Below are 68,323 nucleotides of genomic sequence, written 5' to 3' on the forward strand. Positions count from 1 at the left end.
ACACCCAACCACCCACACACACACGCACGCACACGCACGCACACACACACGCACACACACACACACACACACACACACACACACACACACACACACTTGACTCGCTAAGAAATGTGGAAATGCTGATATTATTTTGTGAGCTCATTGTCACATGATAATCAGACGCTGTGTGTGCGATAATATAACCAGCGCCCACACACAACCACCCACACACACACACACACCCACACACACATGGAACAAAAACATGGCTTACATTTTCATAAAGTTCTTAGCAAGCGTCGCACCCGAGGCGAAAAGGCTTTTTCTTTGCTCTTAGTTTGACCCCGAAAAGGTAGATTTTGATTACTTTTTGATGAGCCCTCGCAGTGGAATGAATTTTCATCAAAAAAAGTAGAATATTGATTTTCAAAAAATAACATAATGCAGCTGGCAATGCGAGCATATTCTACACGATTTACACCTGTGTTTCTGCCTAAAGGTGTCTCCCGTGTGTAGCCTCTGTGACTCCAGAACCCTTGTAGACACTTGTTTGATAATTGAAAAACAACTCGCAATTGTGCAATCAGAGACTCGAGTGCGACAAGGGCGAGCTAAGCTACTGGAAATGGCGGCTATACTCGACTAGATAATACCTGTTCAAGTCACAAAAATATGCAAAGTTTGTGAAATACGAGAAATTAGACGATTATTATAGTCTTATACATTTATAAGCTGATACTCTTATACATGCATTAATACCTTACTTATACTACATTCCACTCTATACTCTTATACTATTATACTCTTAAACTGTTATAATTGTGTACTCATATACTTCATTATATTACTCCATTACTATAATCGTATATTTTTATAGTCTTAAATTATTATACTTGTATATTCTTTTACTTGTATGCTCTTATACTCTTTTGGTATTCTGGTCTTTTTAAATATACATTTTAGATTTCAAATCAATAGATTCGTGTCGTAATTCTCGATAGGCCACGCTTTCAATAGACTTAGCCAGTTCCGCTTAATGCTTCTTCTGAGGAGGTTATCAAAATTCGGGGTCTCAAGATGAAGAAGACTTCACAACCAATATGCTCGCTTTCTATTGTTGAACGAGCAGAAGACAGCAGGCTCAGCTGGCAAACGCCAACTGGAGGCAAAGACAACGTGACGCGCTTTTGGCCAAGAGGCACATTAAAAAAGGAGGCGACAACAGAGTGGGCGACATGGCAATTAGAAATTATGTGTTTGTTGAGCAGATTGTGACAAAACTCTCAGCTAATTGCTAATTGCTAATTGGCCCAATCAATGCCACATGGGGTCGCTAGACGGGGGGCAAGCCTGAATAGCAGCCAAGCATTTAGAAGGATTCTGGCCATGCAGTTTGGTTGCATTTTTAATCAATGCCACTCGCTCGACTCGACTCGACTTGCCTCAGCTCAACTCAACTCAACTCAACTCGACACTTCACTTCACTTCGCTTCTCTAACTTGCAACATGAGCGCGCGTGGCATGAATAAATTAAAGCTATTTCATGTCGCATTTTTATACACTCAACTCATTGAAAACTGTTCAAGTGGGCATATTGGCTTTGTGCAGGCAGAGGTGGGCGTGGCTGAACTTATAAGAAATATGTATTGTAGGGAACGACAAGGAGCTGAGGCGCTTCAGACATTGCTTCTTCGTTCTGTCGTGCATATAAGCTCACCAATCTCGAGAAATACAAAAGTTTGAGATTTTAAATTTGATATATATATCTTATATATCTTGCCAAGTACTAGCTAATAGGTTTTCTTATTTCATAATCGATATTTCAACTTGTTTATTTGAACATATCTCGAAGACTATAATAGATAGAGCTGCTATACTTGATGTGTAGACTGCCATAGTAAAGAGTAGGCTTAGAAATATTTCCTTTTTCGGATAGCTTTGCTGCTAGGAATTGCAGAAACAGCGCTTTTCATATAGCAGAGTCCAGAGTCCAGACTTGAATCTCACAGTTCAATCGATGGATAGCTGAAGGGAAGAGCAAGCGCAGCCTTTGCATATGAGCTGAGGTGTGGCTTCAGGGTGTTTGCTAGTCGGGCACTCTCTGCTAGAGCACTTTTACTTGCTATAAAAGCATTCAGCTCCATCTGCTGGCTGTTGGCTCCTGCTCCAGCTTCTGTCGCTGAGGTTGATTGTATGCGCCTTCCATTTCGCTGCTGCCAAAGATTGTTGCATATTAAATTTTGGCTAAGTGCTGGGCGAATCAGCTCGTGCCAGCCCCCCTATCGGCACCCTGCCCCCCGCTTCAATAACCCCAAGCAAACAAATCAAATCAGATTCGAAACGTGTGCCGGCGGCTTTTAGTCGACCTCGACTGCGTTTATTTAAATTCAATTTTATATTGGAGCCACTCACTTTAGGGACTTTATTGCCATAGAATGGCTTACAAAGTGGATTGAAGACGCCTATAAAAACAGCCAACAGCCAGCAGCCAGCAGCCAACAGCCGATTTGTAAGACTCGCCCGACCACGCCCCCCGCCCATTGAGTACTAGATAATCAAGTTCTACATCTATATCCAAAGGAATTTGGCAGAAGAAATTTTGAAGTGGAATTTTATATATACATAAATACATATAGATGTGGGTCGTGTCGGATCAGTTTGACCTTAACGTGTAGATGAAGATAGGAAGCAAAAATGTACAGCCAAGAGTGCTCCTGTCGGAAGTGACCGACTAGAAGTTACCCTAGTATACGCTATGCTACTGTACTCTTATATTTAAAACTCTTATGCTGTCTTACTTTTGCTCTTATACTTGCTACCCTCTTATACTTTTGTACCCTTATAGTCCACGACTCGTATGCTGATGTCGTAGTCAGACTCTTATACTCCTCTACTATTGTCCTCAGCTGTCTTACATACTTTGACTCTTATATTACTTTTCAAGTATACTCCTCTACTCTTATACTTTGCTTATATTACTCTGCTTTTATAAAACTACTTAATATTACTCTTATACTTCTCCTTCCCTATACTTCTTTACTCTTATATTACACTACTTTATTATAAAGTACAATTTCTTCTGATACTCCTCTACTATTAAAGTCCCACATTCTATTTTAAGCTAGTATTCGTTTATTTTCTTAAGTACTTTAAATTAAGTACTCTTATAAGCTTATATTTTACAGACAGCCTCCTTTAGTTTTACTCCTCTTATATAACTCAAGTCTTTTGCTTATATTTTTATAGTCAGACTCTCATATATAAAGTCTTATACTTATGCAATTCTAACCGCATACTTCTCTTATATTACTCAATAATTATGCTTATATTCATTTAATCAGTCTTATACTCAAACTCTTATACTTGTATTCGTATACATATGCTCTTATACAGACTCAGCTGATCATCCAATTCAGAAACAAATGTATAAAGGCTCTCACGCCTTCTTCTGGCTGTAATATAAATTTTGCCAGACGAAATATACCCTATTTGCCCAATCTGAATGAGTGGAGGGTGTAACAATTAATTATATTAAATTTATGTAAATATATAAAATTCAGCTGGCTCACGCTATCAATGTGAACATCTTTTGCAACTCAATTAAATTTAGTTTCCGTAATATCTTTAGTTCCCATCTTGCGCTACCTTTAGCTGCAATCAGTTAACAATTGTTGTTTTCCATTAGAGCCCAGTTAATACGCATAAAGAGCTTCGCTTTCGAGCTTAAATGCCTAATTAATTAGAAAAGTCATAATAAGGAGCAGAAGCGATGACAAAGCAAGAGAACTGAAGAGCGCTCGACCTGAAATTACACTACAACAAACAGTTGGAACAGAGGACAGCTGCGCAGGTGCATACCAGGTAAGCATGGGTAGGAAGATGTGTGCTCGCACTATAAAGATATGACAGACATTTTTACTTACAAGTTTGCAGATGAAAAGCAAAGACATGCCGAGAGCCCAGAGCCATGCGGCTGGAAGCTGGAGCCTAGTGAAACATTTCGCAAATTGCAAAGCTTTTTAATTACATGCCAGACCCTGAAAAATGTATAACAAGCATTTGCCTTGCTCTACTGCTGCGGTTTGCTGTTGCGGTTGGGTCGTTGACTGATTGCAAATGTGTTGGCTGCCCGTTGCCAGAAGGCACAAGCGAGTATATTGGTTTTGTTTGCCAAAATGTCTGAAGGCTTGAAATTTGTTAAGCTATAATGAAACTTATATAACTAAGGCCTTGAAAGAGGCGTGGCAATTTGATAAAAAAAAGGCTGTTGCTTCTATAGCCACATTGATCTGATCTACAAGTAAGCCTAACCCACTTGGGGCGTTTCTTATAATTTAGCTATTTTTCTGAGCTGCCAACGAGTATTAAGCAGTCAGCTACGCCCGCGTGCAACATCTTTACTAATTTCCGCATTATATTTGTGTGTCATAAAGCCAGAATAATGTTGTCATAATTAGCTTTTGCTTTGTTTGTGGCATTTGTTTTTGATATTTCAACGCATAAAATATCTGTCTATATCTATTGTCAAATATGTTGCAGCTTAGGAGATATATAATGCTCTTAAATATATATACAACACATAACATAAACTGGATAGATTGACAGTGGAATTCAGACTTATTTTGACAATTTTTAACATAAAGCAGAACAATTTCGATTCGTATAGAAAAATTACATATTTATTTTACCTACATTAGCTGCTTAATATAATTGACACAGGCCAACAAGTTTTAGGGACGAATCTCGAAAGCCTCTCTGCACAACCTGTGTTTTTGTTGGCCTGTGTTAAATTAAGAACACGTTTGTTGGTTGAGCGTGTTAGGTCCAGTCAAAGTGAAATTTGTATCCGTGACTATTCCGGAAATCCGAATATCTTAACATTGCCAACATCTCGACGTCTGTCGCCAATGGTTTCCTTCTCGTCACAGGCATAGGCCAGCAGGTATTGCTTGGGATGCCACGCGACAGTGAAAGTTGAGGCATCTACATGAATATCTGTGACTCGCTCGCCCGTTTCCGTGTAGGCAATGTCAATGAGCAGATCCTCGCTGGCCGAGGCTATCAGTCGCTCGTCATGGCTAAAGGATATCGTCCGCACTGGCCACTCCAGTCGGCTAATCATGCGCAGGCAGGCCAGCTCGTTGGCATCCCACAGGGAGACCTGTGCATCCGCTGAGCCCGTTGCAAAGTATTTACCTGCAATCGCAATCATTTAAAAAATATCTCACTTTTATCATATGCTCCACCTACCTGTGGGACCAAATTCAATGCATATGCAATTGGCGGGATGTGCCTTCAGTGTCATCTGGTGCTCCAGACTGGGATAGCTGAGCACATGCATGCAGCCCATACCATTGGTCAGGAAAAACAAATCGTTCGTATTATTCCAAGAGATTTCATTCACCTCAAAGCTGAATGGCTCCTCCACGCGTATCTTGTTTGTGCGTGTGTCGATGAATGTGATCAAATCCTCCTTGTTGCCCACAGCAATTGTCTTGCCATCCGGTGACCAGGCTATGTTTATGTTCTCGCCCTTCGTGTTGGTAACTGAAACACATTTGCCCACTCGTATGTCCCAAATTCGCACAGTTTTATCGCCGCTCGCTGTGCTAAACTGATCCGGATTTGTTTTGTGCCAGCACAGTTGATCCACGGACGCTGTATGCCCGCGAAAGACATTGTTCTTGACAAAGCGATCCCGCTCCAAGGCGTAAACAGCCACAGTCTTATCAAACGATCCAGATGCCAAATGGCAGCCATTTGCATTCCAGCAAACCGAATGCACCTAAGAGAGGAATGGGAAGAAGAAGGTAACAAAACAAGTCAAGACATGCTGAAGTCATGGCACTTACCTTTGACATATGCGGCCGCTGCTCGCGTATTTTGCTATGTGATCGAAAATAGGACTTGAGGTCCTCAAATGTTTGCTCGCTGCGACTCATAATAAATGAAAATTGTAATATTTTTCGCCAAGCCAAATATAAACCAAACAATTTGTGCCAGTGCTGTCAGCTGTTGCACGCCGGTTTGGAAGTGTTGTAAAACGTCATATTTTGCTCAATTTCGGTTTTGAATCAGTTTCTGTTATCAGTCGCCACCAATTTTTGTTTTTAAATAGTGCAAGGTTATAGAAATCTCATAAGTAGCACAACATCAAATCAAATCAGCTCATTGAATGTCAATTCCGTGTCGCGTGTATAAAGTAAAAATGCAGATTATATTAAGTTACTTAATCCTCTGCCTCTCTTTGATGGCTTCCATCAGTGGAAGGACTTTGTTCGATCAACTCTTTCAAAGCGAACCCAGTGGCGGCTATTATTATCCTGGCCCAGCACCAAGCTATAGACAGCCCCAGAGATCCAGAGGCAGACCCCAAGAGTATCAGCGATCCTACAAAGATATTTGTCGCGTGGTTAATACAAATGGCTTCACAAACCCAGGCAATGTTCCAAGATGTCCTTACTAAAGCTTTCTTATCCTCATATTTATTGAATAAAAACATACAGTTGTGATTTTAAATTAATATATGTATATATACGTGCTTTTACACTTAATAATTCTTAAATTAGCAAAGCATTTTCAATGATATCATATACCGACTATATTTATAAACTAGTTGCAAATTTCAGGCTGCTAGGCAGACGCTTTCTGATAATCTAAAACAGGCGCTTTTGCACTATGTAGAACACACAAGCCAGGAACAGACAAAAGGCAAAGAAAAGTAACATTTTATCGGTGCATTCGCGCCTTCCGTATTTCTTTAGCAGTTTGCCCGATTGTGTTAGGCTGCCGGCAGTGTTGTGTAGCTCATCGCTGGTTGCCTCCACATTTTGGGAAGAGGCCACCAGGGTTTCCAGTGTGACTGCACTCTTTTGGGTTGTCTCCGACAGGTGTCGCGATATGGCCAACATTTTCTCTGTGACATCGTTTTCCTGCGTGACAAGACTGCTGCGATTGTGCCGCGCGCCCCCTGTGGAGCGCTGTCTCAACTCACTTTCGCCCGTAATGGCCATGAGTTCCTCACGATTGGCTTTCTCTATCTCCAGCATGGTGGAGACGTTGGCCTTGCGGAATGCTTGTAAAGTTTTGGAGAATTGCTCACGATGTGTGTCCACTTCTGTGGCCAATGTGGGATCGCCCATGTCCCTCGCCCAATCATCGAGCCTTTCAATATTCTTTCGTATCGCTGACAATTTGGCGCGCCCTGCTTCATTGAGCTCTTCCAGTTCGCCAATGGATGATCTGCTGTTGAGTATGTCCTGAAATGTGGAATTTGTACATAGAACATAAACATGTTTATATCAAATGCATCGCTTACCTGAATGATGGCCTTTGCTTGCAGATTGTTATCAATCAAATCTTGACGTATTGACTGAAGCGTGAATCTATCCTTGTCCATTATTGCGATTGTTTTTCCTTTTTTGTTTTTCTTTTTTTGCTGCACTGTCAAAGTATTGTTTTGATGTGACGTGTGGCATATCGATAACTGCCAAAAATCTGCCTCGTTTTACAGCACTCAAAACCATTTCAATAAAATTCGATAGTCTCAGCTGTTTGTCGATACAAGTTTTTCATTGCTATGGCCGCCTAAATGGTGCAAGTCTAATATTGTTTTGAAAATTTCGCTAACCTATATGTCAAGCATGTCAAGTGTTACAGATATTTCTCTTTCTGAGTCATTGACACCACCGGTAAGTATAGTGTCTTGACATTAAAACAATCATATCACTATTGGTGCTCCAATTTCAGACTTCTACAGCACACTCCGTCGTTAGCTCTCCCATCTTCGAACTAATGGAAAACTCCAGCCCCGAAAATACCTTCGAATCAAATTTGACTTCGGAGAACTCCAGCTCCAGTTACAGTTTGCGTCCATCCCACTTCGAGCAACGTTCCGGTGATACATTGGACTTGACAAACGACGGCTGGCAGGATTCATTGGAGGAATCATTTCGCCATGATCTAATTGAAGCCGAAATAGCTAGCAGTAAGTGTCTGCTATAGTAAAATAGCTTAAATGTCAATTGTAAATCTTCTAGTACGTCTCTTCTGCGAGGAAGTCGATAATAATTTGACCCAAATTGGCCTGGGCCCAGTGGGCAGCAATTCAACACCCAGAAATCTATATGCTCGTCGTAATAATCGAGAATCTGGCGGCAGTAAGTGCTCCTACAATGAACCCTGCCATGAGCGAACGACAGCTAGGATTTCATGAAAACAGCATGACTTGCTCTTTAAGCTGATTTATATTTTCGTCTTATTTAATGCTTGTTTCATGGAGTTGTTCGTTAATGGAGATTTCACTGTAAATTTACTAGTTTCAAACTGCAAACTTATTTTTTATAATTTGCAGATCAGCCTGAAGATGTAATTGATCTGTCTAGCCTAGATTTGTATCCACCTCGTCACTTTGAAAGACCTCGCACACCGGAGGCTTTCATAGATCTGTGTACGCCGGAGCCTACGCGCCGTCTTCCAGCTTTTATCAATTTAACAGATTCGACTAACGAGCCCACAGCTGCTAATCGACGTCGTCTATATGAAAACAATCAGTCGACGGCTGCTGCAGAGTCTATTGATCTGGGATTCTCGCTGCCAAAGCGTGAATGCTTGGACGAACACGATTCATCCAGTGAATCCTACAAATGTCCAGTCTGCTTGGAATGCGTTCGCAAGCGCGAGCCATCCTCGACCAAGTGTGGGCACATCTTCTGCAAGAGCTGCATTGAAACAGCCATAGCGTCCACCCACAAATGCCCGCTCTGTAATAAGCGCGTGGCCAAGCGCTCAATATTTCGTATTTATCTATAGGTTCCTTTGCTTATCTTTATATTATAATCGCTCGCATTCACGGATAATTTAGTTGATAAGTGAGTGGAATGCACGCATTATATAAATGTTCCTCATTAAACAAATAGTATATATAAAAATATAAGATCAATCAAGTTTCATTTGACATTATGTATTTAACCATCCATCGTCATGTTAGCTGTAAGTGGACTGAAATGGAATGAAACACACTAAAAAATTTTAAGCTAAGAAATCTTGTTTGATTGTTATCAAAATGTTCACCTCTGCATTGTAAGATAATTGAGTCATCAATGAAATGGAAAAACTATTATGCCTTACAAGTTTATTAAAACAGCTCCAGCTGTAGCTTTTTATCATCATACTTAATCTAACTATTACGATTACAATTTCACTTACATATATGAAGTGGAATGGAATGGAATCGAACGTTTCAGACACAAATTTCTTCACATTCTTAAGCCAGTTTTCTTATTAAAGAATCATGTTATTGAAGATATAGTTGGAATGAAATGGAATGGAACAGCAAACAAACAATTGTGGCTTATCTTTTATTCGACACATTTTATCTTATTTTAAAGTGAAATGGAATAGAATGGAACAAGCAAAAGTTCCATTTGTAGGGCTTAGAAATCGCCAGGCTTAAATACTATAGCTCATCTCTGCTGCTTCTGATGCGTTTCATTGTTTCATCTGGTTTCACTTCATATTTCATCAATTTCCCATAGCGTTTCAAGAGCTTACGCCAATAGCACTTAATATCTTGCATTCTCAGGTGCTGGACAATGAACTGATGACCCCTCTGGGCAATTTGCTGAGCAAGTTGATCGTGGCTTTTGAAGTAGTTGAGTATGTCCTCGTATTCCTGCTGACTGGGATAGCTGTGAAGTGGAACGTAGTGGACCCATGGCTTTAGCTGGTGATAGAAAAATTCCTGCCACTCGTCGCCGACATGGAATACGAGTGACTCACAGAGAAACAGATGTTTCAGACGAAAACTAGCCGCAACGCCGCGGAAGTTAAATAAATATTTGTATTTGCAGTGATCCTCAAAGGAGACTTCATTTGCTGGCGGCGCATCGAGGGTATCTTTGGGTGATTTCCATGCCTGATTCTTGGTGTATTGCGCCTCCACCAGTTGAGGGTTTCGCCTGGAAAGCAAGATCAATGAATCGCGTTCATCCGAAGTGCGTGAACCGCGGAAGAAACCAATTTCCTCTTTTTCCAGCCATGGAATAGCTTTGGAAACCTTTTCCAGCTTCTCGCGCATCAAATCCCAGCGTCCAATGCCTGTTGGATGCAACTTGGTTGCCGGCCCACCAGCCCAAAAGGTCCACGCCGGGTACATAATATCCAGATACTCTGTAGTTTTTGAGAACGAGAAAACGGGTCCCTTGTGCTGCCAAGAGGTATGTAACTGTGGATAGTCTCGTGTATTGATCACCAAATCCATGTTTCTCAGCTCCGGCAGCAGCTGCAGCAGAAAGTGCTCGATGCCCTGACAGCGCGCTGGAAACATACAGTTATCCTCCCTGTACAGCTGGTTCCCATAGATTTTATATCTCGTGCCATATTTGCCGGCGTCTTCGATCATTTTTCGAGTGAAACCTGTTGATTTGTATGGGGCCAAATCACGTTTGATGCCTGAGGCATAGCATGTGCAGTTGACGTCATTTGCATCTGTAGTGCATGGCTTGTAATTGGCTAAAGCTTTTTGTATGCTTCGAGTGTATTTATCAAATTCTATAAAAAAAATTAAAAATTTTTAATCACAAACCTTAAGTAAACAAGCCGAAGTTTACTTACTTGCATTCTGCTTAACTTCAATTCCTTTATCTTTAAGGCATGCTGATTGCTCTGTGTTATCACATTGTGTTTCACATTTTGCTTGGATTAAGGTTATTATTAAAAAAATTAATAAAACATTGTTCATGCTTCGAATAAACAATTGGCCTGCCGCTTTGCGTAAAGTTATCGATATGTTTTTACCGTGAGCACAGCCGTTCAGATTGGCACAACTGCGATAGAGTCTGACAGACCGTTTGGCTTAGTTGTATGTGGTCGCTAAACGAAATCAACGATGCTCTTGGCAGATATTTCACTCTGGTCACACTCATTTTGTAACAGTTACGAAGTAGAGTTGACTTTCTGCAGTCATGGGATGTGTGCACACTGTCCGCGATAAAATGAAGAGAAACCAACACTACGTCGAAAGTTTGCGTATTGTTATAAATCTTACACGCAAAGTTGCGGACGACATAATTTAATATAACGACTTTTCTTTATTGCGATCGCCTTATTATGCGTGTGGCATATAGTCAAATCGAAAACACGCAAAACGAAGTAAGCGCGAGTGTACATTCATTCCATTGTCCATACTTTACATATGAATTTTGCAACAACAAAAGATGAAACGAATCGAAGATTAAAGAGCAATCACAGTTGACATAACTGCAAACACACACATACAAAAGTAACTATTCAAAAGTAAATTATCGAACAGCGGAAGCACGTAAAAAGAAAAGAAAATACATGAAAAGAAACAAATCAACACAGAAATCGTAATTTTGGCAACGAAAGTTGTGAGTGCGCACCACCACAACTTAAACGAAACGTTCCCACATTGGAAAACTGCAAGAGAGGATTGGAATTTGCAACAACAAAGTGGGCGGCGAAGGCGTTGGCGTTGCCTTTGCCGTTAGCGTCAGCGCAGTAGCAGCAGCAGCAGCAACAACAGCGCACCAGATGTTTGTCGAGATAGTTGCCTAATACAATTCAATGCAAAAGAGGTAATTTCATCCAATCAACCTGTAGGTGCAACTTTATATACACACACATGCATGACTATATGCATGTGTTTGTGTATTGCTCATACAAATGTCAGTATGTTTACCTGTGTGTGTGTGTTTCTTGCTAATTAGTATATAGCAGTCTTTTGATTTTAATTTAATATATTTTTTTTATTTAGTTATAAAAAAAAACAATTTTAGCTTTCGCATTAGGTGTCTGAACCAATCGTGTGAGAGAGATAGGGACCGAGAGGGGTTACTGCTGCTGCTGTGATTTAATTTAATTCGCTGCCGCGTTTTGGTTGGCTTTGAGCTCAGCTTCCGTTCCGCTTTGATTCATTTGTTCGCTTCTGTCAGCCGCTTGGTTTCTGTTTGATTTCTTTTGTGCTTTGGCGTCTCATTTGTTTTTATCACGTCTCTGTTTATCTCGTGTTTTTCATTTAACAGTACATTGTCGACATTTTTTCCGAATCTCAAAAATCGTTTTCGAATTGTTTTTTTGTCTCCCTCTGCTTTAACTATCTTTTGATATTGAAGAAACACTAGAAACTGCTTTTAGTGGAAAGCTATCTTATTGTCACAATCTATTTAGAGTTTACCCACCTGGTACGCATGTATATTAAATATAAGTAGTATGTATTTTTGAATTCAATGCTACCCCAAACTCCATGCTCCAAAGTAATATATTTTATGGGCCTGCGCATTGAAAATGTCTTGCATTTTGAGTGAGATTGGTATGGGGTATTCATTATATTACTCATTGATCAAACTAGTTTGCTTGTTTACATATACAAATTGGCTATTACACCGCTAATTACATAAACATACATTTATTCTGAGACGATCTGTTGTGTTATTTGGATTCCTGGAACGCTCCAAACAGTAACTGTAAACGTCGCTTATCAGGTAGTCCGACTGTGTGTCATACGTAATGTTCCAATTTCAGTGTTTTATTGTATGCACTCCCACCCAATGGGTGACTAAGAAGACGCGCGCTCTCTCTCCCTCTCTTTCTCTCCCGCTCGCTCTTCCGTTACTCTGAACTTATGCTTTTATGTTGGTCAAGTTATGCGTCTGTAGAGGAGCCGACGTCGCTGCTTATGCTGCGGCAGCGCCACAGAGAGTGGTGGAGCGAGCGTGAGTGCGAGTGCGAGCGCGAACGCCTCGTTGAGTTACAAAGCAGCGGCCCACATCGACGGTTGCGCGTCGCCCGTATCTTGGGTTTGTTCGTTCGGTCGTTCGTTGCGTTTGTTCAATTATTTTCATTTAGAAATAATAACAAATAGTTTATTGTTTAAACAAAGTGCTCGGGCTCTTAACTTATAAATAACATTTTATATTTTTATTTATGGTTGTAGCACCTATTGATTAATCAATGTGTATATACAGGGTACAAGGCGCGTTCTGTTGAATTCACCACACCCGCGATACCCCCTCTATCCCACCAAAACGCAACGTTTGCTCTCTCTATCGTTTGCTCTCTGAGCGTGTTGAGAATTCCATTTCCAGTGCGTAGTGCATTTCAACATTAATGCTAATCTAAGGAAAAGTCCGTGTGTGGCACATCGATTAATTTGCAAGTGTTTTGTACATTCTTTGAACGCATATTTGTATGTGTATACGTAGGCATATTATCGCACAGTTCTATAAAAACTACGTGCTGGAGCTTTATCGATTCGAAAGTCATGTGTATTTACTTATAACAATGACCAAGTGTGTTGCAAAGTGTTTTTCATAACGGAGTTTATTCGATTACGCTACATATATTTTTACCGTAAGTTTGAATGCAGCTGAAATGATTAACAATAAGAACTTTTCTTTGAATAGTGTTATTAATACAACTCTGTGGCAGTGGCAGTGGCAAAAGGTTGAATTTGTTTTGAAAAATCGATTTTCTCTTTATCAAATATGTATGTGCGCTCTCTGGCACTCTCTCGCTCACGCTCTCGCATGCCTTCCTCTCTTTCGCACTGTCTCTCTCGCACCTTAACATCAACCAGCTGTTCGTTCGGCTGGGGTTCAGGCTATGTCGCAATTGCCTTGCTGCCAGCTAACCGGATCAAAACGGTGTTAATTTCAATGCAATGAATTAATTATGTTTAAATTTAATATTTAGTTTTCTAGCAGACTTTGCCGGCTTCAGATAATTTTTTTCTAAGTGTAAATATTTATGTAAAAATCTAAGGCCAAATAGAATTTGAAATTTGTTGCTTATTAAGCATGGACACTGCGCAAATTCAAATAATTGAATAAACAAATAAATTTCTTTATTAATTGTTTGCCAAACTCGAATGTAAAGTGTTTTCATACCTGAATATCCAGGCCATATATGAAGAGTCAGCGAGTTGTCATCGACGCCTACACATGAAGTGTGTGTATGTATGCGTGTGTGTGTGTATGCCTGTATTGGTATGACAGTTAATAACACTGTACAACAAATGGCAATTTGTTTTTAATGCCTGAAGATTGATGTTTTACTATTTTTTATGCTTTTTGCTGTAGTTTTTCTTAATCTTTAGAATAATGAGCTTTTGTTTATAAATTGTATTTCTAGCTGTACTATATATGAAGTTGAACTTCCCGAACAAAATTGAGGCAGATCTAAGTATTTCTAAAATTTGTTCTTTTGGTTTTTTGAGACGTCGAAGTTCAATTCAGCCTTGATAAAAAATTGCACATAAAAATAGTAGTTCTAAAAATTTGTTAAGTTAAACAGCATACAGTCAACAGTTATACAGTCTTAGGCTACTTGAGATAGATTCATTTCATTTCATATACCATGCGCTTCAAAATTCTTCTTGCCTGAAAATTCTTGTTGTCTAGTGTAAAACATTCGTAACTCTAAAAAAATGTCCCATAATGAAACACACTTCATAACAGATAGATCATTTGCTTAGTATTCCCTAAACATATTTCTATGCAACGTTCCTTGTTCGTCATTTAGGATTAATGAACTCTCGTAGGAAACCCATTTAGCACTTGATCAGGGAAGACAGAAGAGCCGCGATGGCCCTATTGAAAATAAATGTAAAACATTCTGGAATTGAGGTCAAAAATGTGTAAATAAAATAACGTATTATACATAATGCCAAGATAGCGAAGTGAAGTGGATGCCCGCCCCAACAGCAAGACGAAGCAAACAAATATCACAAAGAGACTCCGAGGAGGGATCATTGGGGTATCTGTCTATGTGCAGAGGGGCTCTAGCTGTAGGAAACTGGGTCAGCTGCTGCTGGGAAACTTATGCATGGGGTTTGTTTGATTTATTTGAGGCTTTGTCTAGTTGATTTATCTCGAAAGCCCGGGAGACAATTTTATTTCTGTTCCAGGCACCTTGTTCAAATATGACTCAGGTGCTGGCACAATCACTTGTTGGCATTTGCAGCTGCTTTTCAATTGATTTTCTCCATAATATTGAAGCAGCTGAATTGATGTAGTTAATCAAATGTTAAGTGGAAATCATAAAATATCAACATTTCGAAGTCAACTTGTGGAATTCTTTATCTAGTTTATAAATGTACTCCAAGTGTTGAGAACTTTGTTCGTTTCATCTGTTTCAATCATTCCTAAGAATTGCCTTTGTCCCTTTTTACACTGAAAACATTTCGTATATGTAATTGTGAATCAGCTCAGACAGTTGTGTCGTGTCGATAAAGCACTTTTCTTTTGTCTATGCATTTGCCTGCTCCTATACCTTGAACTGTTGAGAAAGGCACGTCAGGGCTTTGTGGTTTTGTGAAAAAGTATTTAACTGCCTGAAGGAAGCGTAGTAGACTCTATATAGTAAATATACAGAATATATGTATCAGAACGACAAGCTGAGTTAATCGAGCTATGTCTGTCTGCAAGAATACATCAATCGAAGAGTCTATAAGAGCTACAGACTCGATAAAATGATAGTTGCAAGCTAAGAAATATTTTCAACAACGCAATTCGGCCAGGTTCAGGGTACATTCAAGTCGGTTACTCCCAACCATAGCTTTCTTACTTGATTTTGTGTGAAGTCTTGACTCTTGGCAGCTATAAGACCTTTTATGGATATACTCCTTAGAATATACATATATCTTTGATAACTTTTGATAGGTCCATGAGCTAGAATCAATAAATTTGATATATAGAGATGCCCAAGGTATGCAACAGTCAATTTTAATATGATACCCATTATCAATCAAAGTATTTCCCAGTCGGGCAGTCTCGTCAGCAGTATTCTCTCTCTCTATATGATTCACACAGTTCGTTATATAAACAATTAAATTTCATATTGTTTTCCAATGCGTAACTTTATACTGTGGCAATAAAGTTTTTGGTGTAGAGAACTCAGATACGCTCACACACAGCTTTATTTATAACATAAGTAAACTCGTATATATAACTGTAACATAATATATTTATAACTTTTTATTCCAAACGACTTGTGTTTCACGTTAATAATGCAAATCAATACAGAGCCGCTGTTCGAAATGAGTTTGTCGTATCGGAGAACATTAAAAACTTGTTAAGTTTTAGTAACTCGAATTATTCGCCCAGTTTTTGTAACATAATCCGTATTCAATCCTTTATAAGGCGGAAGTACGTGAGTCACGAACAGCAAAAAGATTTCAATTGTCGCTATTCAACTAATCGATTGTCAGTTGAAGGTCAACAACGACCTACATACGCAGTCTCTCTCTCTCTGACCATATATGTGCATAGTATATTCATATATCTGAACTTATATATAAATATAAATATATATATAGTACTCAATATTGTTTTTTCTGCATCCATCTTGGCGGTGCGTGTTCAAGTGCTTAATTCTGCATCGCATGCCACGCTCAGCTGCGCCTCCATTGACGTTGACATAGTTATGTCTTTGTATAGGAACACGTATGTAAGACCCATCGTTTTTCTTGTCACACCCTAAAAATTTATTAGCCGAAGATTTTGCTTCCTATTCCCTGACATAAATATGGCAATCATGCGTTATGAAATAAAATTTACTGATAGATCATGGATCACTTTCACTAGATATACGTAACTTTCCGTCTTTATCTATCTTCAAAATATTCGAGTCTGTTGGTTCGATGTAAGTGTTAGTCTGTCTGTGGAAAGTCAAACTAGGAACTTGTAATTTATAAGATATATATTCGTATATAAATTCTATTATCTATATTCTATAAATTCTATTATCTTAGCAACAGCATAACCAAGTTTAACAGCTGAATCTTGTTGCTGACCTGCTTCTCAGTTAGAAACATAAATTATTTGATCGGAAAATATTCACTTTCGAACAAGTTCAGTCCTCTTTAAACCTGGGACGAGTATTTTGTAGTCGGTACTTACTTATTTTGAACTCATTTCCTGCTGCGCGCCAGAAAGACTTTAGTTAGCCTAAACATCTGTGTATTTGCTGTATACTGTATTAACTAATAGATATAATAATTGGATGAATTACACATATAGCTTAGCAGATACTTCAACTCTTGTGGGATACTCTGTCTTAGAAAATTAAACACTTATTGCCGCTGTTCATGTTCGTGCCTAGCGCGCAGTTGAATTCCTTGCCGAATTCCTCCGAGTTGCTCAGTGGTCCATTGACATCCCAGCGTTGTGGGGTATGTTGCATGAGTGGCATTGCCTCTGAAGGCGGCTCGTCGTTCTGCATGGCCCAGCAGCGCAGCTGAGCAAAGTAGATGAAGAAGAGCTGCGTATTGGTGAAGTTCAACTCGGGCAGTGTTTCGCGTAGGAGCAACGGAATCATTTTTGAGTCGACCTGCTCCAACCAGTTCAAATACGCATTGAAGGCCACGTTGAGAGCGCCGGCTTCGGCAATGATTTCCCTCAGTCTCGTGGCATTGCGAAACTCGCTGGGCTGATCCGACAAATAGTTGCTATACTGAGCACGTTGGCATTCGGTGGCATTACGATAGCCAGCCATGGTTAGTTCATTCCAGGGCGCGGTCGCTTGAGGATGCCGGTTCCAGCCCTCGTCATCGAAGGCCTGCAGCAGGGCCGTGGCCAGGCGTTGTCCGAGCAGCGCATATCTTAGGGCTTTCGGGTAGTAGTGACTGTAGTAGGGCGCCTGCATGAGGCCCCAGCCAACGAGCACTGCCTGCTGGCGCGGCACCAGCGCCGCTCGCACCTCGAACGCATTGAGTGTGTCCTCTGGCATCTGTCCGAAGTCATTGCCACGCAGCGTGTTCAAGTACTCACGCGAGTTGTAGCGCAACGTCGTCTCCAGCTTGCGCCAATAGTCTTCGTTCTTTTGAAAGTGCAAACCGGCCAGATCGACGCCTTGGTAGTCCGGGAACTGAGTGTGGTATTGGGCTAGGCGGGTGCGGGCAGTGCGTCGATCGCTGTCGTCCATCCAGTCGACTCTGAGCTGTTGATCGAAGGCTTTCACGAGGTCACTGAACACATCTTCCATATCGTGTTGGACGTCGTCGCGTTGCACGTGCCGCTGATACATGTCGCCCAGCACCTGGGGAAAGAGTCGCTGCATGACGCGAACGCATTGACGTGGACGCATCATCGCCTGCTCCTCGGGCGGCTGATTGAGCTCGAACAGAGCTCGATATAGAATGTAACTGGAAATCGTCACTTGGTTGTTGCTCTTCGCGGTGCGCACCAGGTGGTACAGATAGCTTTGGGAGCGCAGGTACACATAGTCCGGATAGCCGTTCTCCACAATGTTCTCCACAAAGAGCTTAAAGTCCAGCCAGTTGCCCAGTTTGGTGGTCAGCTCCGTGAGCTTCATGCGCGGATACTGCGCGCTGCCGCCAGGCTGCTGCTGGCGCAGTCGCTCCTGGCCGACGCGTGAACGCCCGCTGTAGACAGGTGGACCCTCCGGACTGTTGGGCTCCACTGGCGGCAGGGTCTCCTGTTCGCGCATGCGCTTGCATAGCTCGAACTCGAAGCGTATTATGTCGCCACCGAAGCGTGCTGCCTCGCCGCTCTCCATTTCAAACCAGTCCCGCATGTTGTCCGCCACTTGTTGTTGTATTTGCTCGTAGATCTCGTCGCGCACGTTTGCCTGGCGTGTGGCGATTGCATTGCAGTGCTCTGCCGGTATGATGGTCAAGCGCGGCTCGCCTAGGTAAACACTGTTCCCGCTCATCTGCTGCAAATTGAGATCGATATCCAGTCCGATCAATATATCCAGACCATAGTTGCGCCGCAAGGCGGCGAGCATTTGCAGCCAGTGGTAATCGTGTTTCCAGTGTGAATTCGCCACGTTTCGCAGTCCGCCGTGTTCTCGCAGGACCTTCATCAGGAACTGGCGACGCTCCGCGGCGTTGGCCTCCACAGCCACGCAGGAGTCATAGAAGCTGCGCACTTTGCGCACGTTCGCAGCGCTCGCGGGGCTCAGCTCGTTGGCCGACAGCGGCAGAGTCAGCAGCTGCTGCAGCTGCTCCACAATGCTGGACTCCATCAAATGCTGCGCCGTGATCAACTCACCTTCGCGCAGTTGCCGCGTGTGATAACGTCCCCAGTTGCCGCAGGCGTATTCATAGAAGTCGTCGCAGGGATCTGAGCTTAAATTCATATACTTGAGCATGTCTCTGGACATGCTGAGCCGTATTCTCTGCTCCTGGCGACTATCCACGTTGTTGTTGCTGTTGCTGTTGCCGTTGCTGTGACTGTGAATGTGCATAGCAGCAGCAGCAGCAGCACCGCCACGATTCATGTTGTTGTTGTTGTACCTGTATGTTGCTCCCGCTGCATAAGTTTCCGTTGCCAGGTGAAGCAGGCAGAGCAGAAGAGCTAATGCAAATCGCGTAGTTCTCATTTTAGCGTTCAAGAATCAACTGAGCTTGGCTCTAGTAGATAGATTGATAAGCATTGCTTAGTCGTATAAATTTTCCGCTCATGAACTTGACGAATTGGGTCAAGTGTGCGCTCAATGTGCTCCCAGTTCCAGTTCCAGTTCCTGGGGTTATCGCCAAAGAGACGAGCGCTGCGAGAGCTAAAGAGAAGTAAACAATAGCTTCGACCTCGCACACGTCGCCAACTCTGAATGTAAATGTTATCGAAAGCAAGCTCATGCGAGTCTATCGATTGCTGAGTCGATTTAGCCATGGATGTCCGTCATTCTTCCTGATGGAGAGAGAGATACCTTATGCATTATATGCTTGTCATTTGCCTTATAGAAATCTTGTCAAATCAAGCCAATCGATAAATATCGATATGAGCTTTTAAACTAGCTTTAAGATTGATATTGATGTCTTGTCGTACTGAATGCACAGATAATTCTAACACATAAATTTGAATAATTAAATGCTAGAGTAATGTGGACAAGCCACATATAGATAGATCCCTATATAGAGATATTGGGAACTCTGATTGAAACCTAGAAAATTTCATTACAATCGTACCAAAAGACCCCAAGTTCAGTGAAGTTGGGAGGCAGAAAGCGAGAAAAGAGTGAAAATACAGTTCAAAGCAGAGGTCAGGGTATTTACTAGTCGAGCACACCTCGTTTACATTTATAGAAAAACAATGCCAAAAAATATGTGTGGGTAAAAAATACTTCAGTGAAGGTATATTGTTTATGTCTTAAAGGCACATCAGATAAGCTAGCTCAGTAGATGAAACACTTGTCGGATGGATTCATTGCTGAGCCAGTTGGGCAATGGAATTCACGTGCAAATTCGGCCAAGTTACGCAAGGGTCCATTCACTGCCAAACGGGGCCAGCTGTGCGTTTGCCTGACGCTGTATCTGAGCGTTGGCCATGAGTCTGGCAACTGATGTTGTTCCCTCTCCTTGGGCTGGCAGTGCTGTTGGGCAAAGGCTAAGAAGAAGAGCGCCGTATTGGAGTAGTTAAGACCAGGCAGCGTCTCCTTTGTCAGGCGCACGAAATCGTTGTTGGGCGCCTGCAAGCTCAACCAGCTGAGATAAGCATTGAAGGCGACATTCAAGGCAGCGCTGCGATTGATCAGCTGCTTCGTTGCGGTGTCATTGCGCTGCAGATACTCCTCGACCTGGCGTGCAAAGCATTCACTGCGATTCTGATACCTCCAGGCGGTCAATGTGTCCCAGTTGTCGTGCTCGAGCAAGCCCGCTGACCAATGCAGCTCGTTGAAGGCGGAGACTAGCGGACGCGCTAGGCTAACACCCAGCGTGGCATAGCGCTGGGCGTGCCCGTAGCGCTCATCGTAGTCCGGTGGCTGCAGCAGCGCCCAGCCCAGTTCCAAACGCCGCTGCAGCGGTCGATAAATCACGCGTGTCTCGTAGGCTTCAACTGGGTCAGCTGGCAAAGGCAGATTCTCTTCAGCTTCGCGCTTCAGCTGCAGCACCTGCACCTGGCCCATAAGCTGGCGCAGATTGTGCCAATAATTGTTGCGCTCGAACTGGAGTTTCAGTATCAGGGGCTGCTCATAGGTGGGCATTGATAATTGCAATAGACTCAACTTGCGCTGAGCTATACGACGGCTGCCCTCCTCTAGCCAGTCGGCGCTCACGCTACGCTTCAATGATTCCTGTAGGTGATCGTAGAGCTGCAGCAGCTGCTGCTGCTTCGACTCCTCCAGGGCGTAACGCGCTGCGTAGAGCTCGCCCAAAGCTCTGGGCAACAGTTGCTTAACTCTGTCCAAGCAGAGAGCTGGCCTGCGCTCCGGCGTATCCCCGAGCGGAAACGTTAATGCGGCCACTGCTCGATACATTATGTAATTAGCTATTTGAGTGGCATTGCGTGTGTTCAGCGTGCGCTGCAGCTGGCGATAATATTTCGGCGCCGCCATGTAGACGGGTCTGAAGACAGTTTGTTCATAGACATTGTTCGCGTACGTTTCGAAGTCTAAGCTATAGAGCTGTCCCAGCTCAGCCAGAGTCTTTCGCGTGAAGTTCGACGTGTAAAGATGTAGCTCAGCATCCCATGGCTCAAGGCCTTGCATCGCATCGCATAACTCGTGCTCCAAGCTCATTATCTCACCTGCCAACCGAGCCGACTCTTCATTGCCCATGGCCAGCCAGGTCTTGAGCTGCTCCGTCACAAGGTGCTCGATTTCCACATAAGCCGCATGGAGCTTATTGAGACGTCGCTTGCTGCACAGCTCGTTGGGTATCAGGGTCGAGGGTTCGCTCAGGTAAATGCTGTTCTCCTGCACACTGGCATAATTATAGCTAACACGCAAGCCAATCAGTATATCCATGCCGTACTGTCGTCTTAATCTTCCACTTATTTGCGCCCAATTATATTCCCGATTATATGCGCTCCACTTGGCGCCTGGCACAGCCGGAAAGCCGCCATTTTGCTGGATGAACTCGCTGAGGAAGTCCTGTTGCTGGCTGCGTTGAGCTTCGGCAACGAGGCACGACTGATAAAACTCCTTGGCCTGACGCGCTAAGCCGCTGTCCTTGCGATGTGCCGACTCCTCCAGCAGACGCTGCAAATCAGTGTCGATGCGATGCTCGGCCTGCAGCTGCGGCGTCGTCTCTGTTTCCCAATTGCCGCAGGCGTATTCATAAAAATCTGTGCAGGGATTGGCACGCAGATTGATGTGACGCCGCATCTCATGCGCTTTGCCCTGGCGCACCGTGTCCTCCGTTTGATAGACGCGCTGAAAGCCAACATTATCATCGCCAGGTGCTTGCCCAGGTAATGCCAGCAACAGCAGTAGTGCGAGAAGAACTCTTGTATGACCAGACTCCAACATGCTGCTACATCTTTGAATTGCTCTCAACTGCTACAGTCAACTGTCGCTTCAGAGCTCGGCCTCAAACTGAGGCTGATAAGAGTGCCGCAGTTCATTCTGAGGTTATCAAGAGGGAACTGGAAAGAGAGCGTGGGAGAGAGAGGCCAGAGTATTGAAGATAAAGTTTTGTTTGTGGTGCGATCTCGTTGCCTCTGGCAGGATGGGCAAATGGGCGGAGATACCCTGTATGAAAAAAAGATACATTTGGTATATAGGAAAGTTGAAGCCAGGTAGAAGGACAGACGCACAGACCTATAGGACGGACAGCCAAGTCAGCGTTAGCTAGATCAACTCAGTTCGTTCTGCCTGAGCTCTGCTTCGATATACCCTTTACTCCCTATAAAATCAAGCAGATCTAACATGTGCATAGCTTTATTTATTATATATATATATATTAATACACGTATGAGTGTTTGTCTGAAATAGAAAAGTTGTGTTTAACGATATTTTTAAAAGAGTGCACACTTGAAGCGAGCATTTAGCTTATCGCTTTTGGAGCAGCTGAAGGCATTCGCAAACTGCTCCGAGTTGGAAAGAGCTGTATTCACACGGAACTGTTCGGGTAGCTCGTCGAATATCTCAACGGATTCCGGATAGTCGGAGCAGTAGAGCTGTGCATAGGCCAAATAGAAAAGTTCGTTCTCTGTGTAATCGAGCAGAGGCAAGCGTTCGCGTTGATAGATCGCAGGTGTCTCAGCTGAGTTCCTAAGCCATTTCAGGTAGGCGCGATAGGCAATGTTTAGGGCGCCATTATCGGCAATAATTCGACTGAGTAGTCCTTTGTCCTGCACGGGCTTTTCTTTGAACTGTACAAAGACTGCGTATTGCTCCTGGAAGCATTGGGCGCGACGTGCGTAGGAACTCTCCGAGGTAACATCCCACCAGTTGTTACGAAAGGCGCGGCTGTCGTAACGCCGGCCGACATCATCGAAGCCATGCAGCATCTGGCGAGCCAGGAGCACACCTATGGTGCCATACTTCAGGGCATTCGGATAGACGGGATCCCAGAAGAAGCGCGCTTGCAGAAAGGTGATCGGAATTTGCATCTTGTTGGTGGTCAGCTCATAGTGTGGCACCTTGTACACTTTGTCCGTCAGCTGGGGCTCCTCGACAAGCTTTGCCAGATGTCGCTGCGTGCGCCATTGCAGGACTTTTACCAGATTCGGGTAGAACTGATCCTGATGCAAATTCAAGCCGTACATTTGCCTTATCAGTTGAGTGTCGTCGTGATTGCGGAACTGCAGCTCCAGCAGTTCCAGCTTGGCAATGGCCTTCTGCCGGGTCTCGAGCGTGAGCCAGTGCAGATCTGTGGATGCCTGGAGATCCTCGCGAAAGACGCGCTTAATATCAGCCCAGGTGGACTGGATTTCATTGATCATTTGCATGTTGTTGAAGTTGCGATGGAACAGACTCTCCAGATGCTGCGGAAAGTATTGACGCACCAGCTGCACGCACCAAATGCTCGGCTGCACGTTGAGCGGCACACGCGCCTGGTCGAGTGTGTCCAAGGTACGCCAGATTGTATAATTGGCCAAATGTAGCTTCGGCGTGTTTCGTATCACGTCCACAAGGTTGGACATATAATCCTCCGGCGTCTCATACAGATCCACGTACAAAGTGTCGTTGTAGATCATTTGCAAATAGCGACTCACATCCACAAAGCTGCCATAGGCCGCCTTCATCTCGGCCGCTGTGCGTAGTCGCGTGGTCTGCTCCAGGGTGAGCGCCGGATTGTGTGGCAAGCCTTTGGCCAGCTGCTGCTCAATGTGCAGCACCTGTGCGGCGACTTCATTCTGCCAGCGCTCCGATTGCTCTGGGAAGTAACCCTCGAGCTTCTGTCGAATCGCTTCCTCGTAACGCTCGCGTGTCTCATGATAGGCCGCATCCAAATACTGACGACGATGTCCCAAGGGCAGCTGTGGCGCACCGATCTTCAGGCGATGCATATGCTCCTCCTTGTAGTCCAGCACAACATCCAGACCAATGAATATGTCGACGCCCAGGCGTCGCTTGAGCATGGCCACGACGTGCAGCCAATCGTATTCGTAATAGTACCACGACGGCACCCGAATCTCTGGCCAACCGCCACGGAAGTCGGTCACCTCCAGCAGAGCTGCCAGAGCCGAGCGCGTATCATTCGCCTGGGCGTGGCAAGAGACATAGAAACGTTTCAGTAGCCGATCGGCGCTGCTGTCGCCATTCGTCTTGCTGCTCTTCAGCATGTCCGCACTTTTGCGCACAAACAGCTCCTGCAGCTCCTCCAGATAGTTCGTCTTCTTGTTGTGCAGCCGTGCGGGATGCAAGCGCGGCCAATTGCCGCAGGCGAAGTTGTAGAAGTTCTCGCATGGCCTCGGCTCGCCCGTGCTTAAGTAGGCCTTGATGTGGGCTGCCTTAGCCAAGCGCAAGATATCCGTCGTGTAGTTGTTCGCAGCAGGATGAGCTCCAGCACTGCTCCAGGCTAGCGACAATAGCGCCAAGCCCATCAGCAGTCGCTTGCAAAGATCCATTTTCGTTTCTGATGCGCTTCGTTTAGTTGTTGATAGAAAACTAAGCTCGAATTGAGCTTTGCGTCGATTTTTGACTTGGGGCGGCGCCGACGGCTGCTTATCGTCGTCCGGCGCGTCAGCCTCATCAGTTTGCTCGCTTGATTAATTAATTAGCTTTATTAACCGTTGCAACAAATTTTTGCTCTCCATTTTAATAACCCCGCTGACCCAATTCAATTCGCTGTTCTGCTCTCACTCTCAGGCAGCATCAACTTTTTTATTTTTGTTTTCGTTGGCTCTCGCGCACTTGACCCACAAGGTAGTGTATGATCTATACCCGGTAATAGTTATAAGTATGCAAATGGGGTATATTGATTTAGTGCAAATTTGTTGGTAAGCAGAAGGTGAAATATGTTGGGAAAGTGAGTTTACTTGAGCTGGACGCTCTGGATCCATAGAGTCCACTTGGGTCTATCGTGTCTTATGTCTTATCTCGTTATCAAAAGAAACATCTGATGTGACACATAGACTCTTGTTGTGAATACAGCAATGGCATATGTATCCCCCAATATATAAAGCGCTGGCTGATTGAAACGACAGCTCTATGATTAGAAGAGTCAGGGTATCTGTCTAGTCGTGCTCACCCGTCTTGAGCACTCTCACTTGTTTTGCTCATTGTTTTTTGCATTGCCTCTCGCTTTTAGTTCTAATGAGTCTATGATTCTCTCAGTTGCTTTGCGCTGACCAAGGTTGGGATCGTTTTACATACACAGAGAAATTGTGAATGAGTAAATAATGAAAATTTGTGTTTTCCTCATTTAAGCTATGTTTGTCTACCGTTTACGTCTAATTAATGTATCCCTTATTTACAATTTTGTCTCTTTGCAGGAAAAGCAATACAATTGTTCTTCTGAAATTTCTGTAACACTTCGACCGACTGGCGTCTCTAATTGAAGCGGCCTCTGGTAGCTTTTGCGGAATTAGCCTTAAAAGTGTGACCAGAAATTGTTTAAAGCATTGTGTGAGGAGCAACGCTGTAATAAAAGAAACTTCACAAACGGTAAGAAAATTATTGTTTTATATGAATATCGTATACGATATATGAATACCGTATACGATATATGAATATTGCTGTCAATATATGAGTATCCGTCTATTATGTATGAATATTTGCTTACGGTATATGAATATCGCTTACGATATATGAATATCGTTTACGAAGTGTGATTATAATTAACGGTATATGATTATCGTTTGTGTTATTGAAATTTGTTTGACTATATATGAATACTCGCTTACGATATATGAATAACCGTTTACGATTTATGGATATCGTTTACGATATTAGAATTTGTTGAATTATATATGAATATCCACTTCCGATATATGAATCTCCGTTTACGATTTGTGAATATCGCTTACGATATACGAATATCGTTTACGATATTAACTAACAAAGTCACTTTTACATCAGCTTTACATCACTCTGTTCAATTGGTTTATTTTAATAAATAATTGATTGTACTCTACAGTTAATAGATGTACTCGTGTGCTGTTGCCTATTCCCATTTATTGACAATGATATAATACTGTTAATTGCCGTTAGCCTACGATCACTTTTAGAGTTTTGCCCATGATCTCTGTGTCCAGCTCAACTGGCTCGATGCTTATGTTGTATGTGACATGATAGCCGTTGTCATCGGCCGTGTAGAAGGCTGTCTCCTTATAGATGCTGTTGGTTGAATTTTCATCCTTGCCCTCTAAAATGTTACTCGAAGTGCGTTTGCCTGTTATAACCAGCTCGGGCCTTGCCCCCGTTTTGTTGTTGTTTGAATTGTTGAGCACAGCTGTCTCGTTGCTTTCAGTGTTCGGTTCACGTATGCTGAGAACGTCAATAAAGACTTTTCTTTATTGCTCAAATGTCAAACTGACTGGAAAACTTACTGAAATTCGTAAAACACTTTAGTCGCGGCATAATTACGCTTGATATACCCGCAAAGCAGCAGCAAGACGCACAATAACTGCGAGATATTCATTTTCTGAGTTCCTTATTTCACAATTTAGTTAAACTCTAACATCTCTACTCACTGTGATCCCTTTCAGCATTCTAGTTGAAGCTCTTACAGTGCACTAAACGTGTCTAGAGATGTCTATCCATATTTGATCTATGCCGAGCAATATAGCTACCGATCGTGATTCCATTTAGTCTTAGAAACTTGTCGAACCGGTTGCAATGGAGACACTGGGAATCAGAAATTATTGAATGAGCCAGACATTCCGCACTGTTTATTCTATGATATGTTCAGATAAACAAGTTTTTAGCGTAAATTAATATTTTGATGCACGTTCAGGAAGCAAAAAGGGTATATTAATGCTGATGCAATGCGGGTCTATCTGAATGAGAGAGACTTTTGAAGCATTTGAAATATATGTTTGAAATATATAGTATGTATATGCCTATCTCCGATTTGAACAGTTGAGCAACTCTACAAGTAAACTAATTCAATGGGTATATCCAAAAATATCGCTATTCAAATTAAAATTAAACTTTTTTTGCAATGTAAGCGGGTATTATGCACTCGTTTACACCCGACTAAAATATTCTCACCTGTGCTGCATTGAGAGCTCGATTTTCCGATTGCATTGACCGACAGTCGAGAGTGACACTAATAACTATTTTGAATACCAACAGCAGCAATTACGTAAATAAAATAGAGAGGGGAAAATCACGGAGGCTTTCGGAAAACTTTTCACTTTAATACTATTTCGACATATTTTAAGTATCTGTTATAATTGATATTAGCTCTGAGATAATTCCCTTTGGAAATGCAGCTAATTGTCAAGTGTAATTGGCCTTATCTAATTTGTTAGATTATTAGTATAAATGAACTTAGCCGAGACGTGTGAGTATCTTTAGGAGCTTAGCACTCAATCTTGGCTCGAATCCCATTGGTGTTCCATCAGTTGTTATCTTTTGATCGTGATCGTGATCGTGATTTGTATCTGATGCGGAGTTGGGTTTGAAGCTTTCCGTTGTTGTCTCGCTTTGAGTAGATATATTTTCGGTATGGTCGTTGAGCTTTGGGCTGTGATTTACTAGAGAAGACCTGGCTTTTAAGGGTGCCATTGTTGTCCGCCTTGCAGCTGTAACGATTTGTATAAAGCTTCCAGTTTTCGGATAAGGCTTTACGGTAGAAGAATGTGTCTCAGAGGGTTCCATAGTTATCTTCTTTACAGTTTCTATATCCACATTGCTTTCTTCTTGAGCTGTGATCTTAGAGCTGGGGATTGCTGTGGAAGTCTTGAGTGTTGAGGGTTGCTTTGTTGTCTTATTCTCTGCCGTATTCTCTAAGATCTCCATATGAACTTCAGCTGTTGGAGTAGTTTTGCTTGAGGTATTTGTCTTTGCTTCAGCTGTACTCAACAGATCCTCTGATGCACTTGAGTTCGTCAGTAAATTCATATTTAAGGGGTGCGCCCTTATAGACATCAATCCCAACAACAGAATAGTAATGTAAATCTAATGTAGTCATAAAAAATAATATGAATGCTTGCGGTATAGTTGATTAAACAGTTAAATACTTACAACTGGCTGCATTTTAGCTGGCGTACTGCTCGTTTGATTCACAGTTCAGCGAGTTTTATAGTCGTCGATGCTTCGTTAGTAATTCATAGAAATACCCATTGAAATCGAACAAGCTTGACGCTGGGCGTTACAGTTCTAAGGCTGTTCAATAGTCGAATAGAGCTTTGGAAAACGTCCAGCCCTAATTAGGTCAGTTGTCGATGAGCCTACGACGAGCTTAAGGGAAAATAAGTAGACTTCAAAGTACAAAGGGGAAAATGCCTAGATAAATTTAGAAATATATCTGAAACTAGTTGGGATTATATTTTATATACTGTTCTATGCGTCGGTCATTCGGCAGTTGTGCAAAATTTTTATTCCGCCTTTAGAGCTTTACGATATCTGAAAGTATAACAACTTTCTCTTAGAGTTGTTCAAAACTCTTATTTGTCAACGATCTATTATCTGTCTAGGCATATTTAAGAGTGAGAGCGCAGGCATAGGCAGCTTAACTGTCTTGATATATTGGAAACTATGTTAGAACAGGTATATAGGTGTATGGAATTGAGAGGACTCCAAGAAACAAGTTACAGAAGAACAGACAGCTAATATAACCCTTTCACTGCTTGAACGTGTATCAAAATCCTGTTTCTGTTTTAATATACGAGCTCAGCACGTTACAAACTTAACTCGTGCTAGTTTGAGCAGTTGAATTTCATTAAGTTTGAAATGAGAAACGCTCGATCGGCTGGGAATTTCGTTTGGCAATTGAGAAAAGCGTCGAAAGGGGTTTCGCCCATGGCTGAGAAGATGAAACTTCAGGCTCTAATCTTATGACTTATTTAAGCCATATTAGTTTAAAAAAGCCAATGAACCCATTGAAATATTGTAAAATGTTTTTTAAATAATTTATTTAAAGATTAAACATATTTAGTCAATAGTAACATGAACTTTAAATAGTAAAGGTGAATTATGGTTATATCACTGAACTTCTTTGGTTTGGTATGATAACTTAAAGATACACTTAAGAATATTTTTAGCACATAAACATATTTTTGAGGGCTTAAGCCAGAATTTTTAGTATTTTTCCGGATAGATGATTTACTGGCTCGGTTGGATACCGCTCATAACTGAAGAGGATTTCGTTTTGGATCACAGCATAAAGTTGGCTGTTGTTAGCGAAAGTCAATGAAATTTGCTCCAATTTGATGTAGTTTACGATCTGGTGGCGAAAAGTCTCTTCCGGTTCTGGTTCGGGTTAGTCCCTGCTGGTGCTTGGCTGGCTGTAGAGGCTTGAAGTTTTGCGTTTAGCTTATCACTTGGGACTGACACTTTCTGTATTTGCTCTTGACTTTGAATTGATTTTAAGTGTTGAGCTGAGCTTTGGCTTATATAGTCGCGTCTAGGTGGCGAGTGCATTGCCCATGGCACACGACGTGTGCCATGTGTAAGATCGGCACACGTCAGAAACTTGTGTTGAAATCGCTGGTGTTTTTCCCAGCGCACTTCCAACGGTTTTCAACACAAAAGAAAAGTCACCGGCTCGAGCCATTAACTATCATTAAAAGTTATCTATTTTAGTACATTTAGTCATCAAAGATCTGATTTTGATAGATCCAAGATGCAAAGTGTATCGATTTGCTAGTGGCCCTGACTCAGACTTACAGCTAATCGAGAGCCTACTCTATATATATTTTAAGAGGAACGAGGCGCAGGAGGGGCTAATTCTGTAAAATAATTACATTGGGATAAGCTGTATGAATTTAGTGTCTCTTGGGTTCAAACCTTATGCAGCTTAGATATTTTATTAATATCGATAAATATCGTTATGTGTATTTGGTTTTTGAGGCATAACAGGCTAAAGATACTAAAGATTTAGTCGTAAAACTATGACTGAAGATCACTGAAACTATTTCCTTTAGTGACATGCTGGACTTCTTGAGAAAGCAGAGCTATGTTCTGAGTTCTTGGTATCTTCTAGTTAGGCAATGCCGACGAGGTCACCAATACTGGCAGATGCTGAATCAAAGTTGTTAATAATCAATATGTTAACATTCATTTTCTTATTACATTTTACACATTTATTTTTTTGCTTTAAACACAAAAAATTCGTTGAAAAAATTTTAATATATTTTGACAACTAACAGAAAAATCAATGAAAATTCTAAAAATCAATAAATTGCTTTTGTAAATGTGCTAATTGAAATTGTGAAACAAAATGTTTGAAAATATTTTTGAGAGGGGATTTTTGCGTAGAGAATATTTCATGCCCAAAATTTTCTTTTTACATTTCCCATTTTAGTTATTAAAACTATTTTCGTTTGTCTTTTTGTATCAGTTTAAAAAATCTTAGTTTTAAATGTCGAAGAACAACAATAAAGAAAACAAATCGAAAAGAGGATTGAACAAAATGAAAGCAAAGTAAACCTTAAATATTTTTATTATTTTTGTTGTTTGTGTTTATGCGAAAGAAACTCACGTGATTCCCCTCTTCAAAATTATTTATTTTCAGACCAAAAAAAAGATAAAGAAAAAGAAAATAGAAAAGTGTTTTGCGCGGCTGGCAGGAAAAAAAGATCTCTATAGACAAGTCAAGTCAAGTCGAGCCCAATATAGGCTCAATAGAGACAGTGAGAAAAACAGACAGAGAGACAGAGAGAGAGAGAGAGATAAGAATAACACATTTTTCGATAACGATAACGATAACCAATTAATGAATGATACTTATCGACCAATCGGCTAACAAAACGAGACAAGACGTAAGCATACACAGTGTGGGGTTTTCTGTACCGCTGTGCCGCGGCAGCACCGTTAGCTACCATGGGCGCCAACGTATCGCAGCTGGAGCGTGAGATTGGCTCCGAACTGTTTCCGCCCAACGAGCACTATTTCGGGCTGGTTAACTTTGGGAACACATGCTATAGCAACTCGGTGCTGCAGGCGCTCTACTTCTGCAAGCCCTTTCGCGAAAAGGTGCTCGAGTACAAGGCCAAGAACAAGAGGCCCAAGGAAACGTTGCTCTCCTGCCTGGCGGATCTCTTCTACAGCATTGCCACACAGAAGAAGAAAGTCGGCTCGATAGCGCCGAAGAAGTTCATAACGCGACTGCGCAAGGAGAAAGAAGAGTTCGACAACTATATGCAGCAGGATGCCCACGAGTTTCTGAATTTCTTGATCAATCACATCAATGAAATAATTCTGGCGGAACGCAACAGTGGGAAGACCCTGGCTGCTGGCTCCAGTGTGTCGGTCTTAGCCACTGGCCCGGCCCAGGGCAATGGCAATGCTACGAATACGAAATCCAGCTCGAATTCCAATTCATCGAACTCCACATCGACGTCAACGTCAAATGGCAATTGCAGCAATTCGACGGGCTCGCTGAGCGTTCTGGATGGCAATGGCAGCGTCACAGCGACCACGACGCCAATCGGCCAAACGAATGGAGCCAATACGGAGCCCACTTGGGTGCATGAGATCTTCCAGGGGATTCTCACGTCCGAGACGCGATGCCTGAACTGCGAGACGGTGAGCAGCAAGGATGAGAACTTTTTCGATCTGCAGGTGGACGTGGATCAGAACACATCGATCACGCACTGTTTGCGCTGCTTCAGCAATACGGAAACCCTTTGCTCGGACAACAAGTTCAAGTGCGACAATTGCTGCAGCTACCAGGAGGCACAGAAGCGGATGCGTGTCAAGAAGTTGCCAATGATACTGGCCTTGCACCTGAAGCGCTTCAAGTATATGGAGCAATTTAATCGGCATATCAAGGTGTCGCATCGTGTTGTCTTTCCGCTCGAGTTGCGCCTGTTCAATACGTCGGACGATGCCGTCAATCCGGACAGACTCTACGATCTGACCGCAGTGGTTATACACTGTGGATCGGGCCCGAATCGTGGCCACTACATCAGCATTGTTAAGAGTCACGGACTCTGGCTGCTCTTCGATGACGATATGGTTGACAAAATAGAAGCTTCGACCATTGAGGACTTCTACGGCCTGACCTCGGACATACACAAGTCCTCGGAAACGGGCTACATATTGTTCTATCAATCGCGCGATTGCGCTGCATAGATAAATGCGCAATTTAAGTAAAAGTTTTGTTCTTGATTTAAGTAAAAAGTTTTCTAGGCTCTACCCAGATATATATATACATATATATGATATATAATCTCCTAGCCTATATCTAGGCAAATTTCTATGTTCATTCATTTTACAATAATAACAACAATAATAAACAATGATATTCACTAGCTAAGTGCGAGCATTTGTTTCTTTACCTTTGGGCTAGGTCAGTGTTTCCTAGGGGCCGGCCTGAATATATGTGTATTATATATTATATATATATATACTGCATTCGTAGTAAATCATGAGATTTCCCATGTAAATTGCTAATTGTTTAATAATTGCCACGCTTAGTATTTCAATGGAATTTTCTTCCTCTTGCATTGCGCTTGGTCTGTGCCCAGTTGGCCAAGTTCGTTACGTCAAAAGCAATTCCAATCTTTGCTTAGTCATATATGTGTCATGGGCGCCCACGAGCCATGCAGCTGGTTGGACTAAAGACTCTCGTGCATGCCGTTTCATGAATCAAAAGCACGTAAGATCGTAACATCTATTGATATTGATAACTCGAGACTATGTAAAACAGTTACTATTACCATAAGCCACGTGATCGTTCATGCTTAACAGGCTTACGAATCAGCTAAGCTTTTGTGAAATGCTTAACTATTTCTAATCGAGTTAGTGTATACTAGATATGCATATTTAATATGAGTTATGAGATGATATAGGTAATAGTTATGATAGCTATGATAGGGTCATTATCTATTTGATGTTTGTACGCTGAAAGGGCTAAACAGCTTGAGTTGTCGATGTTGAAGCGTGTGTAAGAGGCAAAGGAAAACGTGGTCGGAGGTGGAAGATATATTTATATATATATATATATATATATATAATATACATATCTTTATATGGTCTAGAATTATATAGTATGAGTATAACAGTTCAAGAGTGAGGAGAGACTTGAAATCTAACTCTATATCATATGTTATTTATCGATAACTTTGTTTAATTCTATAAAATTTGAGCATTGGATCATATCTGGCCTGAGTTGGCGTCAAGTGATTTGAGCTCATATCCACGATTCCTAAGTAGACAAAGATGCGGATTACCGCGCTCTTTTTTATAATATTAATAATCGATAATAATATAATAATCGATACACGACTACAAGCTGAACATTTTGAGGTCATCTTCCCAGTTTCAAAAGCTTAAAAAACAATTATTGTTTATGTGAAAACACTTTGACTTATTCGTAAGAAAAACTCCATTAGCCACCGTCAGCTGTGTGTTTGGAGTTGACCAATTTGTTGTCGCTTGTTTTGCGGCTGGGGGTCTTGGAGACTTGTCAATTATTGTATCTTAAGTACAATCTTCAATCTTCATTTCGTTCGATGTCGCTGGCTAAAGTGAAACCTACGGATGAGTGCCAAAAACCGGTTGAAACTCTAATGAAATATTGAAGTTTGACTTTTTTGTGACCGTTTGATTGGGAAACATTTTCCAATATATACACATATGTTTTATGGTTATGTGTGTGCCCAATTGACGCATTTTATGCTCGTTTACGTAGTCAAAAGGAGTATATTGGCTTGGAATATGTTATATATTTAACTTATAAGAGCTAAAGATCTTTCCCTTAGCTGCATTTTAAGTTTGTTTTAAGTCTCTTTTCAGTAAATCGCTTAAAAACTATATCTAGCCATATGCCAATAGCTTTAAGAGAGTCAAAAAATTCTTGTAAATAGATCAGGCTAAGGTAAACACGAGAGGGCTTCACTCTTTCAATACTTTCTCTTTATGCCCAGAATGGAAATTGACTGAAAACCTTGCTCTGGCTGCTCATATATGCAAGGTGTCAAATATATATATATGCCGGGTATCCTCTAGTCGTGCGCTCCCGACTAGAGCACGCTTAATTGTTGCTGCTTGAACTTGTTGTTGTTGTCGTTGTCGCTGAACCCGTTGCGTTGGTCCCGCAGCGCACTGAATTGATTAGTTGTATCTTTTGGACCGAGTAGACAATTCCGCATTTGTGCGCCCGGTTATTACGCACTGTGGCTGGCAAAAGACTTTCACTCAATTTGACGAAAGGAAAAACTTTACGCAATTTTCATGTTGTTTTATTTTATGAATATTTCGAGGCATTTTGCTGCAGTTGGTGTTGGCATTTGAGCAATGTTATCTGTGACATATTTTATGTTGCTGTTGTTGTTGTTGTCTTGTGGCTGTCACTCTTGAAAATCTAGCTGGGAACAGCAGAGGGGCGTGTCAATTGAAGTTGCAACATATGTCTGCGTCTCTTGTAGATAGAGTTCCTAACAAAACAGAACACAAATTTGTTATATATGACTAACTGTCAATATGCTGAGGCGGGGCAGCTGTCCACCCAGCCAGCCCCTATAAGCAAATCTGTTATAGTTCGGTATCAGATCGGAGGGGCATGCGGACATAAAGCATATGTAATTGAGCAAGAGCGTGCCAGTTGGCAGTGCTCGACTAGAAGTTACCCTGAACTGAGCACAGAGCTAGATTTCAATCATTCTATGGTTTCTTGGAGGCACTCATGCAGCTTCACACACACCCACACATATGCACATATGCTTATGCAGTTCTTGTTCTTACTGCAGTCACTACCCACTATAAGCAGTAGTTTGATTGAACTTTGCTTCTAGATGTGCGATTTTAATGACATCAGAGCCTAAGCGTGGGTGGGTACCAAAGTCTAGGGCTTGAAATGAGGCAGCTATTCAAAATAGAAAATTTGTACAAATTATTCTTATGTATTTGTATTCATTAGTAGATTATGCTAAGTTTGGCACGATTAACTAAAGTGTTTATTCTTTACAAATCAATTTATGTACATCGATATTTATCGATTGTTATATGAAGCTATTAAATGTAGGAAATATTCATTTATTACAATATTAAATTTGGCTTCTGTCTAGCCTAAATGCCCTCTTTGAATATGCAGGGAGAGCATAAAAAGGGGTCATCATCGTGTCTTTAATTAGCCATTTACCACATGTGGTGCGAGCTGCTGATGCTGCTCGAGTAGGATCACCCCTTGCCTGCTTTGAGAAGTCTTAAATCTATCTTGCTTGCTGACATAATTACGATGCGTTACAATATGAAATGTGTCAATCGATGCTTGAGCTAATATGCATATGTGTGAATAGTATAATATATATATATATATAAGCAGTAGATGTAGACTGAAGACTAGGCTAACTCTTGCCAATGCTGCACTGATAATTATAAATCTGAAACTCTTAGTTATTGCTTAAAGATAGATCGGCTAAGGTAAACAAATGCTGTTAGCACCCAAGTGAGTTGCGCTCGGCCAATGTAGTTTGAGAATTACTTGAATTGAATTGTCTCTGCCGGCAAGTGGGAGGCCATATACATATCTCTAAGCCGAGGGTGGTCGGAAAAAAGTTCAAAGTTGTTTTTCGCTAATTTGCGTTCGCTTGGCGCGAATTCAGCCCGCCACGCGAGGTGGGAGGTGAAAAAAATGTATCATAAGCGACAGTGAAATGGAAGCGATGAGTCATGCCTAGCAGTTGAGTAACAGCAGAGTACAGTGTGCGCTCGTTAAGTTGAACTGTGTTCAAAAATGAAAATGAATTCAAATTGAAAGTGAAAAATTTATTTCCCTTACAAATTTCCCTTGAATCTTTTTATTGAGCACCTAAAAGCAGGCTTTAAATCTGTTTTTTTTTTCTCATTGAAATTCCCATTCGCTACACGCTCGTTTTTCCTCCACATATTCAATTCGTTTAAATTACTATTTTAAGAGGCCTCTCTGGCTGCTGTCTACACAATTGACCGATGATCAAAATGACCTTACTCATCTAGTCTACCTCAGCTGTTTGTGGCATAAAAAATGAATAAAAACCCATTCGCGAAACGCGCAGAGAACTATGAGATAACTATGAGATAACTATGAGATAACTACGAGTTAACTGTGCGATAAATTTGAAACTGTCGGAATTATCTGAAAGTTCTTCTACTCGTGTAGAGAAGTGCATAAAGATGCTGTCTGTCTGAGCATTGAAAGTGTAGACAGATCTATTCGTGCATAAAGTCATCTGATACAATGCGATCACTCGGAACGTGGCTACACTGAGAATTCTTAGATCTTTGATAACACTGTGCTACACACTTGGCATTTGACTCGTATAGATCAGCGATGCTTATGAAAATAGCTAAGTAAGTTATGCTGATCTCTTCTATAGATTGTGTCAGAATTATGATTAGAACTAGATATATCAAGTTTGGCAAATGAAGCAGCGTTGACTTACTCTATAGATAGCTAGACTTATAAATAATATGCATATAGGAGATATCTTCTTACATTCTATATCTATCTATCTATATCTAAAAGCATAAATGATAAATCAGAAAATATGAAAATTTGATTTAGAGTTTTCCTTGCTTTTCTAGTTTCAGGTAGTTAGGGACTGCTGTGCGTGCGTGAGGGGATGTTGCACATGTTTATTTATGTATTATTCGAGATTTCCTTGCAGTGCCATAACATTACGCCCTTATTGGATTCTCGTTTAAATTTATGCGCATTTGTAATTGTTTTATTGGAAATGGTTTGTAGTTTGTAGTTTGTAGTTTGTAGGCTTCGTCTATTGTCATCGTTAATGAGCACTTGCAGCCGCCTTCTGCATTCCGTTTCCCTTGCGAGTGCCTCCGGGGCGCAGATGTTCGGCGGAGTCGAGGCACGCGCACATGCGCACACTCAAGTAACAATATCCTGACCCTCTGTCTCCGGCGAGAGTCTTCGCTTATCGAAGTGCTTCATTTGTTTCCATAGCATTGAGGATGTTCTCTGTCCGCACTTGAGTGCGCTTTGGCCACGAGTAAATGGTTTATCGTGTGCCCCATTACATGAAGCATAAATCTCCAACTTGCTCAGTTCATATATCAATATATGGCTATATACATGTTATTATATATACGATATTTTGACTCTTCATTCATTTGGGGTTAATTCGAAAGCACATTGTATAATCGTACGACTCTCAGCGCTCAGATGCTTTGTCGCCTGCCTGACTTGGGTTGCTTTTCCTACTCTTTGTTTGCTCGTTTGTAAAGTGAATGCGGGTATATTGGTTTGTGCACAGACATATTCTCTGGTCTCATATAGTGTTTGCTCAGTGTAAGTCCGTATCTCGCATAGTTCAAGGTATGTGAATCGATGTTGATATGTGCATATTGCCTTGAAGTTGTCTATGCAAGTTGTTTAAAGATTATAGATCAGGTATCTATAGTTACTACGATTGTATTAAATCTGAACAGAGCTGTATTCTTCACAGTTTTAAAGCTAGAATCATTAAATCTTACGAGCAAGTTGCTTCGATTTTGACTTCTTCAGTGCATAATAAAAGCAGATGAAATAAAAACGTGGATTCTCAAAATTTGTCAAGAGATCTGTTATATATATTATATATTGATTAACATAAATATACAGACGCCCACTTGGAGGAGTGGCATTACTATTCAGTAACTTTATACGACTTTGATCTGCTCTATAGCAAGTTGGTCGATCTTTAGAGAAGATCAAGATTTTGTTATATTCCCGCACATTGGAAGCGTGTCTAAAGCTGTCTCAGCTTTGCAGCTAGAACTTGCACTGAAAATCTGCTCTGTAGACTAAACAAAACTATGGTATGCAGGCCAAGGGTGGGCGTGGCAATTTGCTGTATTTGAGCTGCTCTGCAGCTAGATCTAGTATATGCTGAGCCCAATAATCTGAATAAAAGTAGCCAATTTTAGCTATTTTTAGCAGTTTTTATAGCCTGAACGCGCATTGAGCAGTCAGTCATGCCCGAATGCAGTGTTCTTACTTGTTTCACTTGCACTTGCAAGCACCACACGCACACTGGGAGGCAATGCGAACAGCCCCCATGAACACACACAGTCACACACACTCACACACACTCACACACACGTAGATAGCATAGAGCCCGGGAGAGTCTCTGCCACACATCGGCGGCGGTCGTCGCTTTGTAGTCGTCGTCAGCGTCGCTGCTGCTGCTTGTTGTTGCTGTTGTTGTTGTTGCTGTTGTTGCTTGTGGTCGAACGCATTGCCACGGCGCTCGTGTATTTTCAGTCTCAGTCTCCTTGGGCTTGTGCAACCGTGAAAATGTGCGGCGCGTCGCGTTATTCGTGAACAAATAAAAAGTTTCTCAAATGTATATATAAATTTATATATATATTTATATATATGTGTGATTAAATGTATAAAAATGTTGTTTTAGATAACAAATTTTTATGGAACAGATAATTTCGCTAACTGACGAGCAGCTGAGCGTTAATAAGAATAATAAAAAGAAAATTGAAGCAACATTTCTTCAAGTGTCTGTGTGTGGGCGGGCAGCATGCCAAAGATATTTGTCCAATTTATGAATTATATATACAAAGTATATATACATATATATATATATATGCATATAACTGTGCTTCAGTGTGCGTTTGATTAACAAAAAGTATGAAGCTAACCATGTTATCTCCGTGCTACGCCGGTTGACAAGTGACTTTGTGACTACTGTATATACACACTCTATATATAGTATATATATATATATTTATGTGAAATGAATATGAGTTTTCTGCAATTGAAAATGAGATCATCCACAGCCACGGACCGAATGCTGAAATGCGTTTTTTTTGAGTTCCTTTTATCTGCGTGTGGCCAACGGAAAGTTTTACTTCTATCGACGACTATGGTAATGGCTATGGCTATAGTTGTGGCTGTGGCTATATAATGGCTAGATATTGAAGCATTTGCTTGAATTGACTTCCGCATTGTTGCCGAATGCAATTGGCTAAAAAATAGAATATCGAAATGCGTTTGTAGCTGCTGCAGATGCTGACGTCTTTGCGCTTTGATATGGGGCAATGCAAACTATAGAAAGGTAACAGAGTCAGAGCGGAGTGTGGCAAGAGGGCAGGTAGTGGAGACATTGGAGACATTAATGAGGAGCGGCGAGAAAGAAGAGAGCGGAGATTCAGGAGAGCAAGGAGAATCAGCAGAAAGAGAATGAGGAGAGATGAGAGGGAGAGTAGAGAGGGAGAGTAGAGAGAGAGTAGAGAGAGAGAGAGAGAGAGAGAGAGTAGAGAGTAGAGAGAGTAGAGAGTAGAGAGAGTAGAGAGGGAGTAGAGAGAGAGTAGAGAGAGAGTAGAGAGTAGAGAGTAGAGAGTAGAGAGTAAGAGAGTAGAGATTAGAGAGTAGAGAGTAGAGAGTAGAGAAGTAGAGAGTAGAGAGTAGAGAGTAGAAGAGTAGAGAGTAGAGAGTAGAGAGTATAGAGTAGAGAGTAGAGAGGAGAGAGGTAGAGAGTAGAGAGTAGAGAGTAGAGCGTAGTAGAGTAGAGAGTAGAGAGTTAGAGAGTAGAGAGTAGAGAGTAGAGAGTAGAGAGGTAGAGAGTAGGAGAGTAGAGAGTAGAGAGAGAGAGTAGAGAGTAGAGAGTAGAGAGTAGAGAGTAGAGAGTAGAGAGTAGAGAGTTAGAGTAGAGAGTAGAGAGTAGAGAGTAAGAGTAGAGAGTAGAGATAGAGAGTAGAGAGTAGAGATAGAGAGTAAGTAGAGAGTAGAGAGTTACGAGAGTAGAGAGTAGAGAGTAGAGAGTAGAGAGTAGAGAGTAGAGAGTAGAGAGGTAGAGAGTAGAGAGTAGAGTAGAGAGTAGAGAGTAGAGAGTAGAGAGTAGAGAGTAGAGAGTAGAGAGTAGAGAGTAGAGAGTAGAGAGTAGAGAGTAGAGAGTAGAGAGTAGAGAGTAGAGAGTAGAGAGTAGAGAGTAGAGAGTAGAGAGTAGAGAGTAGAGAGTAGATCAGAGCAAGAGGCATAGGAAAAGGCAGGCATAGGCAAAAATGGAGCCCGAGGCATAGGCAGAACTAAAGAGTAAAAGTTGTTCATTTTATGCAACTGCAACTGCAACAGCAACTGCAATGTAGGCCAACAAGTGCGTTGAACTACAAAATGCTTTTTCTATTATTCTATAGAGCATAGAATGCGAGCAGCTCCGCCAGTTGCCGTCTGCTAAAGTTCGGCCAGATGTAACATATAAAAAACACAGAGGATAAAATCACATTTCGAAATGTGATTGAACTTAAGGTGCACATGTGCATATCATGTTTTTAATTACCACGAGTTGGGTGTGCTGCGTCCAATATCTATTTACAGCTTGATCTTTGCCTTTGCCTCTGCCTCTGGCTCTGGCTGAAGGTGTTGGGGCCATGGCTAAATGCTCTTGTTTATGATTGGCAAAGGAAGGCAAAACGATTTGTGGCTGGCAAATGTATTTATCGATTGCGTGCGCTAAAATGTTTTTTAAGTTGTTTTGCTTTGGACATTCAGCACCCTTAGCCAGCCGAGCAGCCCGAACTGCTTCCTCGTTCCTCGTTGCCTCGTTTTGGCTGCTTGCCAGCCAGTTAATCTAAACTTCTGCTGCTCTGGCCTGGCAAGGGCTGCCACTTTGCACTGTGGGCTAGAAAAGGCAAAATGTTGTTTATAAATTTGCAAATTTTAAGCTGTCTAGAAAGCAAATTGAATATGGAATAAACTGTTTTTTTGTGATAAAGTTTATTGAATTTTCTGTGGAAGGCTTATATTATAAATATATAATCTATAAACCTAGATAGCTTCACTTGGCGCACTTTTTAAGCTGCTTGTTTTATCTATCTATGAGAACTGTTTAGCTTAGCTATCTATCGGAAATATCTATCATATGCTAGCATATATAATCATAGCACAACTTGATACTATAACTATTTAAAATAGTTAAGTTCATCCACTGTCTATCATAGCTCTCTATAACAACTTTCTATCGACTTTAACTGTTTAGCATAGCAAGTAGAGACTTATTTTAAATATTTACCACAGTTAGCTACAGCAATTATCTAGCTACCGCTAACTAGCATAGATATCAAATACTTTTCTGATATTCTTGACGAATTACTTTGTTGGACTTAAAACTGATTTTACATTTAACTTTAAAATGAATTTAAATTGAATTTTGAATTCAAAAACTTCCAGAAAATATTTTAAGATTTTCTAAGTTTGTTATCAACTTTATCTTAGACTTGTGCTTTGTGCTAGGTATAAAAATACAAAAGCTAAAGTATCAGATCATATCAGATCATACCATATATCATATCATTTCATATTATATTAGATCATACCAAATCATATCATATCACATCATATATCATATCATATCAGACTGCATCATATCATTTCATATCAGAATTTATAATGCCATATATCAGTATCAGTTCTTATCATACCATATATCATATCATATCACATCAACTTTAGCAATTCTGGGACTAGATCTGAAGAAGTAAAAAATTTATTGCAAATATATTTAGCATATTTGCACCTGCTCATTAGTTGCACCTATAGAAATATTAGCAACATTTTAGCTATTTGGCCCACAGTGCAGCGTTTATATAGCTTTGGCAGCCATTTTGCTGCTGCCTCAGTAGCTGCTGCTGCTGCTGCGGGTGCTGCTGCGGGTGCTGCTGCTGCTGCCTCACATATAATGAGCTGAGTCCTTGTTAAAAAAGAGAGAGAGAGACAGCGAGAGTTCTTCAGTATTCGATTTGGTTTTCCTTGTTGTAGTTGGGTTTTTCTTCCAGTTTTCTTTGCTGCATTTACGGGATTTTTACGAGTTAAGTTTTTGCGTCGTTGTCTGAAATGTTCCTTTGTCTGCTCCTGTGGCCACTGGGCGTGTCTCTGGACATATCTGTGCCTTCAAATGTACCTATGTATAGATGCACATATACATATGACTGTATATATTATTATATAAATATATATATCTCTAGCTCTTGCTTATGTCAGTCAACAAAAATGTCAAACACCTGGTTTGTTGGCACACGATTTGGGCGATATTCGCGCAACGATGTGCACAAGTATGTGAGTTGGTTTAGATGTCCGTGAGGCCTGTATATAGCTACTATATATACCCCTGCGACTGTCGGATTTGAAATAGATTTGGTTGCACTGCACGCCGAGTGAAGTAGAATTTCATTTCCGTTTGGCAAGTTGGCAAAGTGGGCTAAGACCCAAAAGCAAGGACTCGAATGGCAGCTGACCTCAATGCAAGTTTGGCCCAAGCTCTGTGGGCTCCATTTGGGCTATGGGTCGAAATTGTATACTAAAAACTGAATGCATAATTTGCTTCTGGCAGAAAACTCATAAATATAATTTCTATACGCGCAGCCGAATGAAAACAAAATATAAATAAATATCTATGTATATAGAGAACTTTGTGACTGTACACACAAAACACAGGCACACACACACACATGTGAGTGTAGTTGGTGTTGAGAAACTTACGCATTGGAAGCAAAACAAAAATATTTAAAAATAGAAAAAGTACCAAGAAATCAAAATCAAAATCAAAAAGTGCAGTGTGAAAAGCAGAGTCAAAGCGTCGTCGTCGTCGTCGTCGTCAGAAAACAAAAACAAATTTTATATAGCAAATGTGTGAATCCGATCAATGGAATGAACCCTTAAAAAGAGAGAGTGAAAAACTATAACTATAAATAAGAACAGCGCCAAGCAAGTTGGCAACAAGTGAAGTAGCGATCAAAGACACATCGATTGGGTCTTTTGTCCCTGAGACTGCGTTGGTCCCTCGTAACAAAGAGTCAATATACCAAAAATAAAATCAACGCCAGCAGCAACAAAAGCTGCGACAACAGCAGCAGCGGGCAACATTAGCTGCGGCAACATTTGGCAACGACAATAGCAGGCAACATTCGATAAGCTACACAGACAGCAGCAACATCTGAGCAAAGTTGCCAGAAAGCTGGCAACATTTGTCGTAGCGGCACTAGCAACAAAAGCAGGCAATATATGGCGTAGCAACATTTGCTGAGAACTTTGACCAAAGAAACAAAGACAAACACTGGCAACATTTAATGTTGCTATAGCGCCAGCAACTATAACTATAATAGCTGGCAACATTTGTTTCGGCAACATTTGATGAGCAGTTTTAACACGAGAACACCAACAGCTGGCAACATTTGCTGCGGCAACATTTGACGAGCAGCAGCTGGCAGCATTTGTCGAAGCAACATTTGAATAGCAACGTTGCCACTACGACTGCAATAGCAACAGGCAACATTTGCTGCAGCAACATTTGAGTAGCACTTTTGCGACTCGATGTTGTTGCTTTTACTTGCTTTCATTATGAGATACGTAGACATTTCCAAAATGCAACGGCGCCAACGCTGCACATCGTGTGCCAGCGCTGGTATTGAATGCCCGCGCAGCCACAACAACAACAACAACTCAAATACTGATGCCAATGGCAACACGCAGTGCTGGCAACATGTGACTGGCACAAGCAACAGCAGCAGCACTAGTAGCGGCTGTGATAGCAGCAGCTCCTCCAAGGAGAACTACTATGCACCGCAGCAACAGCAACAGCAACAGCAACAGCAGCAGCAAAAATATTACAACAGCAAAGGCTTGACACAACAGCAAGTGCAGCAGCTACGCTACTATCAATGTATGCAGCAGCAACAATTGCAATTGCTGCAACAGCAATTGTTGCAGCGGCGTCGTTTGCAGCAGCAGCTACGTGAACAGGGTGTAAACGTAAGCAAAGCAACAACAACCAGCGCTGGACTCACCTGTAACCAGCAATATTTGATGCAGCAAAGACAGCAGCAGCAACAATATGTTGCCAACTATAACAACAACAACAACAACTGGAACAGGAACAACAACAATGAACAGGACAAAAACTACAATCTAAATAACAACAATTGTATTGGCCCCAGTGTGGCTCAAGGTGCGCAGTCTCAGTCTTAACTCTTTGTCTTTAAGTCAACTTTAATTTAATTGTTTGTTTGCCTTTGAACTTGTTTCTCTGGGCCTCTACAAATAATTTGCTCAGCCAAAGAGCTCGGCCAATATTATTATTTCTTGCTCAAATTTACTTTAGTCAACGAGCTCGTGGGACTGACTCCCTTGAGACTTTCTTCAATTGAAGCATAATTGACTTTAATCACAATCAAGTGCAGCTCATATGAACTGCTGCTCAGTTAATTATTGTCGAGCCTCAACTGCAGTTGACTGCAGTCATAAAACTCACTTGTATTGATGCTATCCATATAGGAGCTTAATATTTATACACATTGAAAATGCCCATTCTGACTATACATGAGTGCAACAGACAGAAGTAGGCGTGGCAGAGTGCACAACGCATATATTTTTGATACAGACGAGGAACTGAGTCAAGTCCGCGAGGGTTCGGGGTATTTGCTAGTCGGGCATTGCCGACACTTTTAATAAATGTATGTAGCAGACGGAAGAAGTCATGGCATCTATCGTTTATCTATGTGTGCTTCCGGATGATCAATCTATCTAGTGTATCTAGTTATATACGTCAATACATAGGCGAAAGTCTTATAACTTTAACTAGATTGACTTGCTGAGCAACTGCAATAGAAGCTTATCGTTTTTTTTGAATAACTCAACAACTTAGTTATCGATAAAAATCGATATTTGCCATAGATCTTTGCTGCCTAACTTGTAGCTAAAGAAACCAAATTTGATATGTAGCTTATTTTAATGAACACATAGATAAATAATATGTTCTTATTTGCATATCTCGCAGAATGAGCTCTACTACTAAGAAAAATTCCTAGTTTAATTTTAATGTCTTGCTCTTTGGTATACACAAACATTAGTTAATCAGTTTTATGCTCATTAAATTTCATTAAACTCGCTCAAACAGAAGCTCAGTTCAATCAAGCTATTTCTTACTGCGGGTAGCTGTAGGCAGCTCAAGCATGTGTGTGGGTGTGTATCTCTTTCTGCACATATATGCATTTGGAATAAGTCTAGAATGATTGTTACGTATCTTTTAGTCGAGCTCAACTTTTGCTCAATCTTTTCTTTGAAAATGTCAGCGATTGGCTCTGACTTATCTACACAGCTCATCAAATGTTCTCAGCGCACGAGATACCTTATTGAAGTTATATAATAATGCAGTTTTGTGTTCTATATATCTTTATTAAGCAGAAAAGTATTGCAGTTCGATTGAGTTGCTGTCGCTGGCTTCTAGAAATAGAAATCGCCTCGTGTCACGCAAGTCTTCGTCTTTCACCTGGCTGCTCTAATTGACTTTGCTGCGACTGCAGTTGCATGTGCAACGCTCTGAATGCCACAGAACTTGCTCCGTATTTAGCTGACAGAAAACCGAGGCAAGTTGCGTTTCCCTAGGCCTGGGTCATCTTGTCTGTCAGGGCAGATGTCGACGCTGCTGAGTCGTAAAAGCTGCTTTTCATTAGCTGCCAGAATTGTTATGCTCAAAGAAGCTAATTGATGGAGGGTGCCGAGCAGAGCAACGTGTGGCATGCTAATGCGCATAATTGACTCAGATTTGGAAACTATAAAATCAATTTCAGCTACATTTTTCTATTAAATACAAGCGAGAGTGATACTATTTCCGATAACTATGCGAGAACAGCTGTTTAAGTTATCGATAATATTCAGCTGTTGAAGTAATCAATAATATTTGCTATTTAATCAGGATCATAATGGATAGAGATGAGGATATGGAGGGATACGGATAGGGATATGGAAGGGATAGAGATAGAGATAGAGATAGAGATAGAGATAGAGATAGAGATAGAGATAGAGATAGAGATAGAGATAGAGATAGAGATAGAGATAGGGATAGGGATAGGGATAGGGATAGGGATAGGGATAGGGATAGGGATAGGGATAGGGATAGGGATAGGTATAGGGATAGGGATAGGTATAGGGATAGGGATAGGGATAGGGATAGGGATACGGATAGGGATGGGGATAGGGATAGGGATAGGGATAGGGATAGGGATAGGGATACGGATAGGGATAGGGATAGGGATAAGAATAGATAAATATAGATGACATGGCAATCAGATTGAAAGTGGACGCAGTAGAGTCAATGAATTCGGTTTGGCCACAGAGTCCACATATTGAACTGATTCATCTAAAATTTATTGCCCATTATAATGATATCCTACTACACACATAATGTCATGGATATAGGTTCTACAAAAACTAGATACAATTTAATATCTGAAATTTGAAGTCCCTTTATCATAGCTCTAATTTGGTCAGTAAAACGTGGCTTACATAATATATAATCTGTGCTTTGTTTGCTCTGTTGCAGGTACACATTTGCGACGTGGCATGACAGACATCTCAACAATAAACGACATCAACAATATCAGCAACATCAAACGCCATATCGAACATCCATTCACTTCGCCACAAAGTTCACCCACAACTCACAAATCATATGCCAAAACTAATATAAATCAAACGCAAATCACTTTGAATTCACGCTTAACACAGCAGCAGCAGCAGCAGCAACAGCAGCAGCAATCGTTGAGAGTCGGCGGTAAGCAACACAACAGCAACACGGCTGCATTCAATACAAGTTTGGCCAACGCCAGCGGCCCAGGCTCGGCTCCACAGTCCCCGCAGCATTATCGCATCCCGTTGAATAGTCCGAACAACTCGCTGTTCACGCTAGCCCATGTGACGGCAGGTAAGCAGCGCTACAAGCAGCAGCAGCTGAACGACCGCCTGCTGCAGCAGCAACACTTGCAGTACTGCCAGCAGCAACAGCAGCAGCAGCAGTGCAACGAGGAACTGAGCGATGAGAGCCTCAAGCAGAATGTTGCCATTGTCCTGAGCAACCTGGATCGCTATAACAGCGCGTTGCGCAGCATCATATTGAATGAGCAGGTGAACAACATTAGCAGCAGCAGCGACAGCCTCTTTCTGCTCGACAACACTCTTGAGCTCGACAACAACAACTTCGTGAAGAGCAACGCAATGGCGGCAACAAATATGGCAGCAGTTGTCACGCCCGAGTCCGATTACAACAGCAATGCAACAACGCCGGGATCGCAGCAGCAGCAGCAGCAGCAACAGCAGCTTGGGGTAGGTGGAATGCTTTGTGGTGGTGGTGGTATTAGTGGTGTTGGTGGCGTCAGTGGCGTCGGTGGTGGCAACAATCTCAACTGCTCGCTGGCTTCCTCGCAAGACTTTACTCACGACAATTCCGATTATCAGTGGTTTCTCGACTACGGCTATCGGGATGGCTGCGGTGGCATGCAGCGCAGCGTGCTCAGCTCGCTGTCGGCGTCTTACAATGCAATGGGCGACTTCATATACTATGAGGATCTGAAGAATCTGGACGCCAATCTGGCCGAGGTGGATATGGAAAGCTTTCGGGCAGAGGACATACACTCGCTGCTCTCCCAGCTGCCCGCCTATTGCAAGAGTTTGGGCGGCGCGAACAGTCGCCTGCAGCAATCGCTGCTCTTCCAGCAGCAACACCAGCAACAGCAGCAGCAGCAACAACAGCAATTGCAGCTGCAGCTGCAACACAGCAATATGATGAGCAACATGCAGCACATGGCGCACAACATGTCGCAGACATCGACCACCTCTACGAACGAGCTAATTGACAATTCATTTTGCAAATCGGAGCTGCTCTTCTCGCCCGTCAAAGAGTCGCACATATCGGTGGACTCGCTCGACATGGATGCCTACCCGGACGAGGGCGACATCATATTCACCTGCAACAAGGACAACTATACAATCGCTTTCGAGGGCAGCGTTCTCTACTCAGACGACAGTTTCTACGGTAAGTGCTTAGCTGGCATATTTTACTCTGACTACGATGATCATTGCATTCTCTGTCTCTTCACAGCGGAGCCCTGCGACATTGCCGCCAGGAACAAACAAAACTGCATCAATCTGCACAGCAACCTGGACGATATTGTTAAGCGCAACAAGGCCCTGGAGGTATCCATGTCACGCTCGGCCCAATCTTTTCAGCTGCCCAGCAAGTCGCCGAAGACACCGACTAAAGCTCAACTACAGCGGTGAGGATGGAATGGCAATGGAAACCAACACTGAAACACTTGCACGTACAGTGTTAACTGCTATGAGTGGACAGTGGGAAAACTGCTAGGGTGTGGCCGACCTGGGCTTGGCTACTTAGTGCAGCTTGCAGTTCTATGACTAGGAAGCAGGGTGTAGGGTGTAGGGTGTAGGGTGTAGGGTGTAGAGTAGAGTGTAGAAGGTAAAGGATAGAGGATAGAGTATATAGAGGGTGTAAGGTAGAGGAAGTGGGGTATAAGATTTAGGCAGAGAAACTGCTAAACTAATACGATATATCTTAGCGAAAGATCAATATTTTGATAACGATTTAAAGGAGTTTTGAAATAAATATTTTGAGCTTTACAGTGCTAGCTAAAGACCACTCTCGATGCTTACTCATTTATTCTCGTTAATCAGAGGACAACTTGGAAGCATATAAAGAATTGATAGCTATTTTAAAGGGTAGCTGGAGATATATAGTATGAGTATTGCTCCTAGATACCCTTAGGTTCTCTTTGGAAATACAATTTGTATTGCACGTCAAATATGTCCAAGTATAGGATACAATATCTTAAAATTCTGAAAAGATAAGGCTACTTTAGTTGTAGATACGCTTTCAACATGTCGAAAAATATAGAGAAAGTAAAGTCTGTGATTAACAAATTCTGTTGGCCTGTGTAAACACATATTAATAGACAGGTCAACAATTTATAAGCTAGTTCAGGCTTAAAGTAAACATAGTTAGCCATAAACCATATATATATAATGGGAGTTTAATATATTGATTAATATATTTTTAATAAATATATTTTTAATATATAATATATTTTTAATAATATATTAAGTCAATTTGCATCAAAGTTTTGTTAGTTGCTAGAGCTGTTCGTTCATAGAGAGTTCACTGTAAGTGCACATTAAAACACACCCGCTCACAGCACACTAAACACACTACACACACTCACACACTCACACACTCACACACACCACACACATTCCCTTTGATTGGTTTTTGACTGTCGAGCAACGCACTGCGGATGTCTGAGTAAACCCACTTGGCGCTGTCCCCTTTTTTCGCGCTTTGCAGCGAATGCAGGCCGCGTCGAGAGGTCATTTCAATTTATTTCAATTAAGTTTTATATTCATGGCAAGCAAATTGATGCTTGGCAGCGAGCGGCATGTCCAACTGAGCAGATCTCAACTGGGACAAACCGTTCAACTCGCAATACCAAAAAAAAAGGAAAACCAAAAGTCGATTAGAAAAACCTTAAGATGCAGGCGCCAGCAGGTAGCCGAACGGCGTTGGCTAGAGTCAAAAACCAATTTGCAAACTTTCCGACAAAGACAACAAATTATAATGTGAAATGTTTGATGTGTCTGCGCTGTGTAAAGACGCTCGCTTCTTCTTGTTTCGCCCGCACGCAGGTATCCCTCGGGCAACAACAACAATGGAGGAGGCGGCGGCGGAGGCTGCCTCGGAGAAACCATCATACTCACACGCCATTTGCCGCAATGCAGCGTACGCAAGAGCAACAGTCTACCAAATTTACATATTGAGATGATGCTGAGCGAGGACCTGCAGCAGCAGCAGCAGCTGCAGCAGGATAAACCGGAGTCAGATCATTCTGGGCCCTTGAATGTCTCGCAGGCGATAAGTACTTCAACAATGGAATCGTGCACATCGCGCTCCAGAAATTTGCTGCCCATGTGCCAGATGCCGATCTCAATCAGCGAGTCTATATCGGAGCGTCTGCAGCAGACGGACGAGCAGCTCAATGATGGCACGCCCACGCCGACGCCACAGCATCAACAGCAGCAGCAGCAGCATCAGCATCAGCATCAGCATCATCATCATTCGCACTCGCACTCGCATCAGCATCGCCACAAGCATCGCTGCGGCTGCGCACTGTCCTCCACTCAAGGCAGTCAGAACTTTTGCTCTAATGCTTCGCATGGCTCTGGCTCTGGCTCTGGCTCTGGCTCTGGCTCCGGGTCTGGCTGCGGCTCCGCCTCGTCGGGCAACTCAAATCCGGCCGCGTTCAATCTAGTCAAGCTGTTCATCAAGCAGAAGAGCAACAACAGCAGCAGCAGCAACAGCAACAGCTGCGCCCAGGAGGAGAACCAGGCCTGCGCGCTCACCTGCATGGACGTCTCCTCGGGCTGCTGGCCGTCAAGCGACGCCGCCGTCTCCAGCTGCAGCAGTGGCTCGCTGGAGAAGCGGCTGCGCAAGAAGAGCATGCACGACTCGGGCAAGGGCTCCGCTGTGAGTCGCCACGACGAGGAGGAGAACTACGAGGATGCCGAGACAGCCGCCACGCCGAAGCGGCAGCTGCGCGCGCGCTGCGAGGCGCTGTTCTATGACGACGGCGCCAGCTCCAGCTCGACGGGCTCGCTGACGGCCACCAATTCGCCGGCACATCGTCGCCGCAGCATGCCCTTGCGCAATCCGCAGCTCTATCAGCTGGCGGCCAACTCGCAGACCCAAGCGCAGACCCAAACGCAGATGCAGACGCAGACGCAGTGCAGCCAACAGTCGTCGGAGGCCAGCAACTCGGAGCAGTTGACCGAGGTGCCAATGGCTGGGGCTAAGGCACGGCGTGGGTCCAGCAATCGGCCCCTGTCGTGCGCCTCCAGCTCAGAGATGATCACGCGCTCCATTCAGACATCTTGCGGCTCGCTGAGCACAACGCACAGCAGCCTGAGCGAACGCTATCGATGCGTGCCGCCCTCGTTTCTGGCCAAGCTGCACAATTTGGGCGAGCAGTGCGAGGCGCCCATCTACGTGATCTATCCGAACTACGCGCTGCCCGATCTGGGCTTCGTCAAGACCAGCAGCAGCAGCACCGACGTCATCTTCACGCCCTTCAACTACAAGATGACGCTGGATAGCGCCGGCGTCGGTGCCACCTCGACGGGCTCCCTGAGAAAGCAGCGCAGCAGCCAAAGTGCGCATGAAAATGAGCTGTTCAAGACGCTGGATTACAAGCACATTTCGGATTGGCAGTCGCTGGTGACGCTGCTGCCCGCGGAGTACCGGCGGCGCCTGCAACACATTCCTGAGGTGCGTCAGATTGCGAGTCAGTTGGACGCGGAGCTGTCGCAGCGTCCACTCTTCTGCATGTCGCCGCCGATACGGCGCAGTCGAGCGAGCATTTGCGACTGCGCCAAGAACTTCCAGCAGACTCAGCTGGACGAGGCGTCCAGCTCGGGCTCTAGTCAGCCGCCCAGCTCGGGCTATCGTGGCTCCTCGACGCTGCTCACCGATTCGGAGGTGGACGCGGACCCGTTGAAGCAGATGTATGTCTACCAATATGAGCAGCAGCGCATGGACTCGGGCGTGGAGACGAGTCCAGCCAGTCGGCCGCAGCCGATGCCGCGCAGCATCCTGCGCAAGGCGAACTCAGCGCAGATGCGCACAAAACGCAATTCCATGATTGAGGCCAAGCAGACGCAGCAGTTGTCGAAGCTGGAGAAGCGACGCAGCCTGCAGGAGCCGCCCTACAACTACGCTCTGGGCTCCACAGACGAACTAGCCGAGGTCTTCGAGGAGGAGGAGCACCAGCAGCAGCAGCAGTCAGTCAACCCAACGCAGCCAACCAAACAGCGACTTTCTCGCAAGGATCTGGACGCGCGGGCTCGAGCTGAAAACTTTTTGGCCTCGTTGCCTCGCTCGGAGCTGAAGTATTACGCGGAGATAGCGGCGATTCTAGAGTCTTCCGGCGAGCAGGTGCAGTACGATGCGGCGGCACTGAAGAAGGAGGTGAGCCGAGTGCTCAGCCAGCAGAAGAAGGTCTCCTTCAACGATGTGGCCAACTGTGAGGCTGAGCTGCAGCAGCTGCAGGCGAAGCGCTTTACGACGCCGCCGAATTCGCCAAACATTTCCATAGCTGCGCTGCAGCGACGCGACACGCTCGACGTGCAGGAGCAGCGCAAGATCGAGAGCAATCGCTTCAAGCGTCTGCAGATCCAGTGGGAGCTCATGAGCAAGGACTCGAGCATGCTCAAAGAGCTGGCCAGCGAGCAGGCCACCAAGAGCGGTGGCTCCACGCCTACCTCGACGAACTCAGCCAATTCCAACTCAGCGCAAAAGTCGCGCATACCGCGCCCAGTCAGCTACCCAGCGGGCAGGTGAGTCCAAGCGAACGACAGACACTGAATTTGTTTTCGCAGTTTTTGGTTTTTGAATATTTTCGCTAAATTTGATTTCTTCTTCTTTGTTTTTCATTTGAACATCTATCATTTGGCATGATTAATGTTTGTGTTTTTTGTAAACTGATGACAGAAGTCCGAAGCCAAGTGCCACAACGCCGGCTGTCAGTAAAAGTAACAGAAATTCGCCAGCTAATGTTATCTCTCCACAAATCTGCAGAGTCAGCGGCGTGCACGATGCGGCCAGCAGTGGCAAGTGCAGCACCCGATCTCCCAGTCGCATTGTGCAGCCGAAGCGCTACAGCCTGGCCACCACGCCCACTTCATCAGCCACGCCGACGGCTGGACGTGCGCGCACACCCACAGCCACACGCGCAGCCGCACCCGCAGTCACGGCTCCAAATACACCCAAGCGTCAAAGTGCTGCAGCAACGTCCAGGTATGAGCAGGAGGCGGTTCTATAACGAGAAGGCAGCTGCAGATCATTGCAGATCGTTGAGGAAATGCGATGTCTGAATTAATCAAGCAGAAGCGAAAGTCTGTTAGCTAAATGTTTGTAAGATTTCCGAAAGGCAGATGCAGTTCTAGCCACATTCAGCAGCCAAGTTCAGCAACCAAATGTCAAATTGATCGGCAGTTAGATCACAAGATCTTCCAAGTTTACGTTTGAGATTAGCATTTGAGTTCCTCGAATTTCAGTCTTAAATTCAGCTATGAAATTTAGTAGCCAAAACTCAGCAATCACATTCAGCAGTTTTGCTGAATTAAGAATTCAGCACACAAATTTAGCAGTGAATATTTAGCAATTTAAATTCAGCAACTAAGTTCAGCAACTAAATTCATCAGCAAATTCAGCAGCCAAATTCAGCTGTCAGATTCAATTGTTAAAATTCCCCAGCCAAAATTCAGCAGGCCTAATTCACCAACAAAATCAACAATAAAATTCAGCAAATAAATTCAGCTTTCAAATTTAGTAGTCAAAATTTAGCATCTAAAATTCAGCAACTAAATTCAGCAACTAAATTCAGCAGCAAATTCAGCAGCCAAATTCAGCTGTCAGATTCAATTGTTAAAATTCCCTAGGCAAAATTCAGCAGGCCAAATTCAGCAACTAAATTCAGCAGTCTAAATTCAGCTGTGAGATTTATCAGCCAAAATTCAGCAGCTAAAATTCAGCAGCCAAATTCAGCAACAAGTTCGATCAGTAGTTAGATCCATTCATTGCAAGAACTTTTCTCAATAATATTGCAAATATTAAAATAACACCAAGAATAGAGTTTCTTGACGCATTCCAAATGAGATGACAGAAGTAGATTTTCAGCAACAGGCAGCATTACAAGAATAAAGGAAATTTGTCTAATAAAGTAGCTCAAATCACATCTCAGTCAAATGCAATTCAGCGCCAATTTCGTTATTCAATAGCCACAAATCATGTAATTTTAAACTGCTGCAGACATTGCTAATTCCAACTTCTTTGCCTTGCAGACCCACATCGCGAGTGCGTTAACAACGGCAGCGCTGAATGGAAGAGAAGCGACCTTACTGGACGAGGGCGAGAAAGGCGTTTAACAATATCCAAAACCAACTCAAACATATTGAAACAAAAACAAGAAAACAACAATGAAACATTGTATAAAATATATATAGATTAAGGCTTTGCGCGGCTCGTTTGCTTAGACAACTGGCCACAGAAGTGCGCCTGGGTAAAGTGATACCAGAACGGAGAGAGAGCGAGAGAGAGAGAGAGAGAGAGAGTTTTAGATCAAAGTAAGATCTGATCAGGCGCACAGCGGTCAGCAAGTGCTAAAGTATTTTTTGATTGATTTTTAAGTTCAAGTGCAAGCAATAGCGGAGGTAGCTAAATTTCTTTCGTTTACCTTTTTGACAATTATACAAGACATAAATGCCAATATGCAAATATTTTGATGTATATATACACACACACACACACAGCCACACACACTCACACGCAAACTTAAAAGTTATTTCCATTTAGCTAATCAAAAAGAAAAGATAAACATATTTATGACACACAAATTTATACCTATGATATATATATATAAAGATGTACGTTATGCTGATTATATGAGTACATTCGGGGACATGGAACGTTTGATAAGCGTGAGACGAGTAAGAGATAGTGGAATATGCGTAATGCTCAAAACTATGATTGAGGCAGGAACATTCATTATGCCTACAAGCAAATAATATTATTACACAGGCCAACAAAATTGAAGGAAATTTCATAATCAAGCAGCAGGCAATACTTTCCAGAAGGTCTTTGACTGGCTGTCCACGAAACTAGGGCTTATGAGGACGAAGATGCAAAGCATTCAAGCTGCTATAAATATGGTAACTTCTCAGCTGCGACTAGTTACTGAAATGTTTTAAAGTCTTTCTATATCACTGAAATATCATCTATTGAATTTACTAACCAACTGAAACCCACATCACCTTCTTCCTGCGCTCACTACCATCAAGTCTTCTTCAGCAGCTGATAACTTCTTGACATATAAAGATTTTCGAACATTTCAAAAAGGTTTTTTTGAGCAGAGAAATAGTAGTAAGAGAAAGCCAAGGCTTGAAATTGTACAACTTTGATATTGATTTGAGAAGATATTTTGATATCTGAGAAGATATTTCTGGCCCAGTTTAAGTGACGATTGCAGCAAGTGAAAAACTTTGTGGAAGCTAAAGTTTGACTCGTGTATTGAGATATCAAATGCATATTATTTGGCCTTTTACAAAACTGAGTAAATCAATTTTTACATTGCCTTCAATATATTTAGCGAAAAACACAGAGAGAGAGACAGAGAAAGCGCTTAGCAAATTTGTAGTTTTGACAATGATTTTGGGAATTTTATTTTTGCTTTTACTTGAGTTTTTTTGAACTGCTTTTTGCTTTGCCTAAGCCTAAGTTCAAGTGATTTCAGATCGTACGATTTAATATTGTACTATATAGACGCCTACATTAATTACTCCTACTATGATTTGTACTTCAATCTAAAATCAGAAGCAGAAGAAGAAGAGGAGAAACTAGCTATTCTTAATTACTGGAAGACATAACTTATAGTTTAAGCCTTAAACTTAACCGACTTTTGTATCCTTAATTGTATAGACATTTTTATTGTATATCATATTTACAAGCGGAAGAAAACATGTATTTGTGGGTGAACTGTATCATGGAGAAGGATATGCGGGAGAATTAATTATATATATAAATATATATAAACAAATATATATTATAAATAATGCAAAAAAGAAGAGAAAAAAAAAAACAAAAAAAAAATGTATAAAACACAAATTCAATAAAAAATATTAATAAAGAAAAAGTATTATCAAAATCAAGTTACAATTGTTGTTTGCTTAAACGAATTTAAGTGAGTTGAAGTCGGTGTTAAATCTATATATATATGTATATATATATATATATATATATATATATAGAAGTTGAATATAGATTAGTTATCATATAATTTAGAGCTATAAATGTTTAAGTTGTATAATTTTGTTATAATTGAAAACAGTTCTTGAGTGCTCACAGCTGATTAACTAGAATATATGTTTACTTCAAATATTGAGTAGATTTTAAATTATAATAATTAGAATAGTTCTGGGAAAAAATGCTTGTAAAAGGCAGAAGCAGGAGCGGCAGACTCTCTAATATATATTCCTTATCAAGATGACGAGCTGAGTTGATCTAGTCTACTCGTTCGATTGTCCACAACTGTTCGTTTTTCCCTCCGTCCATCCGTCTGTTCATCCGTTCTGTCTCTGTGTGTCCATCTGTCAGTTCGGTCTGAGTCTGAGCGTCTGTTCGCTTAAGCCATAAAAGCTAGAGACTTGACAATTTATATGCATCTTATTGTATATCAAATCAACTATCATATTTATCGATTACTTATCCTAATTAATTATTATCGATATTAGTCTATAATTTGAAATCCTTTTTAAGCTTAGCTGGCATACCACCAAAGAATGAAAAATTTTAAATTTACTATGATTTATTTACTATTCAATTTAGCCAGTGATGATAGATTTTGAAGAATTCGTATTTTATCTTTGTCCCATTCGCTGAAAATTGAATTAAATTTCATTTGAAATAGTAGAGACTTACGCTTTGGCAATTGCAGACATCTGCAGGTTTTCATTGGCATCTGTTAACTAAGACAGTGTCTCTGATACACAGATTATTTAATTGGTAACTTGCCATAGTAAAGCCCATGAGCGCAGTCCAAGCGCAGCCTTAGCGCAGGCTCTGCTAAAGAGTGTTTGCTTATGTATGTGTGCGTGCATGTGTATGTGTCTGCATGTATAAACGAATCTTAGAATGATAATAATATGAGTTCTGTGCTGGATTTTGGGGTAACACCCAGCACCACCCAGTCGGACACTTCCCACTGGAACAGTCTTACCAAAAATCAGTTTTACTTCGATTTTTGATATGAATGCAATATGAAAGCAATTCATATTTTCTATACAGATTAGCCATATGCCTGCCTAGTTTGCTGAGAAGTAAATTTGAATAATTCTAAAAAATATCGAAGCTCGTTTGGCTCGTCGGAATTTCGTTCAATTCGGTATACGCTAAAGCACACTTGTGCCTCAACTTAGGTAGTTAATTTTTCAAAATGAATGCCTTTAAAGTTTTATGGGCAACAATTAAAATACATTGCTACCTTTGCGCACACACACACGCACACATACACAATGTGCTTAAAGCATATTTACAATTATACGCACTGTAGGTGGAGGCAGAGGCAGAGGCGGAGGCAGCGGCACTCGCACAGGCATCTTTATTAAACTTCGTTGTAATTACAACAACATGTGTTGTGCTACTTTTTACTATGTGTGTGTGTGTGTGTGTGTGTGTGTGGGTGGGTTTGCATACATTTGCCTAATTAAATAAAATAATGTTAACGCAAAAGTTGCAGAGCGCGCGAGAATATGCGTTGCGCCTTTTTCGCAGCTCGAATTTGACTTGAAATTGGCAAAGAAGTTTGACCAGCTCGACTAGCAAATACCCTGCCTGCATACAATTGCTGTCTGCATATGGCAAGGGTATGTAATGACGGTGATTTGCTATTAATGTGTGTATCTACACATGTGTGTGTGTGTGTGTGCTGTGTGCGTTTGTATGTGTCTCTGATAACACTGTAGAGCAAGGCGCTTGGCACAAATGTCAAGTGATATGAGGCAGAGAGCAGCTTTTACTGTAGATTTTCAGTTTGTGGGTAAGAAATTTTGACATTAACCTAAAGGTTTATAATACATATAAACAGATGCGAGGTGTGTTCAAAGAGTATCGCGACTTTCGATTTGTCCATTGAAAATTCTTTGTACCTTAATTTTCTACTTATAGCCCTCGTTTATGAGCACAGTTTGGGCCATTTTGAGTACTCATATTTGATAGCTGTTCTGTTTGGATGTTTTTGATATTTGCTTGTGTCAGATGCGCAGCTGTATAAATTGTTGAGACTAATGATGCCGCAGCCAGCGTCTGCCTTAGACTCTCTCCAGTTATTCAGAACTGAAGAGGTCCGTGAGAGATTAAGACGGCATCGAAGCTGTAGAAGAATTACAAAAACTGAGAGCATTGAGTATGGCAAATAATATGTAGTGAGAATACTTTGCTGGGTACAGAAAAGATAGTCCTGAATAATTTTTGAAAATTCGCATTTGCTTCAATTTTTGATTGAATTTTCAGTGCAAGCTGAAATTTAGGCAATTTGTCCTCAATTGATGCCCTGTTATGCCCTCACTAATATTGTTCTGGAACTCTGCCAGAATTCTGTATTGTTAGCTGAAGCCAAGTGCCGCTCACTCAAGTCGCCAAGTTTCAGTTTTAGAACTGACAAAATTCCTAGTTTGCCTGAATGTGGCTTAGCGCCACAGCTGAGCTGAAGTCGTTAGACGATTCATGATCAATTTATGCTATAAAGCTCAAGCCAACAGTTTGTGATAGAAGCTAGAAAATGCCAAACTGATTTGAATCTGAATTAAAAATTTTTCAAGCCAAAATTGTTGGCTCTTTGATTAGGTAAGACTTCAGGCAGTTCTCAGAGTCAAACGAAAAAAAAAACTTAGTTTTGTTAAACAGTGTAATTATCGTTTTGACAGAGTCAACTCTCTACCTCTCACCCTCTCTCTCTTTCTCTCTATGTGGGCGCCTCTCACTCCATTGGAAATACGTTTTGCGCGTGGGTTGAGTGGGCTTTTGGCTGAAGAGTTTTTGGCTAACTGTGTTAAGGCTTTTTGCCTGTTGTTAAGTAAATATTTAGCTGAGAAAATTCACTTCGAATTTGTTGGCCATTAAGTTTGCTCATTTTCTGCTGCTGCTGCTGCTGCTGCTTCTGCTGCTGCGACTGTTCCAACATCAATTTGCATACAAAATTGTTGTTTTATTATTGCGGCATTTGGCAAATACAATTTAAAATTTTGATTAATTTGCGGCCAACTTCAATGGCGGCTTACCAACAACTTGAGCCAACCACTCGCTCATACACATGCATATATTGCTGTCAAACGAAAAGCAAAAGTGCATAAACTATGCTGGAGCAGGCGGAGCAGCGCGGAGTTTCCACAATATTTGCATTGAAATATTTTTCGCAAAAATAATTACATGCACATGGCCCAGAAGGCAGGCGCAAGGTAACGGGCGGGGCGGGGCGGCGCGAGTCAGGGCAGGGCACGCTGTTTATGACTGGAGACAGGAGACAGCAGACAGGAGACATGGCACAGGCGACCGCTGCACGAGCTTTTCTGTGGCTTTGTTTTTTTTTTTTTTTTTTTTGAGTTTTGTGTTTTTGGCAAATGTCAGGACACGACACGGCTCGACAAAGCCAAACGGCAAAGAAAAGTTCTGCTGTCGCTGTCGCTGCTTGTTGTTGTGGCAGCTGCTGGGGGCCCTGCGGGCACGCGATGCACAAGCGAAGCACCCAAAGACCCGCAAACCCAAAAACTGCAAACAGCAAAGCAAGAGCGCAGCAATAAAAGGTCACATAATAAAATGCAATTGATATTCAAAAGGGAAATTGCAGCAAACAATCAAACAACAACGACAACGGCAGGGGCTGATAACGGAAGCAAATTGGCCTGCGGCGAATTTGCGTGCCTGCGGCGAATTGCGCCGAAGGGGCGCCATATGCCCGATGCCCGTTGCCTGCTGCCTGCTGCTTTGTAGCAGAAGCGCATGCTCCTCTGCCGTTACAACGTGTGGCGCGTCGCCTGAGGCGCGTGGGGCTGCCCTCTGGCGCGGCGAATTGCAAGCGAGCACCGTTAAAGGCCTGACCTAGTTCAACGTGTGTGCGAGTGTGTGGATTGGCTTTCTTTTTTGGCCAACATTTGATGGCGCCGTTACTGTTGCATGCCATTTTTGTTTGTTCTGCGTGTGGTTTGATTTGATATTTGCACCTGCACCTGCACCTGCAGCTGCTCCGGTTCCTGCATATTGATTGATGACACTCCACTGCTTTTGGCTTTTGCCTAATGGCCGCAGCAAATTAGACAACGTTGTTACAGCAACTTTAAAAGTTCAGTGCAACCGCCGCCCCTTGCCGTTTTCAATTTGGCCCGCAGCGGGGCGCCGCCTCGGCCACAAAATATGCAAACAATTTTCAATTAAAAATCAATTTTATGCTTCAACTGCAGCTAAGTGCAAAATGGCCAAAATGCCAAACATGGCCAAAACGAAGGTGGCTCACGAATTGCGCAAATATCAAGCCAAGTTAATGGCCCCAACACATGCTCAACTTTCTGCTGCTTCGTCTTTAATCAGCGCCAATATTGTAATAAAAATTGAAGATAACTAACTTTTTCGGGGCCAACGAGAAGTTTGCAACTCAACTGACAAAGATGCTCGAATTTGCATTTAATTTGCAGGACTTTTCTATTATATACCCTGGACTTGATGGCGACAATGGGTGTATACGGGCAGAAGCTGAAGTGGGCAGAACCTATAGAGTGTATATATGCTAGAGTAGCAGCAGGAGATGGGTTGACTTAATATTTATTCTGTATATGCTTCTGTCTGAATGCATCAATCTCGAGAACTACAAAAGCTAAGGACTTGAAAGTTGAAATTTACATTCTTGCGTTTCGCTTGTAGCTTAAAATAATATTTTTTCTCCAATCACCGTTGCCAGCTTCATAATAACGATAAATATCGATACTTTGAGCTGGTTTTTCAGCCATAACTTGAAAACTATTTAACATAGACAAGCCAAATTTGGCATGTAAATTTCTGAAATAAATACTCAGAATAAGTTTATTATAAATTTTAGATATCTACTCTACACTCTTTAAAAATAAGCAAAAATTTGCCATTTTACATGGTGCAGTCTTGAGCTTTGGCATGCACACTCAACAAGGTGTCAAGTCAAAGCTCTGAAAATTTCTTTAAGATCGTGCATCTAGAACTGGAGTTTAATCGAGCTAATTTCTATAGGGATGAGTCTCTAGTGCTAAGCATTGGCGCCTGTATGCATGTGTGTGCCTTTGGCTTCAAGTTTTACATTTAAAATTAACATAAAATGTTTGAAACATGATACAATTGACTGCTAATTCTCAGTCAGGGTAATTGCTAGTCAGTCACAGCCAACGCCAGCCTTTAAACTTGTTTTTTCTTTGCTCTTTTAGAAATACAAAACTTGCGCGAACTGTAGAAAGTTAGAAGTAACAGTAGCTGCAGCTGCAGCTGTTGCATGGCCAAGCAGCGGAAGCCATTTGACCAGCTTGACATGTAACCAAAAGTTGAAGCCAGGCAAACTGTTGTGCGCGGCCGCCCCTCGAGCGCCCCTGAGTGGGCGATATTATGGCAATTAGATGCGGCAATCAGAAGGGGCCAAAGGACAATAGTTAAAGACAAGACAAGGTGGCAGATAACACTTCAGCTTGCAGCCATTCCAAGATATTCCCCAAGACGCTGGCTGGCGTTAGTCAAGGATCGCCTGCTTATGGCCGCATTACATGCACTCAACTTCGAGTCGAGTAATTGGCAAATTGATGGCCAAGCGAGTTCCGCGTTTAGAAATTTTCATAAAACTTTTTATGGCTGCCATTTTGTGGCTGCGCACATACAATTGTTGCCAATCTCCCACAAAAGGCAAACGAGACATGTGCCGTGCCTGCGCTCGGCTCTTGTCATGGGACTCTTCAAAATGCATGGCCAATATTCCTGTAGAGCATTATTACAGCAGTTCACAGTTCCAGCCATTCAGCCAGCCAGCCAGCCAGTCAGTCGAGCAAAGCCAACCCACATATCCAATTACGTTTATAGATATTGCTCACATTCACCCAAAAAAAAAAGGAGAAGAACAAGAAGAAATACTCCCACAATTTAGCCGTAAAAATGTACGGAAAAATTCCTTAAATAAAGCTTAAGCATTCGCTTAAACAGCAGACCAGGAGCAAGTGCAACATTCTAGCGCCAATTGTCAGGGGGCGTGTCCAAGTTTGGCAATTGCAACGAATCCTTTTTTGGTACCCTGTGCACAATGAGAGTGGGGTATATTGGTTTTTGAGCAGACAGAGCTGTGGCTGCACAAGCATATATATACTTGATCAGGTGGAGAAGTTTAGTCAATCCCTTTGATCTCAACCATCTCGAGAACTACAGCAGCTAGAGACTTGGAATTTAAAATATATATTCTTATAAAGTTCACTTAGCATAGGCTTTTTATTTTTTTCAATAACTACCATTTTTTCCATTATATCGATAAGTATCGGAATGTTGATTTGGTCTTTAAGGCACAACTTGAAGATCATGCAAGCTAGAGACAGCAAACTTGGTATCTAGGCTTTATTAATAAATATAAAAATTAATACAATTAAAAATTATGGATAAATAATTCACTTCGACATGATGTCGAAGAAACCCTCCTATTTTAAGCCACACACACACACTTACAAGTCACATTTATGCTCTGCAAATTTCAATAAGATCGCACGTCTAGAGCCCAAGTTCAATCAATCTAGTTCTCATTGTGGGGAGCTATAAGAACAAGCGCTTGCATATGCATAGGTCTGTAAGTGATTCCGCTTATAAGTGAGAATTCTGGAATGAAGAAAGAAAGGAAGGCAGGAAAACCACGCTCTACACATCACTGCAAGGCATCTACTAGTCGAGCATTCCCCATCTATTAGCCCCTTCCTTGCTTTTCTAATCGTTGTCACTTGTCGTCGCAGTTTATCGATTTGCCTGCACTCAGCTTTAACTAGAGAAGTTAACTTGGCCAACTCATTAGAATTGCGCCTGGAGTCCTGGCTGGATGCCTATGCCACTCGCAGTTGTAGCATTATAAATTAATACCAGGAATTACTGGAAGTCCCCCATATAAAGGCGAGCTGAACACAGACAAGACGAAGCGACAGGCCCATTAGTCAGGCGACTGCTGAAACCCTTTGGCAGGCATTTACTTGCCACTCCATAAAGTTGCAGCTGAGCCTTAAGAAGGCGCAGCAGGCATATGTGGATCGGGTAGCATATATAACTCGAGCTTAGTGAGTACGATAAGAGCTGCATAATTATTGATTAAATCAATCTGGCAATTTCATTTATGTAAACCCTCATTATTTCCCCTACTCTAATGTAGGCATATATAATTTCCTTGAGGCTTAATACTGCTTCATGATGTGAGAAGAGCATATTAGTTTGCTGTAGTCCACGCTTGACTATTCAGCTGTCTTCGTGAGCTGAAATTTGATATATATATTTGTATTAAATTCTGATATAGTTAACTGGTGCGGGTATTCCAAGTCGAGCATTTGTGTGCCTTCCACTAGAGCCTTGGAATTTTATATGCTCCAGTCTAACTTTATTGCCATATATAAATCAAATTATATAGCTGTGCCCATAGGAGGCGTGGCAAATCAAAGAAAAACCTTAGCTTCTTCAGCTTTAAGGATAAAGCATGAAAATATTGCAGATTAATGAATGCTGACTTCTTCTGCATCTAGAGCTGGGGCATCCACAAGTCTTGCATTTGGATTACTGCTGCTCACCTGCTCTACAGGTAGACATCAGGCAGTCGGACATAGCCGACAATTGCTGTGAACATTCACTTAAATTGAAAATTGCAGTCGCTGCACATTGATTGGCAGGTGAGGCATATAGGAAACAGGAGCTGCCATATCATTAGTAATATGTAATTAGTGAACGAAGACTAGTCAAGCTTGAATTGATATGCTTTTTGAAGGCAGATGCATGACAGACTTAAGAGCGGCTTGGAGTTGACTCCAGTCCAGTGTGGAAATCGAGTCAAAGAAAAGGAAACTTTGTTAGATATGAGCTCCAGCTAGTGGGCAGTGGTATTGAAACAACAAAGACAAGGAATAGCTCTAGAAAGTCATGGGGTATGCACGCTCCTAGTCAAAGCGACAACGCAAAGGCATCCACTCACATCTAGCTGTGTGCACAGTCAGCTGTGTAGGTATACGAATAAAACTATTACTAACTTTTTTAAGCAGCAACTATAACTTCAATTAACTAAAGATAGTGGCGCTGGTGTAAGTACTACAGAAAGTTTTCGCTTGCGTGTGCAGCAGACGCAACTAAGTAGCAACGGGCGTATACTTAATATTGCGCGTGTTTATTATCTGACGTCGCGTCGCGGTTACATAAACATCAGGGTCGTAAATTAAAATGACACGTTTTGCATATTTATACACACTCGCACACACAGAGAGAGAATAACTATAAAAAGTTAATTATTCAATTAAATTACACTCGAAGGCGTTGCAGATGTCGCATTCGGCAAATGCCTGACGACCCATAAAACTGACACGGCCAACGCGCACGTCAGAAGAAGGCAGGACAACGGCAGCGCAGCTGTCCGGCCAGACAATGCACCGAAATCATATAAAAATCATGTTTATTTCATTTGCATTATAAAACGAGGCCCATTAAATTCACTTGCCTCAGCTGGCCCAGGCCAGGCCCAAGCTTCGTGCTCGAGTTCGCATTTTAAAAACAATAAAACGCAAAATGATTGACAAATATGCCCCAAAAATAGAAGCCACGACTACCCAGATATGTTGGCAGCGTTGCCACATGGCAACATGCAGACGGAGAGTCCAATTGACGGCGCAATGCTCGCTCAGCTTTTTGAGATGTGGAGCGAATATGCGCGCAGTTGAGTCTGCCTAGGGTTTTCCGATCCACCAACTGCCAATGGACTTAGCTCATGCTTCATAGGGCTAGCTGTGGCGCAGCTCAACAGTCATTCAGCAACAGAACTCAGTTTGCTAATGCAGTAAAACATAATTTGGCCACGCCTTGATATGGATTATTGCTGATCTATCTGTAGAGAAGCTCAACAGGAAGTAAGGAAATTTTGTCACTCGAGCTGTTCAGCTGCAGAATGTAGAGTCTTTGTAGATGTGCCACAACATTGATGGGCAACTTTAGGGCTCGACTTGCAGAGGAGACGCTTCATAGTGGGCTTTAGCTGATATGTGCCCATCTGTGTCATATGCTCAATGAGACATAGATAGCCATATTTATATATCTGTTCTAGAGCGCTGTCTAGTTCAAGTTGAGTGTAGATTGCCCTCAAAGGATCATAGAACATCTTAAACATGGTTCTACATGAAGCGCAGCTCTAAAGCGTTGCTCTGTCCACATTTTGGGCAGTCTAGTAGACTTCAGAAGATATGGCTTTCCAGCTATGCGACAACTTTAAAGAGTCATATATCTTTGTCATATATATTATCATATATATTATCATATCATATCATCATATATATTTGTCTGCTTATAGAGGACGCTCTGAGTTGAGTATAGGTTAACAGATATTAAGATCATTTTTCCAGCTCTCCTTCAGAGCGCTTTTCTGATTCAATTTTCATATTCTAGTTGCCTTTGGAGGATGTGAGTTAACAGATATGCCACGCCTTGAATGGCTCATATGACATCATATTCCCAGCTCTAACCTGTAGAGTAGCTTAAGCTGCGCTTCATATAAGACAAAAGTCTAAGGTCTATCTGTTTCTATCATGCGAGTGCTTCAATTCAGCTGCAGCTGAAAACCTTCAAGCTTCGATTTTATGTCATTTGCTGCTTCTTGAAAAGGTATAACTAAATAAACTTGTTATTTTGCTATGAGCATAAAGACGTTATGATTATATTTAAGATAAGTGTCATATCTTTAAGCAGCTAAATGAAAGGAAACCTCATAAAATGTGACACATCTCGCAAAGAATCTGAATGCTTGAAAAGGCGAGGCTTCACATGCCAACTTTCAAGTGTCTGAAAAGAAACCAATATACCCTCTTGCATTGCCGTGAGCGAGTATAATTACGCCCTTAGCAGCAAAGCAGCACGGCATCACGCAAGCCCCGTTGGGCCCGTTGCTCTAGAAACAGGCGCTGCCAGAAGGGTGTACGAACGCATTTTAATGAGCTGTGGAAGAGGAGGTGGGGCAGGGTAGGTGCTTGGCTAGTGCTGAGTGACCCCTGGCGTTGAAGGCAAAGGCAAAGGCAAAGGCAAAGGCAAGCGCTGGCTGTCCGTCAGCCCGAGGGGTTAGAGGTGAGGCCAGCTCGTGCTCGCACTCGTGCAGTTGGAGCAAAGTGAACTGAAGTAATATAATGTCCAGGCGAACCGTTTTATGCGTGACCGTGTCCTTTCCATGCTGTTGTTGCTGCTGTTGCTTTGCTTGTTGTGTGATTAATTCGCGCAAAGAGTTGTGCGCTTCCGTTTCCGGTTGTTGTGCGGTACACATTTCACAGGAGGCTGCATGTGTGTGTATGTGTGTGGGTGGGCGTGGCATAAAATTAATTGTTTTGTACCCAACGAGGCTTAAAAACACATGCTCATGTAAGCAACGTCCGCTGCACGTTGCTCATGTTTGCGCCCAGCCCCCGCTCCGCTCTGGCTCCCTCCCTGCCTCCAGCCCCCTTTCAGCGCTGCTAACAACTATCCTAGTCCCGACACACACACACACACACGACGGTCACCAGGCAACGTTTGACGATTTGCTCAGAGCTCCACACGCATTTGAGATAAGAGCAGCGCCACGGGTTTTGCCTTTTGCGAGCAATTAATATGAAAATCAGGCACACTTATCTTAATTAGTTAGTCGCTTATGAAAGGCAGAACCAAAACGAGACGACTCTAAAAAACACAACGTGTATTCGTAAGTGTGTGCGTGTGTGTTAACGTGGCTTATTATAACACTTCACACATATAATGCTGAGCGAATTGTGTAATGCAAGCAAGTGCCACGTTTGCTTCGAATGCTCACAGCTCGCAGCTCGCTGCTCGCTAAGCCTGGGGGAGTCGACTGCGGCCTGCTGCTAATTCGCGTTAAATACTCACAAATACATCTGTAAACATATATATAGCTGCATATGCAATGCCTTCAAAGAGTTGCCACATTTGTGTGTATGTCAATGTGGTAGAAATAGAAAATATTTGTGGCAGCGAGCTAGACCCTAGAACCTATTGAAAAAGGGCGCGGCAAAAGGTACAATGATTTTGTGTGAAAATAGACTAAGTCTGTTTATAAAAAATATAAATATAATATATATATACATATATCTATGTAATTTGAATGTATATAGTCATAATCCTCGAAACACATCAACTAATAATTGCTGGTGATCTTCTACAGTTGCTCTTTCCTCGCAGTCTCTATTAGCTCAATGGTCGTCCTATTCTGGAAGAAAGAGCCAAACATCGACAAACGAATATTCACGAACTGAACTCACATTACAGACGAATATCATCCAGTATTTTGATATACTTGATAGCTCATATAAGACTAGCAACGTCCAATCCAACTAAGCCATTGTCGAGCTACTCATACATCTATCTACTTGTACACACGCTAGAGTGTTTAAATTCGAATTATATATATGTTTCATATTGTAAGTAGAGCAGACTTTTCGTTATATTTTAATAACTCAACACATTTCGGTAAATATCGATATTTGGATTTAGTGTTTGAAGCATAACTCGAAGACTATAAAAGCTACAAATACCAAATTTGGTATGCTAACTTAACTAAAGCATACAATTTTTAAGAACATGTCTTTACATAGATAGCTTAACCAAATTGCATCATAATGATATACGAACATTTAATTTAATTACTAGAGCTTTGATATTTGGTCCACACGTACATTTAGCTGCCACATTTATGCCTCAAAAATTTCATTAAGATCGTACAACTAGAAGCCTAGTTCAATCAGTCCACTGCTCAAATTGGATAGCTGCGAAGAGAGCAAGCGTAGCAGCTGCATGTGCTTAATGTGTGTGTGCGCATGTGTTTCGTTATACAGCTGTAAGCATAGTAGCAGCTGGACTAAAGTAAAGTGAAAGTAGATTCAGGGTGTCTACTATTCGGGCATAGCCTAGACTGTCGCACTCTAACTTGTTTATAGACTACTTTGTTTCCTTTTCGTTTCTATTTTTGTGTATTTGCTGGTTGTTCTTTGTCTTTGCATCCTTTATTCGCTACAAATTTACAAATGCTTTGCAGCGTCTACAATAAACAACAGCAAAAATGTGAATGCATAAACACAAATGCAAACGCCCTTTACACGAATATTTCAAATACTCACACACACACACACACATATATATATATATATATATGTATATATATCCCTTGAAATATGCAGCATTGAACAAAAATATTGCACAGCATTTTATACAATTTTGAATCGGTTCAAAGGCAATGGCAAAAATATTCCCAAAGCATTTTCCTAGTTTTTCTATTCATTTATGCATTCCATTTGCTGAATATTTCTAACTTCTTTTGTTATTGCTTATGCTGAGCTGATATATGTTTTATTGTCGCACTGAGTCACTAACTGATTGGCAGATAAGTGTAATCGTTGGCCACATTCCTCACAGTTCTCGAGCATTTTCACACACTGAGTGGAAAAACGGAATTG

At 42.1% G+C, this 68,323-nt stretch overlaps 11 protein-coding genes across 18 annotated transcripts; 3 read left to right on the forward strand and 8 right to left on the reverse strand.

Annotated features, from left to right (window-relative positions):
• Positions 1-4,758: 4,758 nt before the first annotated feature.
• LOC111599903 (THO complex subunit 3) lies at positions 4,759-6,000 on the reverse strand. The gene is made up of 3 exons (XM_023315729.2): positions 5,835-6,000; positions 5,233-5,767; positions 4,759-5,178 (listed from the first exon to the last, which is right to left on the reverse strand). The coding sequence occupies exons 1-3, from the start codon at positions 5,922-5,924 to the stop codon at positions 4,835-4,837; spliced, it is 969 nt and encodes a 322-aa protein (XP_023171497.1). The 5' UTR covers positions 5,925-6,000; the 3' UTR covers positions 4,759-4,834.
• A 478-nt stretch (positions 6,001-6,478) lies between these two features.
• LOC111599920 (vesicle transport protein SEC20) lies at positions 6,479-7,396 on the reverse strand. Its single transcript, XM_023315754.2, has 2 exons — positions 7,301-7,396; positions 6,479-7,241 (listed from the first exon to the last, which is right to left on the reverse strand). Exons 1-2 carry the CDS (start codon positions 7,379-7,381, stop codon positions 6,639-6,641), a joined length of 684 nt encoding a protein of 227 aa, XP_023171522.1. The 5' UTR covers positions 7,382-7,396; the 3' UTR covers positions 6,479-6,638.
• Positions 7,397-7,597: 201 nt separating this feature from the next.
• LOC111599912 (E3 ubiquitin-protein ligase complex slx8-rfp subunit rfp2) lies at positions 7,598-9,016 on the forward strand. Its single transcript, XM_023315741.2, has 4 exons — positions 7,598-7,673; positions 7,732-7,969; positions 8,022-8,141; positions 8,336-9,016. The coding sequence occupies exons 1-4, from the start codon at positions 7,617-7,619 to the stop codon at positions 8,791-8,793; spliced, it is 873 nt and encodes a 290-aa protein (XP_023171509.1). The 5' UTR covers positions 7,598-7,616; the 3' UTR covers positions 8,794-9,016.
• A 219-nt stretch (positions 9,017-9,235) lies between these two features.
• Positions 9,236-10,833, reverse strand: LOC111599985 (O-glucosyltransferase rumi). The gene is made up of 2 exons (XM_023315883.2): positions 10,597-10,833; positions 9,236-10,533 (listed from the first exon to the last, which is right to left on the reverse strand). The coding sequence occupies exons 1-2, from the start codon at positions 10,721-10,723 to the stop codon at positions 9,440-9,442; spliced, it is 1,221 nt and encodes a 406-aa protein (XP_023171651.2). The 5' UTR covers positions 10,724-10,833; the 3' UTR covers positions 9,236-9,439.
• A 6,130-nt stretch (positions 10,834-16,963) lies between these two features.
• LOC111599950 (neprilysin-4) lies at positions 16,964-19,361 on the reverse strand. The gene has a single exon (XM_023315827.2). It carries the CDS (start codon positions 19,345-19,347, stop codon positions 17,059-17,061), a length of 2,289 nt encoding a protein of 762 aa, XP_023171595.2. The 5' UTR covers positions 19,348-19,361; the 3' UTR covers positions 16,964-17,058.
• A 628-nt stretch (positions 19,362-19,989) lies between these two features.
• On the reverse strand, positions 19,990-22,281 carry LOC111599960 (neprilysin-4). The gene has a single exon (XM_023315841.2). The coding sequence runs from the start codon at positions 22,213-22,215 to the stop codon at positions 20,140-20,142; it is 2,076 nt and encodes a 691-aa protein (XP_023171609.2). The 5' UTR covers positions 22,216-22,281; the 3' UTR covers positions 19,990-20,139.
• A 254-nt stretch (positions 22,282-22,535) lies between these two features.
• Positions 22,536-24,889, reverse strand: LOC111599961 (endothelin-converting enzyme-like 1). The gene has a single exon (XM_023315856.2). It carries the CDS (start codon positions 24,759-24,761, stop codon positions 22,704-22,706), a length of 2,058 nt encoding a protein of 685 aa, XP_023171624.2. The 5' UTR covers positions 24,762-24,889; the 3' UTR covers positions 22,536-22,703.
• Positions 24,890-25,731: 842 nt separating this feature from the next.
• Positions 25,732-55,689, forward strand: LOC111599922. 6 transcript variants are annotated; one of them, XM_023315793.2, is made up of 7 exons: positions 43,383-44,180; positions 46,554-47,332; positions 47,465-48,041; positions 48,108-48,282; positions 49,670-52,405; positions 52,560-52,865; positions 53,912-55,689. In XM_023315793.2, the coding sequence occupies exons 1-7, from the start codon at positions 43,547-43,549 to the stop codon at positions 53,931-53,933; spliced, it is 5,229 nt and encodes a 1,742-aa protein (XP_023171561.2). In that variant the 5' UTR covers positions 43,383-43,546; the 3' UTR covers positions 53,934-55,689. The 6 variants fall into 6 exon arrangements, with proteins under 6 accessions (XP_023171569.2, XP_023171552.2, XP_023171579.2 ...); XM_023315801.2 differs by lacking the exon at positions 43,383-44,180 and adding an exon at positions 25,732-25,800 and having other exon boundaries at positions 46,554-48,041; XM_023315784.2 differs by having other exon boundaries at positions 43,379-44,180; positions 46,554-48,041; positions 52,647-52,865.
• On the forward strand, positions 25,764-32,554 carry LOC111599969 (ubiquitin carboxyl-terminal hydrolase 46). 2 transcript variants are annotated; one of them, XM_023315865.2, is made up of 2 exons: positions 25,764-25,800; positions 30,818-32,554. In XM_023315865.2, exon 2 carries the CDS (start codon positions 31,126-31,128, stop codon positions 32,377-32,379), a length of 1,254 nt encoding a protein of 417 aa, XP_023171633.1. In that variant the 5' UTR covers positions 25,764-25,800; positions 30,818-31,125; the 3' UTR covers positions 32,380-32,554. The 2 variants fall into 2 exon arrangements, with proteins under 2 accessions (XP_023171633.1, XP_023171640.1); XM_023315872.2 differs by lacking the exon at positions 25,764-25,800 and adding an exon at positions 30,590-30,726.
• LOC111600002 lies at positions 26,247-26,928 on the reverse strand. 2 transcript variants are annotated; one of them, XM_023315908.2, is made up of 3 exons: positions 26,829-26,861; positions 26,685-26,779; positions 26,247-26,622 (listed from the first exon to the last, which is right to left on the reverse strand). In XM_023315908.2, the coding sequence occupies exons 1-3, from the start codon at positions 26,844-26,846 to the stop codon at positions 26,343-26,345; spliced, it is 393 nt and encodes a 130-aa protein (XP_023171676.1). In that variant the 5' UTR covers positions 26,847-26,861; the 3' UTR covers positions 26,247-26,342. The 2 variants fall into 2 exon arrangements, with proteins under 2 accessions (XP_023171676.1, XP_023171684.1); XM_023315916.2 differs by having other exon boundaries at positions 26,253-26,622; positions 26,685-26,761; positions 26,829-26,928.
• Positions 27,488-28,367, reverse strand: LOC111599993. Its single transcript, XM_023315896.2, has 2 exons — positions 28,327-28,367; positions 27,488-28,260 (listed from the first exon to the last, which is right to left on the reverse strand). Exons 1-2 carry the CDS (start codon positions 28,336-28,338, stop codon positions 27,631-27,633), a joined length of 642 nt encoding a protein of 213 aa, XP_023171664.2. The 5' UTR covers positions 28,339-28,367; the 3' UTR covers positions 27,488-27,630.
• Positions 55,690-68,323: the final 12,634 nt, after the last annotated feature.

Source organism: Drosophila hydei, unplaced genomic scaffold (assembly GCF_003285905.1).
Source record: "Drosophila hydei strain 15085-1641.00,03,60 unplaced genomic scaffold, DhydRS2 tig00008144-arrow-arrow-pilon, whole genome shotgun sequence".
NCBI classification, from domain to species: Eukaryota; Metazoa; Arthropoda; class Insecta; order Diptera; family Drosophilidae; genus Drosophila; species Drosophila hydei.

What these genes read in the sequence shown, in the direction of transcription:
- LOC111600002 (XM_023315908.2), bottom strand. An exon ending in AAAGTGTTTTACGAATTTCA is followed by an intron (nt 26,623 to 26,684) that starts GTAAGTTTTCCA and finishes TGACGTTCTCAG; the next exon opens with CATACGTGAACCGAACACTG.
- LOC111599950 (XM_023315827.2), bottom strand. Translation starts at nt 19,347, where the DNA reads ATGAGAACTACGCGATTTGCATTAGCTCTTCTGCTCTGCCTGCTTCAC.
- LOC111599969 (XM_023315865.2), top strand. Translation starts at nt 31,126, where the DNA reads ATGGGCGCCAACGTATCGCAGCTGGAGCGTGAGATTGGCTCCGAACTG.
- LOC111599961 (XM_023315856.2), bottom strand. Translation starts at nt 24,761, where the DNA reads ATGGATCTTTGCAAGCGACTGCTGATGGGCTTGGCGCTATTGTCGCTA.
- LOC111599985 (XM_023315883.2), bottom strand. Translation starts at nt 10,723, where the DNA reads ATGAACAATGTTTTATTAATTTTTTTAATAATAACCTTAATCCAAGCA. An exon ending in TGAAGTTAAGCAGAATGCAA is followed by an intron (nt 10,534 to 10,596) that starts GTAAGTAAACTT and finishes TTTTTTTTATAG; the next exon opens with AATTTGATAAATACACTCGA.
- LOC111599922 (XM_023315769.2), top strand. Translation starts at nt 43,547, where the DNA reads ATGTTGTTGCTTTTACTTGCTTTCATTATGAGATACGTAGACATTTCC. An exon ending in CTCAGACGACAGTTTCTACG is followed by an intron (nt 48,042 to 48,107) that starts GTAAGTGCTTAG and finishes GTCTCTTCACAG; the next exon opens with CGGAGCCCTGCGACATTGCC. An exon ending in AGTGCTGCAGCAACGTCCAG is followed by an intron (nt 52,866 to 53,911) that starts GTATGAGCAGGA and finishes TTTGCCTTGCAG; the next exon opens with ACCCACATCGCGAGTGCGTT.
- LOC111599960 (XM_023315841.2), bottom strand. Translation starts at nt 22,215, where the DNA reads ATGTTGGAGTCTGGTCATACAAGAGTTCTTCTCGCACTACTGCTGTTG.
- LOC111599920 (XM_023315754.2), bottom strand. Translation starts at nt 7,381, where the DNA reads ATGGACAAGGATAGATTCACGCTTCAGTCAATACGTCAAGATTTGATT. An exon ending in AAGCAAAGGCCATCATTCAG is followed by an intron (nt 7,242 to 7,300) that starts GTAAGCGATGCA and finishes TCCACATTTCAG; the next exon opens with GACATACTCAACAGCAGATC.
- LOC111599903 (XM_023315729.2), bottom strand. Translation starts at nt 5,924, where the DNA reads ATGAGTCGCAGCGAGCAAACATTTGAGGACCTCAAGTCCTATTTTCGA. An exon ending in AGCGGCCGCATATGTCAAAG is followed by an intron (nt 5,768 to 5,834) that starts GTAAGTGCCATG and finishes TTCCTCTCTTAG; the next exon opens with GTGCATTCGGTTTGCTGGAA. An exon ending in CATTGAATTTGGTCCCACAG is followed by an intron (nt 5,179 to 5,232) that starts GTAGGTGGAGCA and finishes TTGCGATTGCAG; the next exon opens with GTAAATACTTTGCAACGGGC.
- LOC111599912 (XM_023315741.2), top strand. Translation starts at nt 7,617, where the DNA reads ATGTCAAGCATGTCAAGTGTTACAGATATTTCTCTTTCTGAGTCATTG. An exon ending in CTGAGTCATTGACACCACCG is followed by an intron (nt 7,674 to 7,731) that starts GTAAGTATAGTG and finishes CTCCAATTTCAG; the next exon opens with ACTTCTACAGCACACTCCGT. An exon ending in TAATCGAGAATCTGGCGGCA is followed by an intron (nt 8,142 to 8,335) that starts GTAAGTGCTCCT and finishes TATAATTTGCAG; the next exon opens with ATCAGCCTGAAGATGTAATT.